Source organism: Artemia franciscana, chromosome 7 (genome assembly GCF_032884065.1).
Source record: "Artemia franciscana chromosome 7, ASM3288406v1, whole genome shotgun sequence".
Lineage (NCBI taxonomy): Eukaryota > Metazoa > Arthropoda > Branchiopoda > Anostraca > Artemiidae > Artemia > Artemia franciscana.
This window is the reverse complement of record NC_088869.1, coordinates 3,489,342-3,561,430: the sequence shown is the minus strand read 5'-3', so window position 1 is coordinate 3,561,430 and position 72,089 is coordinate 3,489,342. Positions and strand designations below refer to the sequence as shown.

At 36.0% G+C, this 72,089-nt stretch overlaps 1 protein-coding gene across 1 annotated transcript; it reads right to left on the bottom strand.

Moving 5' to 3' along the window:
- Positions 1–11,616: 11,616 nt before the first annotated feature.
- On the bottom strand, positions 11,617–48,484 carry LOC136028749 (symplekin-like). The gene is made up of 4 exons (XM_065706635.1): positions 48,387–48,484; positions 23,299–23,495; positions 20,170–20,403; positions 11,617–11,950 (listed from the first exon to the last, which is right to left on the bottom strand). The coding sequence occupies exons 1-4, from the start codon at positions 48,429–48,431 to the stop codon at positions 11,632–11,634; spliced, it is 795 nt and encodes a 264-aa protein (XP_065562707.1). The 5' UTR covers positions 48,432–48,484; the 3' UTR covers positions 11,617–11,631.
- Positions 48,485–72,089: the final 23,605 nt, after the last annotated feature.

Below are 72,089 nucleotides of genomic sequence, written 5' to 3'. Positions count from 1 at the left end.
TTTCATATTTATAATATATATCTATATATATAAAAATAAGTTGTCTGTGTGTGGATCTGTGGATGGATCAGGTGACGTCACCTGAAAAAACTGGATCAGGTGACGTCAAAACTGAAAAAACTAAAAAAAGGCAAAAACTACAAAAAAAACTAAAAACTAATAAAAAAAATAAAAAAGCTAAAAAACTAAAAAACTAAAAAAGGCAAAAACTACAAAAAAAACTAAAAACTAATAAAAAAGCTAAAAAACTAAAAAAACTAAAAAAAGGCAAAAACTACAAAAAAAACTAAAAACTAATAAAAAAAATAAAAAAGCTAAAAAACTAAAAAAACTAAAAAAAGGTAAAAAACTAAAAAAACTAAAAACTAAAAAAAACTAAAAAAAAGGAAAAAACTGAAAAATAAGCTAAAATAAAGGTAAAAACCAATAAAAAACTAAAAAAAAAAATGAAAAAACTAAAAAAAGGCAAAAACTACAAAAAAAACTAAAAACTAATAAAAAAAGTAAAAAAGCTAAAAAACTAAAAAAAATAAAAAAAGTTAAAAAACTAAAAAAAATAAAAAATAAAAAAAAACTAAAAAAAAGGAAAAAACTGAAAAATAAGCTAAAATAAAGGTAAAAACCAATAAAAACTAAAAAGAAAAAAAGGAAAAAACTAAAAAAAATTTTCATCTAAAAAACTAAAAAAAAACTAAAAAAGGTAAAAACTAAAAGAACTAAAAAAGAAAAAAATAAATGACGACACTCAAAGAGAAAGCGACCAGGACAAAAGGAATGTTCGATTAGCAATCAACAAAGCACCGGGACACAGGGAGTATAAATGACGACCAGGACATAAGTAAAAAAAAAAACTAACAAAACTAAAAAGAAGGTAAAAACTACAAAAAAACTAAAAGAAAAAAAAAACTAAAAACTAATAAAAAACTAAAAAATCTAAAAATCTAAATAAACTAAAAAAGAAAAAAAAAGGAAAAAAATAAAGGAGAAAAACAAAACTAAAAAACGAATGTATATACAGACCGGGATACCGGGATGCAAATGACGACCGGGACACAGGGAATATAAATGACGACCGGGACACAGGGACATAACTACAACGGGGACACCGGGGGAAACAGGGGGATATAAATGACGACCGGGACAAAAAAACTAAAAAGAAAAAAAACTAAAAACTAATAAAAAAACTAAAAAATCTAAAAATCTAAATAAACTAAAAAAGAAAAAAAAAGGAAAAAAATAAAGGAGAAAAACAAAACTAAAAAACGAATGTATATACAGACCGGGACACCGGGATACAAATGACGACCGGGACACAGGGAATATAAATGACGACCGGGACACAGGGACACAACTACAACGGGGACACCGGGGGAAACAGGGGGATATAAATGACGACCGGGACACCGGGACAGGGAATGGTCGATTAGCAATCACCATCAACAAAGCTCAAGGGCAATCATTAGAATCATGAGGTATAGATCTGAATACAGATTGTTTTCCCATGGACTATTATATGTTGCATGTTCAAGAGTCGGTAAACCTGACAATCTATTTATATGCAAAGACCATGGGACAGCAAAGAATGTTGTATATTCGCAAGTTTTACGTAGTTAAAACCATATATATATATATATATATATATATATATATATATATATATATATATATATATATATATATATATATATATATATATATATATATATATATATATATATATATATATATATATATATATATATATATATATATATATATATATATATATATATATATATATATATATCTATATTCACAGGTCATAGGACATAGGGACAAAACTACAATGGCGCGTAACTATTATGGCGCGTAACGACTTACGCGCGCGGGGGGGCTTGGGGGGGGCCCCCCCGCGGGCCCCCCCAATCGTTAAGCAGTAAATGCATGATATATATATATATATATATATATATATATATATATATATATATATATATATATATATATATATATATATATATATATATATATATATATATATATATATATATATATATCATGCATTTACTGCTTAACGATTTTGTCACCGTGGATTCAATTTACGGGTAAACTAGTTTTAACAAAATTGACACCAACACAGGTATATAGCCATATCAAACAGTTCGTGGTAACGAACTGTAGTAAGGAGCGACCCGGCTCAATAGTAACCAAAACTCTAAAAAATGGAATTTTGATACCAATAGCTATATCAAAAGAATCGCATTTTAATGCTGGTTTTAAATATATAAGTTTCATCAAGTTTAGTCTTACCCATCAAAAGTTACGAGCCTGAGAAAATTTGCGTTATTTTAGAAAATAGGGGGAAACACCCCCTAAAAGTCATAGAATCTTAACGAAAATCACACCATCAGATTCAGCGTATCAGAGAACCCTATTGTAGAAGTTTCGAGCTCCTATCTACAAAAATGTGGAATTTTGCATTTTTTGCCAGAAGGCAGATCACGGATGCGTGTTTATTTGTTTTTTTGTTTTTTTTTTTGTTTTTTTTCCCAGGGGTGATCGTATCGACCCAGTTGTCCTAGAATGTTGCAAGAGGGCTCATTCTAACAGAAATGAAAAGTTCTAGTGCTCTTTTTAAGTGACCAAAAAAATTGGAGGGCACCTAGGCCCCCTCCCACGCTAATTATTTTCCCAAAGTCAACGGATCAAAATTCTGAGATAGCCATTTTATTCAGCGTAGTCGAAAAACCTTATAACTATGTCTTTGGGCACGACTTACTCCCCCACAGTCCCCGTGGGATGGGCAACAAGTTACAAACTTTGACCTGTGCTTACATATAGTAATGGTTATTGGGAAGTATACAGGCGTTTTCAGGAGGATTTTTTTGGTTTGGGGGAGGGGTTGAGAAGAGGGGGATATGCTGGGGGAACTTTCCATCGAGAATTTGTCATGGGAAAAGAAAACTTCCATGAAGGGAGAGCAGGATTTACTAGCATTATTTAAAAAAAAAAAAAAAAAATGTGAAAAAGCTTTTTCAGCTGGAAGTAAGGAACAGCAATAAAACTTAAAACAAACAGAAATTATTACCCATATAAGGGGCTCACCTCCTTATGATACCTAGCTCTTTACGCTAAAGTATTTTTAGTAATTTCAACTATTTATTCTACGGCTTTTGTGATTCAGGGGTCATTCTTAATGAATTGGGATAAAATTTAAGCTTTAGTGTAAAGAGCGAGGTACTGACGATGGGGCGAATCCCCTCATATCAAACAGTTCGTGGTAACGAACTGTAGTAAGGAGCGATCCGGCTCAATAGTAACCAAAACTCTAAAAAATTGAATTTTGATATCAATAGCTACATCAAAAGAATCGCATTTTAATGCTGATTTTAAATATATAAGTTTCATCAAGTTTAGTCTTACCCATCAAAAGTTACGAGCCTGAGAAAATTTGCCTTATTTAAGAAAATAGGGGGAAACACACCCTGAAAGTCATAGAATCCTAACGAAAATCACACCATCAGATTCAGCGTATCAGAGAACCATACTGTAGAAGTTTCAAGCTCCTATCTACAAAAATGTGGAATTTTGCATTTTTTGCCAGAAGACAAATCACGGGTGCGTGTTTATTTGTTTTTTTTTTGTTTTTTTTTCCCAGGGGTCATCGTATCGACCAAGTGGTCCTAGAATGTCGCAAGAGGGCTCATTCTAACGGAAATGAAAAGTTCTAGTGCCCTTTTTAAGTGACCAAAAAAATTGGAGGGCATCTAGGCCCCCTCCCACGCTCATTTTTTTCCCAAAGTCAACAGATCAAAATTTTGAGATAGCCATTTTGTTCAGCATAGTCGAAAATCATAATAACTATGTATTTGGGGGTGACTTACTCCCCCACAGTTCCTGGGGGAGGGGCTGCAAGTTACAAACTTCAACCAGTTTTTACATATAATAATGGTTATTGGGAAGTGTACAGACGTTTTCAGGGGGATTTTTTTGGTTTTAGGGGTAGGGTTGAGGGAGGGGGCTATGTGGGAGGATCTTTCCTTGGAGAAATATGCCATGGGGGAAAAAATTCAATGAAAAGGGCGCAGGACGAATCTGGTCACGTTAGAAAAAACGTCAAATTCAGAGCTTAATATACAATGCTGGGTGTTCGGAGCCTCTCTATTATGGAGTATAATTTGAAAATAACACAACTATACGAGCGATAAAACATATATACCACAACCATAACTCAACTAACGAAAGAACTGCTAAGAGATAACACAACTATAAAGCGAAAACAGGTGAAAACTAACGGGAAAATAAACGAACTAAGAGGTGGAAGGGGCCCAGAGAAAAAATATAATCATTTTTCAATTTTGAGCCTAACTTCCGCAAAGGAGTAATAATGTCAGAAGCCCCGAAATACCGAATTATTTTCTTTTCAAACAGTTCGTGGTAAAGAACTGTAGTAAGGGGCGACCCGGCTCAATAGTAAACGGAACTCTAAAAAACGGAATTTTGATGCTAAAAGATACATCAGAAGAATCGAATTTTCACGCTGATTCTAAATATATAAGTTCCAATTAATTTAGTCTTTGTCATCAAAAGTTACGAGCCTGAGAAAATTTGCCCTATTTTGGAAAAAAGGGGGAAACATCCCCTAAAAGTCATAGAATCTTAACGAAAATCACACTATCGCATTCGGCATATCAGAGAACTCTATAGCAAAAATTTCAAGCTCCTATCTAAAAAATGTGGAATTTCATATTTTTTGCCAGAAGACAAATCACGGGTGCGTGTTTATTTGTTTGTTTGTTGTTGTTTTTTTCTTTTCCCCAGGGGTCATCGTATCAACCAGGTGGTCTTAGAGTGTCGCAAGAGGGCTCATTCTTACGGAAATGAAAAGTTCTAGTGCCCTTTTCAGTGATAAAAAAATTGGAGGGCAAATAGGCCCCCTCCCACGCTAATTTTTTCCGAAAGTCAACAGATTAAAATTTTAAGATAGCCATTTTGTTCCGCATAGTCGAAAACCATAATAACTATGTCTTTGGGAATGACTTACTCCCCCACAATTCCTGGGGGAGGGGCTGCAAGTTACAAACTTTGACCAGTGTTTACATATAGTAATGGTTATTGGGAAGTGTACAGACGTTTTAGCCAAAAAAAATTAATATACTAATTTCATTTCAATAATTTATGTGCGGAGAGCCAAAATCAAACATGCATTAATTCAAAAACGTTCAGAAATTAAATAAAAAAAACTAGTTTTTTTAACTGAAAGTAAGGAGCGACATTAAAACTTAAAACGAACAGAAATTACTCCGTATATGAAATGGGTTGTCCCCTCCGCAGTCCCTCGCTCTTTACGCTAAAGTTTGACTCTTTGCCACAATTCTACTTTTTAAAACAATTAAAAACTTTAGCGTAAAGAGCGAGGGACTGCGGAGGGGACAACCCATTTCATATACGGAGTAATTTCTGTTCGTTTTAAGTTTTAATGTCGCTCCTTACTTTCAGTTAAAAAAACGAGTTTTTTTTTATTTAATCTAAAATAAGAGAAACAGGCATCACATTTGAGAGTCCGTACAGGGCTTAAAATTGAATTTACGACGAAAACGAATGTCATATTTGGATTTAGGATGAAATTCTGACTCTAGAGATAAATTTACTGTACAGAAATGACTATTAGTGAGTCAGAATAATTAGTAAGTGAAAGCAGAAAAGAGAAAAGAAATTACAATGAGTAGAAAAAAGTTTCGATGGTGCTTGTTCGATGTTGTTCGAAACGAAAACAAAAGTTCGATGTTGTTCGAAACGAAAAAAAAAGTTCGATGTTATGATGGTGGATCAGTGAACTGCTTCCGGCATATCTCTCTGTCCTTCCCCGTGTTCAAAGAATCAACCACTCCATATCATCTTGTATCTATTCTTACTCAGTCTTATCTACAATTTTTTTAATGAGTTCCTTTAAAGAAACATTTTAAAAAATTTTATTTCCGAATCCAAGATCCTAGATAAATATTATCATCCGTTCATCAGGATTTCCAATTTAATGTAGCCCCTTAGTTCCCCTTTCACCTGGGATCTTATGAGGATGTTTGCTGAGCCAAATATTAACTTTCAATAAAGAAAGAATGGATATAATAGCCAGATTCAGATTAATTAAAAAAGATCAAAGTCTCTGTTGTAAGCCAGAAATATTAAAAATTCCAATATAATACAAAGGAATTCTATTTAGTCCATAAATTGCCCTGGAAACAATTCTTTTCCATGGAAAATTGTTTATAAATCTCCAGGTAATAAAATACAATTCATAGGTTCCGCATATAGCGATTTTCGTTAAGGCAGGATAAATCATGTTGCTATTTTTACTTTCTATTTAGGTAGAAAATTAGAAGTAGACATCCCTATTGCAAAACATATATTGCTTCGGAAAATACTTATCTGGGAAGATATTTTCCACAGAGATTTAAAGTGAACAAAATAAGAACAAAAATATAAAATTTATGTCAAAAATAAGACATATTTTATATATCAGGATGGATATAAGATACATTTTGCACGGAGAGGGTTAAAACATCAAAAACGTGTTCTTAGGATTAATTTTGAGGGAGTTCTAAAGATCAGTCCGAAGAAAAAATTCCCTTTCACATAATTTCCTCTGCGTGGCACTATAAATATAGGGATAAACTCCAAATAAAGAATTTGGGAGGGGGGTATGTCACTCTTAAATTCTTAAGAAATTGCCAGAAAAAAAACAACTACTGATAAAAAAGTGATGATTGCAGTCTATGCTGAACTACCCCCCCCCCCCTTTTCTTCTAGTTTTTTTTTTGAAATTGTGTCCCTGATACAGTTATAAATTAATGACCTTAAGAATTTTTTCTCCTATTAGTTCAAAGTAAATATACAAGATTTAAATCCTTAATTTTGAGAAGATTAAATTTTATTCACTGCCAGCACCCGTATGGCTTTAGTAACGGGTATTCATATTGTGGCATTTATAGGAGTGGTCAAGGCAAAAACAGCTCTAGTTTTGTATGAGATAATATATGACTATTTCAAGTTGGGTGCTGATATTTACTATATAAAGTACAACATAATTACTAGTCTACAAAGACAAAAATCCAGCAGAGGACGTTAGGGATTAAAAAAAATGCCAAGCTTTAAATAAAACGTAGCTTCTTTCGTACACAAAGATAGAAACTATCTGTCGAAAATCAAAATAAATTAAGTGCAAATGTTTTGAGTAATTTCAGATTGAAGTTACTAATAACAAGGACGACGTCCCTACCCCACACAGTAGGACTAATACCAATACGCGTGGAGTCTAAGCCTAAAGAGAGAGATAATTTTTTTTAAGTTATGCCACTTATACTTGGTACATAAGAACTGTTTAGGAGAAGAGATATCTAAAACAAATCTGGACAGAATTAAGCTAAAACAGAGATTTTGGGTACATTTTTTTTCAATTTTTTTTGTGGTTCTTCATATTGCTAAAAAGGTGGCATCCCTATCCCCCAGGGTAGAAAATACTGAGCCCCCCCTCCCGGAATGTCTATCTGAGTCGCAAAAACGTAACAAAATGCGTATAAACATATTTTTGGCTCGCGGTAGGATTTTATATATTTGATTCTCTAATCCTTATTAGCGTATTTCCAAAGAATTATGGCGTTAATTCAGATCCCCCTTCCTGTTAATGTACCAAAGAACCATCCATTTTATAGGATTTTTTCTTCTCGGATCCTTTGTGAATCTTACTATTGCTTCTCTTCTAACTACAGATTTGATTTACGATTCGATGTGACAATTCCTGTCACTTTTCTTCTAACCGCAGATTTTGCTGTCCATTATTCTCAGTTGAGATTCGTAATAATACTTGTTGTCGCATGTCTTCTAGCCGCAGATCTCGTTTGCGCTTCATCTGTGTGCATCATTACGTTACAAATTGTTCCATGCCTTTTGCTTTAGCTGTTTGGATTCATTCAAAATAGTTGTCAAGAAAAAATTATTTAATTAAGTCGTCGACATGGTTTACGAAAAATTTTATGGTTATTCTGGTTAATTTGATCATTAATATAAAACATTAAATATCTAACTTGACGCACTTCGTCTACAACCGTAATAATACTTGTTCTCCACCTTTTCCATATATTTATTTATTAAGAACAGGCCAGATCAGGTTTTGGAATATCCCCAAATTCTTCAAATTTGTCCAATAGAAAATTTGGTTCTACGAAATCGGCTGAAAAATTAACGATTTCCATTTTGTGCTAACGTTTGTGTATTTACAAACGATGATTTTTGGAGAGATTTCCTAGAACCCAATTTTCTTTAGAGGAAATTCGGGGATTTTTCCTTACCATGCGTTACCACGAACAGTGACCACGACGCGACGAGTTTCATAAGCTTTATTTTCACCGTTCACCATTAATACTTTACTTCCACCATTCTGTAATAAAAAAAAAAATAAAAAATTATACACCATTTGGTCCACTCTCTGCGATATAGTAGATGATATTCTTCAAAATAGATGGACCTTTTTCAATCAACTAAACATATTCTGTAAAAATCTCAATAAGACAACTAATAATTATTAATAGAAATAAATAAAATATTCTGATGTCGCGTCTTAACAAAAAAATTGGACTACCGTAATACAATCGACCATTGTCTTTACAAAAACTCTTACTCGTATATTTATCGCATTACTTCCTTGGATATATTTAGACTAATTATTTTGGTCCAACAAGAAGTAGCCGCCTATAATCTCGATATATTAGCTCTGTTAGAAGTGATATGGACCGACTTCGGCAAAGAAACACTCGATAACGGCCAAACAATAATCTACAGTGGACCCGGAACGAAACGAGAAGCAGGAGTAGCAATTTTAATGTCTCGAAAGGCAGAGAAATCCCTCATCAGCTGGACTCCTGTCAATGAAAGAGTAATGTTAGCGAGGTTCCAGGGACACCACATTAAAGTGACTATAGAAGCCTATTATGCACCGACGAATGATGCTGAATAGGTGGTTGAAGAGCGTTTCTATGACAATCTTATCTCAGTCTCCGAGGATATACGCGTCATGACATGGTTATATTCGCCGGAGACTTCAACGCCAAAGTAGGCAACGATAGATCCCACTTCCCAGAAGTACTTGGCACACATGGTCTTGGCGACCGAAATGGAAACGGAGCCCTACTTATAGACTTCGCTTCCACAAATTATCTCCTGATGGTGGAACACAGTTTCATCACAAGAATATCCACAAGTACACATGAACCTCCCCTGACAGCAAAACAAGAAATCAGATTGACCACTTTCTTATAAACAAGAAAAGGCGGTCAAGTCTCCAAGGCGTAAGGAAATTCAGAGGAGCTGACGCTGCCTAGGATCGCAGTCTCTGTATCGCTAAGATTGAGGTCAAACCGAAGACCCTGATGGAGAAGACAGACCACTTGATGCCTCTATATGACTCTGATAAACTTGCTGAGCCAGAAGTCAGGAGGAAATTCTTTTTGAGTCTCCAAAATACGTCTCAGAATCTTAGCCATCTTGGTGAAGGAGAGGGAGACATTATATGGGACATCATATGGAGTAGCATAAGCAACACTTTCAACGATGTTGCAAAGGAAGTAATTGGACATAAAAAAAACGCAAAGGCAGTGGATCTCTGATAAAACTTGGAACTTGATACACGAAAGAAAAAATCTGAAACAGCATTCAGTTTCAGCAGGGTCCAGATCGATGCAGTAATGAAGCTGCAGGCGTATAGGGATAAGGACAAGCTCGTAAAAAAAAATGCGAGATATGACAAAAGGACTTTCCCAGAGAGCAGGGAAGCGGGAGCAGAGACGGCAACAAAAAAAAGGAGATTCCAAGACGGTTTACAGGATCACTAACAAGACGATCGGCAAGCGGCGAAAAACTGATGGTTCTGTTAAGGACAAAAATGGAAGAATAGTAACAGAAGAGACAGAGATAGAGGAACTCTGGGCCAACCATTTCGAAAGTGTCCTAAACCGTCCAGAACCGATCAATTCCCCCAATGTACCGGAGACTCATTGCCTTATTCTTGAAATCAACACCGATCCTCCTACAGAAACAGAGATACCTTCTGCGTCAAAGAAGCTAAAGAACAGAAGAACTCCAGGAAACGATAGAATTTCCGCTGAAATGCTAAAAATGCCTGTTAGATCCTGCGTCAAAACCTGGATTCTACTATGCACCGCATCCAGCCAATGATCGACAAGCATTTAAAGGACGAACAACACGGTTTCCAACCAAACCGCTCCTGTGCACATTCCATGCTTGCATTAAGAATGATGTTAGAGGAGACAAACGAGTGGAGACAGAAGCTGTACCTAATTTTCATAGACTTCGAGAAAACATTCGATTCTATCCATTGAGACACACTCAGGAAAATCCTTAAGTACTACGGTGTCCCAGACAAACTCATAAGGCTAATTATGTCTCTGTACGAGAGCACGGACTGTTGCGTAAAGATGAATGGAGGCCAATCAAGATACTTCAGGATCATCTCCGGACAAAAGCAAGGATGTGTCATGTCCCCTTTCCTCTTTATACTTGTGAGGACTACATCCTCCGCGGGTACACAAATGACAAAATCCTTATCAGAAACGAAAAGAGAATTACAGATCTTAGCAGACGGCAGCAGACGAGCAGTCTGCTGCCTTCGATGGACTTAGCAGGACTTAGGCGGCGAAGGACGATTGACTTAGCAGACGACATCAGTCCCCTCAAATCAGACAAGCAGAAACTCCAACAGTTCTTGGATGTTGTGAGACAAAATGCCCTACGGTTCGGCCTCAAGATAAATACATCAAAAACTAAAAGTATGGTTGTCACAGGATCCCCCTCAACACAAAGTGGGCAATGAGGATATAGAACAGGTTGTTCAGTTTAAATATCTGGAAAGCACAGTAGAGAACACAGGGGTAATAGACAAAGAGATCAATACAAGTATCGGGCAGGCTAGTGGCTCGTTTACCAGACTTAAACAGATTTGGCACTCACAGAAGTTCTCAAACCGGCTAAAACTTCGAGCTTTCAACAGTAATGTCCTCCCAGTTACGTTGTATAGAAGAGAATGGTGAAAGTTATATCAGCAGCAAGAGAAGAGACTCTAAGCCTTTGAGAATAATTGTCTTCGAAGAATACTCAACACAAACTGGATACAACACGTCTTGAACCAGACGACACGCCAAATTCCTGGGTAACCCCTAGTCTCTGATATGATCAGGACCCGAAGATGGAAATACTTAGTACATATTGTACGAATGAAAGACGACCAAACACCGAAGTCCATCCTCCAGAGGCAATCAACGGGAACGCGGCGAAGGGAAAAACCTTAAAACACACTAAGGCGAACATGCCAGGGGGACCTTCTCAACGCGAATACGTCCGTACAACCTCAATGGGAAGACGTTATGGCAGCAGCCTGTTCGAGGGACGACTGGTGTCTCTTCGTCGATGCCCTGGGTGCCTCTGGAGGCACATGAGGATCTAAGGTCTAAGGTAAGGTAATTTTCTTGTTTTGTTTTTCCAGGTATAAGTCAGAGTAAAAATATACAAAAATCTAAAAATTACAACTTTGAATTAGTTAATTTTTATAACCATTATTTGTTTTTTTTTATTGCAATAATTTTATCAGTCTAACTTACCATGAAGCATTTCCATCGCACTTATAACTTGTCCCATAAACATCGGCCTTGCACGAGCAATAAGTGACAGTGTGCCCATACACGCCAACAGATTCGCTGAACTAATATGCATTGAGCCATGGAACTTAATAAGGTCAGCCATCAGCTTATTAGCCTCATCTTCAAGCTTTCGAGGCTTTAAAATCTTCAATGTTGGGGGTATGGCATCTAAACTGAATTCTGATTCCTTTGAAGCAGACTCTTCGTCACGATAAGTTTGGCAGATGATCACCATCTCGTAAAACTTATTTGTCAACGTTCTTACACTATAAAGAAATAAAATGAAACATTTAAAGGGTTCTTAAGAAATGACAACAAACATTTGTATGAATATTACGAATTCTAAAAGTAAATTTACTTTTCAATTGGAACTAAGTATTGTTTTTAGAGAAAGAGAATGAGCGATCAAGCAAACGACGGCTTTGGCGTTATATTGTATGTTAATTAAGAAATACAGTATAGAAATGTAATGAAGAAATGAGAAAAAAAACAGTTTACCTTTCCGAGGTATGCAACAATTATTTCTGAAAGTTGACATGCTAAGATAAACCAGAAAGAAACAATCTAGATAGGTCACAACTTTCGAGAAATTGCCCCCCCCCCACTCAAAGTACCCTTAATATGCATTAATTAAAGCCAATACGAAGTGAAACTAAGAGACCAAAAGACATGAAAAACTGTTAAAATAAAGTTTGACAGTTGGACTGGGGTGACTGATATCAATCACGTCATTACTATTCATAGGCTTCCTACCTGAGTTGATTTTGCATTGTAATATGCGATTCTCTCATTAATTAGTCGCCTTGAGGTTATTTTAAACTTGAAAACTTACCGAAAAGAACTTCTTCGAAGAAACTAGTGCCTGTTTAACGATTAATAAGTCAATCTTTTGTTATAATGATTTTTGCACATTAGGTAATCTATTCCATAAATATATATGGCAACTCTTTATTTTTATACAGGTCATTCTACGGACGTGGAAATATTTATTTTGTGTTTGGTTCTATTTTTGTCTTTTGCGAAAACCAATGGCATTTGTAATAAGTAACCCTGAATTAGAACAGGATCTTCCAGCCTTTGCACTTGCATAGGATGTCAATTGGAGGGGAAAAATAGAAGGACTTCTAGAGTTTGAAAAAAACGTTCTCTTTGTATCTTAGTTTTAAAATAACTAAATCTAGGTAAATTACACAGAAAAGTTTTTCTAATGTGAATCATGGTAATAGGTTACACATTCCCGTGGAGGGGGGATTACACATGATTTCTTTTTTACGTCTAAGATTCACTTCACTGAACTAAGCTCGGTTCCCTGGTACTTAGTTTAAAGGCGCTCATCAGAAGTTATTAGCACAGGTAACTTACTCAAAAGAGGCTTTTTCCCAAAAGAATGGAAAAACCGCTCAAAAGTCATCTCATCTGGATGAGAATGGCCATAAAAGTTTGAATGGACACCATTTTTATACAATTCTGAACAAGGCTAGCTTTGCCTCTCACTCAGACTATCTGTCTTGGTTTTTCTCCAATTAGCCACGGCTTGATAACAACTTGATTTTAATTCTGTATCGTCACTTGATAAGAGCTCCGTATTGGACTTTAAACCCCTAACTATAAACATTCGTATTTTTCATGTCGTGTCTGCAATTGGTGATTTTTGTTTTTGTTTTCTTTTTTTTTCACCAGGTATTGCAGTATTAACCCATCAGTCGTAGTAGTTTGGTAAAGTATTCATTCGAAGGGGAACGACGAGTTCTGATTCCCTTTATGAGGGCTTAAAAGGATCAAATATCCCCTACCCCCCTTCCTTGCTATACTGCACCAGTGGGGCCCGTCACAACCAAACTCAGCATCGTTTCAAAATTTCACGGTGGCCATTCAGAAAAGTTAAAAAAAAAAAAAAATTGCTCCGGAAGTAGTAAAGCCCATTCAGCTCTTGGTGCAAAGCAACAAAGAATGGCTTATTTCGTGTAGACGTATTCACAAATATATCTTCGAAGAAAGGTAATTTTGTCACACACTGTTTAAAAATCTTACGGATATTTTGGCCAAGAGGATTTTTGTTTTTTTTTATAACACATTTCAGGGAAACGACCATAGCTTATACAAATGGCTAAATTCAATCGAAAAAATTTATCAATGGATTGCACTAGAAAGGTGTGCATGTTATAACCTTACTGGAATTCGGCTCGCATAAATTTTTCATTTGAATCAATTTCAGGATCCAAAGAACTTTTACCTTTTAACCAAAATGAAGAAATTATTCGGATGCCAATTCTAGGCCCACGGGCAAATTAACAGACTTTATGAGAAAGATGAATACCACAAACAGTCTCTGGGGCATTGCTGACGAACAGTTCCTGGGGCATTCGTTTTGACAACTGGCTTGTGCATAGTGTGTTTTGGTTTAGTTCAACACTATCAGTTAGTTCTATCACTACTAATACTACTACTACTAGTACTTCTACTAAAGCTAAGGTTATTATGGTAAAAATTTCATGGAACGTTGAGACGATGTTTAACTAAACCAAAACACACTATGCACATGCTAGTTGTCAAAATGAATGCCCGAGGAACTGAATGCCCCAGGAACTGTTTATGGTATCAAGTCTGAATTTTTAGCGTGTGTTGAGGGGGATGTTGAAAGTTCTGTAGATAGGATCTTAAAACATCTGCAAGAGGGTTCTCTAATATACTGAGTTTAACGATTTAATTTTCATCAAGATAACGTACTCTCTTGTTGTTTTTTTTTCTCCTTTTACAAACGTCGAAAATTTTTTCGGAGGCTCGTAGCTTCTAAGGGGGAACTTTCTACTTTTTGAACTTTCAACTTTTTAAGGCAAATTAACAGACTTTATGAGAAAGATGAGAACTTTAAAAAATTTAAATTAAGCATTAAGAGCAGTCATTGTCCAACATGATTGAAAGACTCCTCTCCTGCTCCCCGCATCGTTCTAAAATCACAATGATGAGGACTGATCGGATCGAACCGATAACTGTATAAAACCGGATGAGGGACCTTTCAAACGGACATTGCGAGATCTAGCGTCCCATTTGAGAGCTGGGAGTGATTAGAGGGTAAAATGGACCCATCCTTGAGTTTTTTGGCCATGGGTTCTATCATAGCAAAACATGAAATGAGGTTGGAGGTGAAGACAGTTACTCCCATGAGAGCAATTGAAATATATAAAAACAATTGCTCTGGGTGTAAACATCCATAAATACCTTAATAACTTAAAAACAAAGTAATACATGATTATAACATTAAAAGTAAATATAAGTAAACAAACATAAAAACAAGCTTTTTTGAATGAAAATAAAGAGCGACACAAAAATTCAAAAATTATATACAAATTATCCTGTATTTGAGGGTGCCAGTTCGTCCCCAACAACCTCAATTCCTTGCGCAAAAGCTCAACTTTTTTTCATCGACGCTTCAACAAGAAATGCTCTATCGCAAGAAGAGCGTGTCAAAAATTTGCTTTCCTTCTTTTTTTTTACAATGTCCTCAAGATTAGAGGGACGTGTATTCATATTTGCTTTAAGCAATCAAATTCATAGTTTAAAAGGTTTAAAAGACAATTGGCAAGTAAAACACTTGCAATCACCGAATAATAGTATTTTTTTATGCTCTGAAATGCCCTCTCTTAAGCACCAAATAAACTTTTGAGCAAAGAACTTAGGTGGACCTTAGATGAAAAGTGCCTTTCATAAATAGAAATATTTCTGTTCAGTTTGAGTTTTAACGCCACTCTCTACTTTCATTCGAAAAACTTGTCTTTCTTATTCAATACATGCAAAACTGATCACCAAATAACAGTAATTTCAAACAGTTCGTGGTAACGAAATGTAGTAAGGAGCGACCCGGATCAATAGTAACCGAAACTCTAAAAAATGGAATTTCGACACCAATAGTTACATCAAAAGAATTGCATTTCAATGTTGATTTTAAAATTTATAAGTTTCATCAAGTTTAGTTTTACTAATCAATAGTTACGAGCCTGAGAAAATTTGACTTATTTTAAAAAATAAGGGGAAACACCCCTTAAAAGTGATAGAATCTTAATGAAAATCACATCATCAGATTCAGCGTATCAGAGAACCCTACGATAGAAGTTTCAAGCTCCTATCTACAAAAATGTGGTATTTTGCATTTTTTGCGACAAGACAGATCACGGATACGTGTTTATTTGTTTGTTTTTTTTCTCAGGGGTTATCGTATCGACCCAATGGTCCTAGAATGTCACGAGAGGGCTCATTCCGAAAAAAATTAAAAGTTCTAGTGCCTTTTTTAAGTGACCAAAAATTGGAGGGCACCTAGGCCCCCTCCCAAACTCATTTTTTCCCAAAGTTACCAGATCAAAATTCTGAGATATCCATTTTATTCAAAGTTCACCTTTCACCTAAGGTCCACCTAAGCATTTTGCATAAAAGTTTATTTTGTGCTTAAGAGAAGGCATTTCAGATTATAAAAAATACTGCTATTCGGTGATCAGCTTTGCATGTATTGAATATGAAAGACAAGTTATCAAAAGAAAGTAGAGAGCGGCGTTAAAAATCACTATTTATGAAAGAGTCCACCTTTTACCTCAGGTCCACCTAGGCTGTTTGCACAAAAGTTTATTTTGTGCTTAACAGAAGGCATTTCAGAGTATAAAAAATACTGTTATTCGGTGATCAGTTTTTCGTGTCAAACAGTTCGTGGTAACGAACTGTAGTAAGGAGCGATCCGGCTCAATAGTAAACGACACTTTAAAAAATGGGATTTTGATACTAATAGATACATAAAAAAAATCGAATTTTTACGCTGATTTTAAACATATAAGTTTCACCAAATTTAGTCTGTCATCAAAAGTTCCGTGCCTGAGAAAATTTGCCTTATTTTGGAAAATAGTGGGAAACACCCCCTAAAAGTCATAGAATCTTAACGAAAATCACATCATCGCATTCAGCGTATCAGAGAACCCTACTGTAGAATTTTCAAGCTCCTATCTTTTTTCCCAGGGCTGATCGTATCGATCCAGTGGTCCTAGAATGTTGCGAGAGGGCTCAGTCTAACGGAAATTAAAAGTTCTAGTTCCCTTTTTAAGTGACCAACTAAATTATTTTCCCAAAAGTCACCGGATCAAAATTCTGAGATAGCCATTTTGTTCAGCATAGTCGAAAAACCTAATAACTATGTCTTTGGAGATGACTTACTCCCTCACAGTCCTCGGAGGAGGGGCTACTAGTTACAAACTTTGACCAGTATTTACATATAATAATGGTTATTGGGAAGTATAAAGACGTTTTCAGGTTTTTTTTTGGTTGGGAGGAGGTGTTTAGAGGAGGAGGTTATGTAGGAGGAACTTTCCATGGAGGAATTCGTCATGGGGAAGAGAATTTCCATGAAGAGGGCGCAGGATTTTCTAGCATTTAAAAAAAGGAAAAATAAATATGAAAAAGTTTTTTCAACTGAAAGTAAGGAGCAGCATTAAAACTTAAAACGAACAGAAATTATCAGGCATATGAGGGGTTCACCTACTACAAATACCTCGCTCTTTACGCTAAAGTATTTTTAGTAATTTCAACTATTTATTCTACGGCCTTCGTGATTCAGGGGCCATTCTTAAGGAATTGGGACACAATTTAAGCTTTACTGTAAAGAGCGAGGTATTGACGAGGGGGCGAACCCCCTCATATACGTAGTAAAAACATACGAATATAGAAGTTCGTTAAGCAAGTTAATTAGTAAGTTACGTATATTTTTACTAATAAAAACATTTGTAAAAAATTAAAAGTTCTAGGTGCCTTTTTAAGTAACCAAAAAATTGTAGGGTAACTAAGCCCCCTCCCCCTCTCCTTTTTTATCAAATCATTCAATCAAATTTATGAGAAAGCCATTTAGCCAAAAAAAAACAACAAATTAATATGCAAATTTCACTTTAATTATTCATATACGGAAAGCCGAAATCAAAACATGCATTAATTCAAAAACGTTCAGAAATATAAAAAAACAAGTTTTTGTTTTAACTGAAAGTAAGGAGCGACATTAAAACTTGAAACGAACAGAAATTCCTCCGTATATGAAAGGGGCTGTTCCCTCCTCAACGCCCCGCTCTTTACACTGAAGTTTGACTCCTTCTCTCAACTCTGCTTTTTAAAACAGTAAAAACAGCCCCTTTCATATACGGAGCAATTTATACTCTGAAATGCCTTCTCTTAAGCACAAAATAAACTTTTGTGCAAAGAGCCTAGGTGGACCTGAGGTAAAAGGTCGACTCTTTCATAAATTAAATAAAAAAAACAAGTTTTTTGAAATGAAAGTAAGGAGCGACATTAAAACTTAAAACGAACAGAAATTACTCCGTATATGAAAGGGGCTTTTCCTCCTCGACACCCCGCTCCTTACGCTAAAGTTTTTTATTGTTTTAAAAAGTAGAGTTGCGAGAAAGAATCAGACTTTAGCACAAGGAGCGGGGTGTCGAGGAGGAAAAGCCCCTTTCATATACGGAGTAATTTCTATTCGTTTTAAGTTTTAATGTCGCTCCTTACTTTCATTTCAAAAAAATTGTATTTTTTATTTAATTTCTGAAAGTTTTGAATTAATGCATGTCTGATTTTGGCTCTCCGTACATAAATTATTAAAATGAAATTTGCATATTAATTCTTTTTTTTGGCTAGACGATTTTGAGAAATAAGGGGTGGGGAAGGAGGCCTAGTTGCCCTCCAATTTTTCGGTTACTTAAAAAGGCAACTAGATCTTTTAATTTATAACGAACGTTTTTATTAGTAAAAAAAAAAACGTAACTTAAGAATTAACTTACGTAACAAACTTTTATATTCTTATATTTTTGATTATATATATGAGAGGGTTGGTCCCCTCGTTAATACCTTGCTCTTCACACTAAACGCCTCAACGCCTTCCGTTCTTCCTCAACGCCTCCCTCTGTACGCTAAAGTTTGACTCTTTCTCTTAGCTACACTTTTTAAAAAAGGAAAAAACTTTATGCGTAAAGAGCGGGGCGTTGAGGAAGAAAAGCCCCTTTCATATACGGAGTAATTTCTGTTCGTTTTAAGTTTTAATGTCGCTCCTTACTTTCATTTAAAAAAACTAGTTTTTTTTATTTAATTTCTGGACGTTTTTTAATTCATGCATGTTTTGATCTCGGCTCTCCACACATAAATAATTAAAATGAAATTTGCATATTAATTTTCTTTTAGGCTAAATGGCTTTCTCATAGTTTTAATCGGAAGATTTTGAGAAAAAAGGAGAGAGAGAGGAAGCCTAGCTGCCCTCTAATTTTTTGATTACTTAAAAAGGCAACTAGAACTTTTAATTGTTTTACGAACATTTTCATTAGTAAAAAATATTCGTAATTTACGAATTAATTTACGCAACGAACTTCTATGTTCGTATATTTTTATTGCGTATATGAGGGAGTTCACCCCTCGTCGATACCTCTCTTTTTACACTAAAGCTTATATTCTGTCCCAATTCCTTAAGAAGGACCCTTGAATCACATAGGCCGTAGAATAAATAGCTGAAATTACTAAAAATACTTTCTGTCCTCCTATATATGGGTCATTTTGATCGAGCAGAGGAAAGGCAATGGGATACCACGAAATCAAATGGGAAGGAAAAACACTCATGGACTTAGATTATGCTGGCGATTTAAGCATCCAAGATGAAAGTGTGAGTAAAATGAATAAACTTTTAGAGGTTTTGCGAGTTCAGGGTGCTTGAGTAGCTTTGAAAATTAATGTTAAGACAACTACGACTAAGTCGCTACGGCTAGGAATAAGTGAAGATGAAAAGGTGACACTGGGTAAAGAAAAGATTGAGCAGGTGGACAGCTTCACTTACCATAGTAGTGTTAGTAGTAAAGACGATGGGAGCAGTGAAGATACTAAAAGTAGAATAGCCGAGGCTCTTGGTGCTTTTTCACAGTTCAAATATGCCCCTGAAGCATGGGCGCTCCGAAAAGCAGATGAATATTTGTTAAATGTCTTCAAGAGAAATTGCCTATGAATTGTTCTAGGTGCCCGACTGACTGACCGTATTTCAAATAGTAAGCTGCACGAAAAGTGTAGTTCAATCCCGATCTAGGGCTATAGCGAGAGAAAGCTTGAGATGGCTAGAGCCCGTTCTGCAGATGAATGAAGACAGATTGCCAAAGATTGTCCTTTCGGCCATCCGACTAGGGCTAAATGAAAAGAAGGTCGTCCGCGGTTGGGGTGGGAGGATGTCATAAAGAAAGATTCAAAGAAAATGGGAACTTCCAGGGAGGATGTAAAGAGGGAGACTTTGAATAGATTGAGATGGAGGAGGAGCGTGGGTAGCTGTGTTGGCATTACGCGGCTTGGTGCTCCGGTAAGATGTTAACAGTAGCAGTAGTAGTAGATTGGCTAGGTTTTACAACTTACTTACCGGTTATATCAACATAGGATCCTATCTTATTTTGGCCAGTAGTATTGAACAACTAAATAAAAATAAGAAAAAAGATAGTACCCATCATTATCATGATCAAGCCATTTGATGACTTCTCCTTTCATTCTGACAAGCCAATCCCAAGCTGAACTCATTTCTTTAGTAATACTTTTCGCCCTGGATAACCATCGGAGTACAACAGGATATAAATGTGTTAATGCTTGAATAACCCTCTTCTGTACAGCAACAGCTTCATCTCTTAGCAAAAAACTTATGTTGACAGCCACTTTTGGGAAAACATCAGGTTCTGATTTACTAAAATTAACGAAATCAAAATATCAGCTTGAAAAAAAAAAAAAAAAAAACAGAAAAAAAAAAACATACGCAGCTTCCTAGTTGAAAATGTCTAATGAAAGCTAAGTAGAACAAATCCTCCTACTGAGACAATATCGTGAGACACAGAACTGAGGGGATTCCTCGTCCAAGACTGATCTTTAAAATCTCCTGGAAAATTAAATAAATAAATAAACAATGGTATAGCAATACACGTTTTGTATTTTGACCCCCCCCCCCTCTTTCCTCCTAGGAAAAGAGCTTTTAACAAAATAGATTAATCGAGTGCTACTTTTCTGAACAAATCAGGCACTGATTTACTAAAAGTAACGAAAACAGAATATAAGTTTTGGAACTTACAGTTTATCAGAAAAAAACTAACAGTGTATCTCAATTGAAAAAGCCTGACAAAATACAGTAGAAAAAATGTTTTATTTAGATAGTATAGTGAGGGGTAGGTGTGAGGAGGGGGATCTCCACCTAAGATCTGTCTAAAGGATTCTTCTGGAAAATTAAAATAAACAATAGCATAAATTACATCTTGCAGTGTTTTGAAAAAGAGTTCTTACCAAAATACGTATTTTGAATGCTACTTCTAGAAATATATCAGGCCTTGACCAACTAAAATTTAAAAAAACAAAATATCAGTTTCTGAAATTAAAAAGAAGTACGCATCGCCTTAACTGAAAACACCTATGAAAATACAATAAGAGTAAGATGCGGAGTTTTGTAGAGATGCCATAGTTAGGGTTACGGGTGTAAGGGGTTGAAGGTTTCACATCTAAGATTAATCCCTGAAAAACAAAAACATTGTAGCGTAACAATAGACTATTTTTGCCTTGACCCCCTACTGCTTCCGACAAATAGGGTTAAGAACAAAAACTTATACCAACTACCACTTTTGAATATGCTTAATGCTCTGAATCAGTTACTGAAATTTTATTATATAAAGTTCGAGAAGCACTTCACATGACTGAATATGCTCCTTCAAAGCTAGGGCGTTTTACTTGGACAAATATGTAGCCGGGTCAAAAAACCGAAAAAAGATGGAATCACTAACGCGATTTTAGTTTAAGAGAACTACTGTCATCTCCAGCTCTTGGAAGGTTAGAGTGTTCCTATCCATGAATTTTCAGCTTCTCCAGAAAAAATTGCCTGTAGTTTTGGCCGAAAAAAACTTATGCGCGATGACATCGTAAGAAACGATCGTATAAATAACGCTTTGCTTTCTTATATAAAAGAGTTCTGATTTTCTTGCTTACTTCCTCTAGCATTATTGGACTAAAACACAGCAGGCATAAAACCGAAAGCTTTTGAAAAAAACAGAGTTTCAGAAATCTGAAATTCAGTTTTGTTCCCCAAAAATTTAAAAGAGATATATAATTTTTGGCATGATTAAGAAACCAATAATATTGAATTCTATAAATGTTGATTCTACTTCGTTTCCAAGAAGTATTTATGCGAATCTAGACAAAATATAGCTAATTCAGAAAATATAATTTCAAAATAGAACAAGAGCCAAGAGCTCATATGGTACTTGTAACGAGGTTGGAAGAGCCAACATTTCGCAATGTTATCGCGGTGATGTTTTTTTAGGAGGCTACCATGATAAGCACCACTGAAGCTGAATAGCTTTTCCTATAATTTTTGATCGCTTTAAAACCATCGCTTTATTTAGCTCCTCCAACGCTTGCTGGCCCATACTATAGCAAATTCCAGATTTTATCATCATAAAACGTGATCCAATCTGATGTTTTGGGTAGAAGTGTTAGTCAAGGCCAGACATTTTAAAAAAAGTTTCGAAATTAAACTAAACATTAATACTAAAAATGGCAGAGCAAGAAAAAAAACTTATAATTTTCTTTGTCAGGGAATTGAACCTACGACCTATGGAATAGGGTACCAGCACCATATCCACTGCGCTATGCAGGCTTTCAAGGAGACATTTTTAAAAAACTTTTTCTAATTTTTCTGAATTAACCGCCCCCCCCCCTAGATGGTCGAATCAGGGAAGTGATTATTTCTAATTTAATCTGGTCCGGTCCCTGATATGCATGCCAACTCTCATCATCCTAGCTTATCTGGAAGTGCCCAAACTAGCAAAACCAGGACCGACAGACCGGCCGACAAAAATTATGATCGCTATATGGCACTTGGCTGACGGGCAAGTGCCATAAAAAGCATGAAGAAGTCACTGAACGAATTTTCTTTTACGAAAGCTATTGTAAGCTCTGGTTTTAGACAATTAATACCTGTCAGCAAGGGCATATACAGGATTTTTTCTCGAAGAGGGGGATGGTTACAATAAAAAACTTTATAAGACACATTAAAAAAATTTTACATGCATTTTCGCTAAGTTTTTACGAGTTGGACAGATATTCCGGTGGAGGCAGGGTGGTCAAACCCCGTAAGCCCTTCAACCCTGGATACGGTGCCTGTTAGTCACTGTAATTTATGTCAATTTTATATTAAAATGGTTCCTTGTTTTTTGTTTATTTTTCATTAGCACAGCAGCTTAAAAATAGTTGATTCAAATTAAATTCAAAATAAATATATATTTGTATATTACTTTGGTTATTCATTCATTTTCCAACATATAATTTACATTAATATGAGAAAATTGATTCTAAAAGTTTCTAAAATGATTTTGTTCTTTATTTTTAGCTGTTTTTCGCTGTTTTTTTTTTTTTTTTAGCTGTAGGAAATGCATATCCGCATAAAAGACACGCTCATATTGTGACCCAGATGGCAAAGAAACACTTACCTGAACATAAATTACTTAAATACTTTAGGTTACAAAAATTAAAAAAAAAACTTGTAAATATGAAAATCAGAACTGGACCTAATCGATTTTGAATTTGCACTATAACTACTTACCAAGCCTCTTCCAAGAATCCTACAATTACTCTTCTGATTTCTTGATTCCTATCATTTTGAAAAGCGAGTACTTCATCTAAAAAACTATCTAACAGCTCTGGCCCATGATGAAGAATCAAATCTTGGACTCTTGTTAAACATGTTAGCTTTTCATCAGTGGTTTTGGCAAGAACAGCTTGATTTAGAAATTCAACAATCTGAAATACAGTAATGTTAAGTAAAGTAAAGTTAAGTAAAGTTAAAGTAAAAAGTAAAGTTAAGTAAAGTAAAAATTCAGTAAACTGACATAAAGAAATGCAATAAGTGTCCAATTTAAACTACTTTGGATTGAATAATACTAGCAAAGAATATCAAAATTGAAGTCAAGTAGGGGAGTCGTATGGGAGAGGGGAACTAATAGAGTTTTTATCTCTCTCGAATGTTTCAAAGCCGAAGAAAATTACTGAAAAAGCACACAGAAATCAGGCTTCTTACTTCAAAAAACTCATTGCACAGTTTGGGGAAAAAACATCACAATCTTGATAAGAGTTACAGCATTGCATTTCGAAATTTGCAAGAACTTTGCAACAGAGGGCAGAATTTTTAAGCTCCCCTTGATAAAAGTTAAACCATTACATTTCAAAATATTAAAGGGCCCTATACCAGAGGGCCAAAGTTTTAAGCTCCTTTATGCAAAAACAAAAATTCTACATTTTTCTTGAGAAGGTTGATCATAGATGCGTGTTTATCTGCTGTTTTTTTTTTGCTTTTTCTCACCAGAAGTGATTGTAGAATATTGGAAGGGGGGCCATTCAGCCGAAATTTTGAGGTTTTTGGGCCCCATTTAGTAAAAAAAAAAAGATTATGCCACAACAAAGTGCCGATTTCTAGCCTCCCCGTTTCAGATTCTGTCCTACCATGTAGTGGCATGTTTGTCTTGAAACTCACAAGATTCCCATGCAAAATAAATTATTACAATTTAGAATGCACATGCAGTATTACCAAGGGTAATATAGCATTGACCAAATTTTCCAGCTTTTTCTGAGTGGTCCTTTATAAAAATTAAAGGTACTTGTGTATTATTTCAGAACACAGTCAATAAGTGAAGTAAGGTTAGGTTAGATATCTTCTATCACTATGCGTTCCTTCTCGTAATGTTCCTTCTCGTAAGAGTATAAAGTCATGTTGTGTCCATTGACGCACTGTTTTGTTGTGGGCAAGAACCCCTTATCCTGGAAAAATATAACTGCCTCTTTTTCAGTCTTTGGCAAATCCCAAATCTTCATTTCAAAATCTATATTCAGACGCTATCTTCTATCACTATGCGTAGCAAACTAAATTGAGTTTTGTATTTGTGGCTATGAAACCGGTTTTTCTCATAAAATGTTCCAGCATCGTAGTTTGTTTCACGAAAGAACCTAACTTCACTTATTGAGTGTGTTCTGAATAATACACAAGTACCAAATTAATTTAGAAAACTTTTCCCACAAAACAAGTTATTCAAAGAAAATAAAGAACTTTATTAAGCCAAAAATGAGCAGAAATAAAGTCAAATAATCTTCCAAGCGTAAAACTACCACAAATCCCTATCAATAAGTAAATGAAACTCAAAACGAACAGGAATTACAATAAATAGCCGAGTCAACTCGGCTATTTAGCATGCAATAGAAGTTTCGAAACAAAATAAAAGACAGCCTTTTATCAATTATAAAAAATATTTAAATCCTGGAACATCTTTTGTTCTGGACAGGAACCAAAGCATGGCTTTCACAATCATTTGAAATATTCCAAGTTCAGTAGCTCCCTTGATATGGGCTGACTTATATTCAAAGTCAGGTTATTTCTTATGGTCTAGTCTGATTTTAGCAATGTATTGGTTGAATGAGAATATTCCAAGTCACGTTGCTCCTATGGCCTGTGCTGATTAAAAATGCTTCAAGAAAAGTAATTTTTTTTAGTATGGGCTAACTGAAAATATTCAAAGTCTGGTAACTCATTTGGATCTAGGCTGTAAGTTTTTTGGCCTTTAAGTTTTTAAAACCATATGAAAATACAATTAATATTTGTAATATTTATTTGTATGTATGTTAATATAATAATTATATTAACTATAATTATTAATTATGTAATATTTAATTAATGTATGTAATATAATATTTGTTCTTACATTTCTCTTTTTGCCATATTCCTGACTGCAATCAAGTTTTGTAAACAAGCCCTTGAATGACCGATAGAACTTTTTTAAGACACACTTTTTTAGTCATTGTCAAGACTGGAAAGCCCAGGAAGGGTGTGTACATTCCCAGATTAAAAATCTGTGTAGAGTATTGTTGTAGATTAAACAATTTGCATCATGCATACCTTTTCTACTGGAAGCTATATGTAAGAAATGGCCAATTCGCATAATTCTGTGTATGGTATCTGTGTAGGGTATTGCTGTAGATTAAACAAGTTGCATCATGCATACCTTTTCTACTGGAAGCTATATGTAAAAAATGGCCAATTCGCATAATTCTGTGTAGGGTAGTCTGTGTATGGTATTGTTGTAGATTAAACAAGTTGCATCATGCATGCCTTTTCTACTGGAAGCTATATGTAAGAAATGGCCAATTCGCATAATTCCGTGTAGGGTAATCTGTGTAGGGTATTGTTGTAGATTAAACAATTTGCATCATGCATACCTTTTCTACTGGAAGCTATATGTAAGAAATGGCCAATTCGCATAATTCTGTGTAGGGTATCTGTGTAGGATATTGCTGTAGATTAAACAAGTTGCATAATTCTGTGTAGGGTAATCTGTGTATGGTATCTGTGTAGGGTATTGTTGTAGGTTAAACAAGTTGCATCATGCATACCTTTTCTACTGGAAGCTATATGTAAGAAATGGCCAATTCGCATAATTCTGTGTAGGATATTGCTGTAGATTAAACAAGTTGCATAATTATGTGTAGGGTAATCTGTGTAGGGTATTGTTGTAGATTAAACAAGTTGCATCATGCATACCTTTTCTACTGGAAGCTATATGTAAGAAATGGCCAATTCGCATAATTCTGTGTAGGGTAATCTGTGTATGGTATCTGTGTAGGGTATTGTTGTAGATTAAACAAGTTGCATCATGCATACCTTTTCTACTGGAAGCTATATGTAAGAAATGGCCAATTCGCATAATTCTGTGTAGGGTAATCTGTGTAGGATATTGCTGTAGATTAAACAAGTTGCATCATGCATACCTTTTCTACTGGAAGCTATATGTAAGAAATGGCCAATTCGCATAATTCTGTGTAGGGTAATCTGTGTATGGTATCTGTGTAGGGTATTGTTGTAGATTAAACAAGTTGCATCATGCATACCTTTTCTACTGGAAGCTATATGTAAGAAATGTCCAATTTGCATAATTCTGTGTAGGGTATTGTTGTAGATTAAACAAGTTGCATCATGCATACCTTTTCTACTGGAAGCTATATGTGGCCAATTCGCATAATTCTGTGTAGGGTATTGTTGTAGATTAATCAATTTGCATCATGCATACCTTTTCTACTGGAAGCTATATGTAAGAAATGGCCAATTCGCATAATTCTGTGTAGGGTAATCTGTGTATGGTATCTGTGTAGGGCAGGGTTTCTTAAACTTTTGTAATTCCCGACCCCATTTATGATTGCGAGTTTCTTAACGAACCCAACAAATATAAAAGAAAAATAAATTAATATTTTTTGGTGATATATTTATTAGGTAACAATATACATATGCATATGAAAATATATCAAACAGTTCGTGGTAACGAACTGTAGTAAGGAGCGACCCGGCTCAATAGTAACCAAAACTCTAAAAAATTGAATTTTGATCTCAATAGCTACATCAAAAGAATCGCATTTTACTGCTGATTTCAAATATATAAGTTTCATCAAGTTTAGTTCTACCCATAAAAAGTTACGAGCCTGAGAAAGTTTGCCTTATTTAGGAAAATAGGGGGAAACACCCCCTAACAGTCGTAGGATCTTAACGAAAATAACACCATCAGATTCAGCGTATCAGAGAACCCTACTGTAGAAGTTTCAAGCTCCTATCTACAAAAATGTGGAATTTTGTATTTTTTGCCAGAAGACAAATCACGGGTGCGTGTTTATTTGTTTTTTTTTTTTGTTTTTTTGTTTGTTTTTTTTTTGTTTTTTTTCCCAGGGGTCATCGTATCGACCAAGTGGTCCTAGAATGTCGCAAGAGGGCTCATTCTAACGGAAATCAAAAGTTCTAGTGTCCTTTTTAAGTGACCAAAAAAATTGGAGGGCATCTAGGCCCCCTCTCACGCTCATTTTTTTCTCAAAGTCAACGGATCAAAATTTTGAGATAGCCATTTTGTTCAGCATAGTCCAAAACCATAATAACTATGTCTTTGGGGATGTCTTACTCCCCCACAATTCCCTGGGGGAGGGGCTGCAAGTTACAAACTTTGACCAGTGTTTAAATATAGTAATGGTTATTGGGAAGTGTACAGACATTTTCAGGGGGATTTTATTTTGTTTGGGGGTGGGGCTGAGGAGAGGGGGCTATGTTGGAGGATCTTTCCTTGGAGAAATCTGTCATGGGGGATGAAAAATTCAATGAAAAGGGCGCAGGATTCTCTAGCATTACTATAAGAAAACAATGAAAAATAAACATGAAAACTTTTTTTCAAATGAAAGGAAGAAGTAGTATTGAAAATTAAAACGAACAGAGATTATTACGCATATGAGGGGTTCTAAAAATACTTTCGCATAAAGAGCGAGGTATTTAGGAGGAGATAAATACCTTGCTCTTTATGCTAAAGTATTTTTAGTAATTTCAACTATTTGTTCTACGGCCTTTCTGATTCAGGGGTCATTCTTAAAGAATTGGGAGAAAAGTTAAGATTTAGTGTAAAGAGCGAGGTATTAACGAGGGTACAAACCCCCTCGTATACATAATAAAAATATAAGGTTATGAAAGTTTGTTACGTAAGTTAATTCTTAAGTTACGTATATTTTTTACTAATAAAAACGTCCGTTAAAAATTCTAGTAGCCTTTTTAAGTAACCGAAAAATTGGAGGGCAACTAGGCCTCCTTCTCCACCCCTTATTTCTCAAAATCGTCTGATCAAAACTAAGAGAAAGCCATTTAGCCAAAAAAGAATTAATATACAAATTTCATTTTAATAGTTTATGTGCAGAGAGCAAAAACCAAACATGCATTAATTCAAAACGTTCAGAAATTAAATAAAAAAAACTGATTTTTTTAGCTGAAAGTAAGGAGCGACATTAAAACTTAAAACGAACAGAAATTACTCCGTATATGAAATGGGTTGTCCCCTCTCCAATCCCTCGCTCTTTACGCTAAAGTTTGACTCTTTGCCACAATTCTACTTTTTAAAACAATTAAAAGGTTTAGCGTAAAGAGCGAGGGATTGCAGAGGGGACAACCCATTTCATATACAGAGTAATTTCTGTTCGTTTTAAGTTTTAATGTCGCTCCTTACTTTCAGCTAAAAAAATCAGTTTTTTTATTTAATAAATTTAGAATTCGTTTTGAAACATATAAAAATCTAAAATTGAAATTTGCACAAAATGTTATATAAATATTTTTATTATAGTTTCAAAAACAAAAGTCGATTCTGACCGTCTTAATTCTCTTGAATATATCCAAGTAGTTGCGTGGTAAATATTAAATTAAAGTTCAAGTTAAAAGTTTAATGAGATAGATGTGACTGTTTTTTATTTCATAATAAATAAAATCTTGGTGTAATGTTTGAAACTGCTGGACGTAAGACCTCTTCAACATTTTATATCGCTGAACGATATTGGGATTTAATGTGTGTTAAAGGTGAGAAAGTAACTTCACATAAATATGTGGTGTTGAATGGCAGAAGTACATTTAACGCCATATCGGCGATTGTGGAAAATTCAGTTCTAGTTCTGGTCCAGAATTCAGTCAAGGGCTTTTTTTTTTTGAATTGTAGTTTTAAGTTTGAGTCACACGAAAGCTCAGCAATTCCTCTTGAGCTTTAAGTGGCAGATGATCAATCCCACTTAAAACAATCCAAAACGGCTTTTGAATCCAAACTATTTTTTGTAAATCAATATTTAATATAAAATATATCCGGAACTGTATTTCTAGTGCTTTTAAGTGATCTACAGTTGTTTTTGCAATAAAAGTTTCACGATGAATTTTCTCAATTACAAAATTGTCAACACTGGAAAACATTTTTAACGAATTTTTTTCGACCCTACTTTTCCAAATGCTGATCTTTTTAATAAAACTTTAAATTTTATCGTTTGAAGTAAATATATCGTAATTTTTTCCTTGAAGAGACAAGTTAAGATCGTTTAACTTCGCAAAAATATCTGACAAATAATACAGCTTGGATAGCCACAAGTCATTTTGAAAAAAACAGCAAATTCACATTTTCGTTCAGTTAAAAAAAATTTCGATCTCGTTCTTTAATAACAATAATCTTTTTAAACTTTGACCTCTTGACAACCATCTTACTTCTGCATGTAATAACAAAGTTGTAGTTGGAATACGTATCCTTACAGAGATTTGAAAATAAGCGACTGTTAAGGGCATGGCTCTTAATAAAATTTATGACCTTAACAACATCCTGAAGCACATCGTTCAATTCTGGTGCTATCAATCAATTAAGAAGCGCCCAAAGGATTTTTACATGCCGGGACTGTAAGGTCCCGTCGGTCACGAAAGGGTTAAACTGACTAATTCAGAATAACATGCACTTCGTTCACAATCATACAATGGCTAAATGAAAATAACACGAAATGTTTATATAGTTTCTTCAAAATAACAATTAGAAATTTTGTTGATAATATTTATCAGGATTATTTCAGTTTTAAGAGATTGCCAAAAAAATTTACATTTTTTATAAATTTCTATAACATCTTCTGATTCATAGTAAATTTATATAAGATACTATAATGATCGGAATACAAAGGCTGGTATAAACAGTCTTTCTGAACCAGAAGATCTTATGATATATTTATCTACGATGATTGTTATTTTTCTGTATAACAATAATTTTACAAGTTAAAAAACATTTTTTGTTAAATTGTATTTTTATCACTCGCGACCCCATAATTTGCTACGCGACCCCAAATGGGGTCGCGACCCATAGTTTAAGAAGCCGTGGTGTAGGGTATTGTTGTAGATTAAACAAGTTGCATCATGCATACCTTTTCTACTGGAAGCTATATGTAACTTTAAAATGTACTTTATGTGCTTTAAAAAAGCTTTTTATTCTAATTAAACGGCCCTTGTGTTCCAGGAGTCGCTTTTAAAGAATTGGGAGAGAAAAAGTAAAACTTTAGCATAAACAGTGAAGTATTCAGGAGGAAGCACCCCCTCCCCTTTCACATACGGAAAGTTCCTGTTCGTTTTGGGTTTTTAATGCTGCTCCTTACATTCAGTTGAAAACTTTCTTTTTAATTTAGCTTCTTGTTGTTTTTCAAATAATGCAGGGAAATCTATCATGGGGATTTCCGAAAAATCTATCCCTTAATGGAAGATTCCCCCCCCAAAAAAAAATAACTTTCATAGAAAGTTCCTCCCACGTAAAATCCCATCCTCGTTGAAGATTCCTTCCGGAAAATTTCCTGCGGACAATTCCACCTGGAAAATTCTTCTTCGTCCACTTTCATTTGAAAGAAGACTTGTTTTCAATTTAATTTCTGATAGTGTTTCAAATCATGCCGGAAATCCCTCCTTCTTGGCAAGTTCCCCCATGCATAATTTCTCCTGCAGAAAATCCCTACATGGAGAATTTCTCCGGAGGATCACCCTTCCAACAGAAAATCCCCAGGCTATTCTAACCCCGCTGAAAATCTGCCCAGGAATATCTCCATGTGATAGACGAAGGTGCCAAGAAGAAAGTAAGACAAAACAACGGATTTCCCATAGGGATTCTGACAAATTCTCCCCAGAAATTGCACTCTCGAAAACTTCCTTCTCCATGGAAAACTTTCACGTGGATAATCATCCCAAAGAAACCCTGCCCTTCGCCCCAGAAAAATATCTGTATTTTTAAACAAAAAACAAATTAACACACATCTGTGATCTTCCTTCAGGCAAAAAAACAATTCCATGATTTTAAAGTAGGGAGCTTGAGACCTCTACTTCAGGATTCCCTGATATGCTTAATTTGATTGTGCGATTTTCACTGAGATTTCTTGACTTTTAGGGGGTCTCCCCCGCTTTTTTCATTGAAAAAAAGGTAAATTTCTTCAGGCTCATAGCTTTTGATGGGTAAAATCAAATTTAATGTATGTTATATATTTAGAATCCTCATAAAAAGACAATTTTTTTGATGTATCTATTGCTATCAACATTCCTTTTTTAGAGTTTTGGTTACTATTGGGCCAAGTTGTTCCTTACTTACAGTTTGTTACTACCAGTGCTGTCACTTACTTGAAGTACTTTTACTTGAAGTACTACTTAAGCATAAAAACTCTAGGGTGTACTTATTACTTAAAACTTAAGTAATATTACAAAATACTTATTATTTAAGATACTGATAATGTACTTGTTTTCCTAATACTTTACCTTTGACACGAAACTTTTTTGTGCGTGTGCCTTGGCAATGTACAAGAAAACATCGCCTTTTGGATTTAGAGTCAACTCAGATATAGCTCCATGCCTTATTTTTGGATGTGAAATAAGGTTTTTGTTTATTACGAAAAAAATATGGTATGGTTATCACTTGGTTTAATTTGTTTAAAAGTCATATAATAAAAAATTGAAATTATTCCACAGTTCACTGGTCGACAGTGAGCTAACATCCCTTGTTTTGTGCTACATATTGTGCTAAATTGTTTAGCACATTGTACATTTGTACATAGCACAAGCTATTGTGCTTGTTTTGTGCTAAATGTTGCATACTGTAGTCCATTTGGGCTTGTGTTTCTGACATTAGTGTTCAAGTTTTGTGTTCTTGTCAACTTAACCAGATTTCTACCATTTCATCATCTTCAGGACCATATTATTGGTAGAACTACTGAAGCTATGAATCTTAACCCATCTAAATGTTGTTTGCAATAAACAAGTCTGGGGCATCCTAGCTGGATCCAATGCAGTGGTATTTTGTCAAATTAATTCCGGCAATTTCAAGTATTCAAAAGAATCTGACTTCAGATTTATCACTCCATTCATAAGTTATAGACCCTGCTATTTTAAAGGAAACTTAATTTTCTTAAAGTTTGAAATCCCCTCCCCCTCGCCCTATTTGAGATAGGGTTTGTGGTACCAAAACTTGATATGAGCCCTGATCTTAGGCATCTTTTTTCTAACTTTCATTCGAATCCATTCCTCCATTCGCAAGCAATACTAAATTAAGCAGAAAACTTAAATTTTATCAGCAATTAAAACCCACTTCCCATTGTTATATTTGAGCTAGGGTCTTCATCTCAAAGCTTTATATGTGTCGTGATGTTAGGTCTTTGGTTCAATTTTCATTTAGTCCATTCGCAAGTAACTCCAAATTAAACGAAACACTTTTTTTTAGCAGGCAAAGCCCCCTTGTCTTTGTTCTGCTTAAGCTAGGGTCTTCATCTTTCAACTTGATGTGTCTCATGATCTTTGGTACTTATGGTTCAATTTTCATCCAAATCCGGCCGGCGATTCTCCCGTTATACTCGATTGCACAGACGAACGGACAGACAGACAGACGGACGGACAGATTTTGCGACGTTTTAGGTAGCCATGTTGGCCCATTGGATCCCAAAAAAAAGAAAGAATAGTATATAATCAATCAGGAATTGTCACCTATTTGGATGGTGAAAAAAATCCATCAAGATAGGTTTTTGAGATGCGTCTGTCCGTCCGCCCGTCTGTGCAATCGAGTATAGCGGAGAAACGCCGGTAGGATTTGGATTAAAATTGAACTATTTGGATTGAAATTGATCTTTATTAGAGCGAGGGGGAGGGGTCTTTAAGTGTTAAAAAAATCTGAGTTTTTCATTTAATTCAGTGTAACTTGCAAATGGAGAGATGAATTTCGATAAAAATTGAATCAAGATGCCTAAGAGAATGATACGCATTGAGTTCTGGGATGGAGACCCTAGCTTAATTAGGGTGAGGGGAGGGGGCTTTAAATGCTAAAAAAGCTGGATTTTCCGTTTAACTTAGTTTAACTTGCGAATGAAAGCCAAAAACAAAAAAAAAGCCAAAAAACCGTTTGGCCAAAGATGCCAAAAACCATAACACATGATGTTTGGAGATGAATACCTTGGCTCAATTAGGGCGACGGAGAGGTGGCTTTAAGTGCTAAAAAAGTTGAGTTTTTCATTTAATTCGGTACAAATTGCGATTGGAGTGATGGATCTCAATAAAAACTAGACCTACGTTGCCTGAGCAACGTGAAGTGTTGCGGCAACCTTTGTCTGGCTTCACCGAATAAAGTGTTGCGAGAACAACACTTTGGTTTTGTTTCTTTGCTATCAGTTAAACGCTGAAGTTGTAAGCCTATCGAAGCTCTTAAAACGTTATGTTTAAAGAAGAACACGATCAGTAATCACATGATCAAAGGCAGTTACCCAAAATGGTGATCAAAGGTCAGCCTTGAAAAAACAACAATAACAAAAGAATATCGAAAGAAGGGACTAAATTGACTTTGCAGCCAGTTGAACTTAATCCTTTTCAATCATAGACATCGTGATGGATCAAGACTTGGAACAATATCTTATATAATCTAGTTGGTATTATAAAGCTATCCGTAACTTTTCAGGATCAAAATACCATAGATGACACTCTATTAATTATTACGAAACTGCCTCGTTGTTTTCGTTATCGTTTGTACCCGTTGCGTAAACACTTAATTCTGGGTTACAGTGAGTATGGGTAGGCTACACCAACTAGCAAAAGTTACACCCCTCTTCACTAAAGATGATTGTAGCCTAACAGACGATTATTACTTACAAGTCCCCAACATGTCTTACCAGTGGAACCAACTCGGTCTTATCATCAAATACACTGGAAACAAATAATAGGTACGCCAAATAGCAAAATTTGCAACCCATCACTGCCGAAAATGATTATGAGCTAATAACTGACCTTTCCTTACAAGTCCCCTACATGTCTCACATTTGGTATCGGCTTATTTTTGGTTTCAGTGTATACCCTACTACTGAAGTTGTCAACCCCTTAAAACTTTCCAACTAGTATATCTCATGAAGGAATTTTTGTATCAAAAACATATACTTTGATCAGCTCATCAAGGGCTACCGATTGCCGTCGAAAAAAAAATTCTATCTGTCTGAGTTCAAAAGTTGATTTTTTTGCCGTAGGCCAACTTTCTAACGTCACCACTTAGAAAGGAGCAAAGGATAAGCTCCAATTTTTTTTTAGCAAGGACAGAACTTTTAGAGTTTAAGAGGTACATCTGATAACATTTCTCTACCTTAATCCCAAGTCCAAAAAACAAATGATAAACCCAGCGAAAATCATGGCAGCACTTTCGGACCCGTGGGAAAATGCCGCTTTTTTGATTCTGTAAATTTTTCTATTTATCACTCAAAGAAGATATATTGGCTGTGGGTTGGGTAACTGCCGCTTATATTTAACACTTATTGATTTTAGTCCATCTTCAATTTGAAAGTGGTGCCTGCCTGCTTGCCAGCTAGAACGGAGCTTTCCACTCCAAAGCAGAAACATGGTTTGACGAAACAAAAGCTTGGCTGCACAACTTCAGATACTCCTCTCTGACATAGGCTACATAACTCCACTTCACTTCGCACACCATAGGCTCTGGCTCGTGGACAAGCAAAAACCATCCTTTTTGGTCCCAGGCAGGAGTTCTGCGGAACTTTCCAAAATGTAATGCCATATTCATCAATCGGCCTAAGGTCCACACTTTCCGTAAAAAACGCACAGGTCAGACCCTTACCAGTATCCAGGAATAAGCCGACATCAGCGGCATAGAAAAAAAAAGGGACAAAACCAAAGTGTTGCTCTCGCAACACAATTGAACCAAAGATGCCTAAGACCATGACAGGCATCAAATTTGAGGTGAAAACCCTGGCTCAAATAGAACGAGGGGGAGTGGGTTTTAAGTGCTGAAAAAGGTCGAAAGCGCTGAAAAGCTTTTAGTTTAATTTGGTATAACTTTCGAATGGAGTGATGGATCCGAATGAAAGCTAGACCAAAGATGCCTAGGATCAGTGCTCAAATTGAAATCTGATATCACAACCCTATCTCAAATAGGACGAGGGGGAGGGGGTCTCAAGTTTTAAGAAAGTTGAGTTTTCCTTCAATTAGTAGGGCCTATAAGTAATTCCACCCATGGCTTGCCCAAAGCCTGAAAACAACCCTTTTCCAGAATGAGCCATACTGAAGCCAACCTTCAACCAAATATTCAATCCCCAGCGAAAAATCTCCTTTTTTTATTCCGTTTTTTTCCGGGAGATTTCCGACTTAGTGTCATAGTTACTGCGATTACTGCGACCTTTGAAGGAGTATTTTGCCTCATAAACTTACCTTTATACAAACCTTTATTAAAGTTTAAACAGTATGGCCTTTATTTTAATGTTTTAGTATAAGATGAAAATAGGCAGTAAAGTGGCCACCATTGGCTCATCAACTCTATAATTTTAATTAATAATTTTTGCACTTCTCATGCACCTACTTTCTATTATAAAAATCTCCTAAAAAACAACAATATTGTAAAAACCACACTGCTTCGCAAAAAAGGCAAAACCAAAACAGACAGCCAAAACAAGTAATGATATCAATTTCTTTACCTCAGTGCTATAGCAAGACTCGAAAACAAGTTTTTGACAGTAAAAAGAATTAAATATTTTACTTTTCAGCCCCGTTGTGACAGCACAATCCTGAAATATCATTTCGACAGCCTTAAGAAGTTAGGATTTTAAATTTCCCCTCCATGTTATTACAAAATGGAGATTTATGCCTCCCAGTTGGCTTTTGTGGTAAGGCGGACACATTCCTTTGATAAACCTAAATTTAAATTAAATACTTTTTGGCAGAAAATAATTGTGTGCAGACTGCAAAAATAACTAAAACTTGGTTTCAAGCTTTTCTGCAAAAGGAACAGTCTTAATAATTAAAAACTTATTACAATCTAAACTATTAAAAACCAATTACAAAAAAAATAACTTTCATCCCAACCCAGACCAGAGCAAGTGGACCCAACCACAAATCCACCACTACGTTGGAGGGGGGCACCCTCCGCATCCCCCCCCCTGGATCCGTCACTGGCGAGAGATGTCATCGTGTGGTCCGCCACTGGCAAGTATGAATCAAGACTTGATCCGCCACTGGCAAGTATTAATCAAGACTTCATTTTCATACTGTTCTTTTCTCTCAGCACGCTGAAAGCCAGCGACTTTCAGCGAGCTGCTGAAAGTATAAATTTTTGCCTCTCCTTTTTATTGAGCTTTGATTTTTCTTATTAAAAAAGTCTGCAACTAACTCACTTGACTCCTTACTTTTAAATTTGAGTTTTTTTGTTGCTAAGATTTTTACTTATTGAATCAGAGAATGAACTAGTTGATTACCTTTTATCTGTTTTAAAGCCAATCCAAAGTTGTTTTTCTATTTTACCTATTTTTTCCACTATTCCCACACGTTTCAGAATAACCCTGTATTTTCTCAAACGTGCCAGATTTGACTGAACACTAATCTCGAGAAGTTCAACTCTAAGTGCACTGTGTTAATCCTGTCATGTGATCTGTCCGATCCAATCAAGAGTTTTTTGACTGCACTTAATTGTTTTGATAGTCTTTTGCTTTCAAGCCGTTGCGTTGAAAATCCATTCAGATTATTTTTTGGACTTGGTTGGTTGTGTAACGGCCAAATGAGGGAAACGGTTAAAAACGATAAAATGGAAATTCCAGTTCTTGTTCAAGACTTCCAGGAGAGGAATGACGGGGGACATTTTATAGGCAAGGGAAAGGGCTAAGTAGCCTTCAGAATGGCTTTAACAAATAGGTAGTATGAGCTTGATATCAGAAATATATATACATATATATAAGCTGTGTAAAAATACATAGAATAAGTATTTGAAGTAGTACTTGAAGTAATACTTAAGTAAAATTTTGGCAAGTACTTGATACTTAAGTAAGAATTTGGAAAGTACTTATTACTTGATACTTAAAAAACAATGATTACTTAATACTTAAGTAAAAATTTTGAGTACTTGTTGCAACACTGGTTACTACAAACTATTTGAAAAGTGTATACCAGTGGTGGGCAATATTCAATATCGATATTGATATATTGATATATCGGAAAAAAAACGATATTGAAAACGATATTTTTTTTCTACATATGTATTTTTTTTTTATCTACCCGTGAACATCCAGCAGAAAAGATCCAACATAGAAAAAAGGTTTCAAAAATAATTGAGAAGAAAAACAATGGTGCATTCAATCTATTCACTCATACATGTTTAATAATATTTTTTTTCTTCTAATATTTCAAAAACATTAAAATATTTTTTGTTGTTTACTCCGCATTTATTTTTGTATTATTGTGGGTTTACGTACATAATTGCAGCAAACATACCGGTAGCCATAAGTGTGCATAGCCTGTTCTCAAACTCAAAACAGGTTTAGTCAGGGTGGATTTTCAAATATTACTAAAAACCCTCGAAAGAATTGGCTATATAAAATGCCTTCTAGGCTTACAGGCCATTTTCAGATCACACCAGTCACGGTTGTCACATAACTTGATCCGCGTTAAATGAAAATGTATTAGACGTTAAATGATAAACGTATTAAATGTTAAATGAACAGATGAATGATGCAATTTCGGCAGCCAAGAACACTAGGCTATCTGGATATGCCATCAACTCTGTCATCTGGATATTCCTGTGTTCTGATGCTGCTTCTAACGAAGATCACTCTTTTGCTTTGGCTGATGACAGCGCTTTTAGGACTTTTGGGAAGACATAATGTGATATCAGGTCTAACCTGGTGGCAATATTTGAGAGAGTAATTTCATGGTTTGCTGTGAATTATTTGGCCTTGAATGTTGCCAAGTCACATTTTCTCATTTTATCTCAAATTGGTGTAGCTGTCCCTCAGCTTACATAGCTTCAGGTGTCATAAGGCTCCTTGTATAGACCAGAGAAATAGTTGGTCTGTTTTCTTGATATCTTGCTTGACAAGAAACATTTGTTTAGACATCATATAGCCATGATTAGGGTTAAAGTATCACAGAGTTTTGGTATCATTCAAAACCTCAGACACACCTTTCCTAGATCAATTCTGAAGCTTTCTTTTTTCTCTCTTGTTTAGTCATATGTTTCTTACGCCCCTATTGAATGGATGTCTACTTTCTTCCTACACACTGATCACCTGTCATGCACAACAAAGCATGGTGTCTGGTTATAGACACCAACCATTCCTCACCAAAACTACTCCTAAGCCTACAGTCTACCTATATTTTTTTTTGTCTTTATGTCAACTTCATGGCAATCTTCCAAAATCTCTTCAAAAAACTTCTTGGTTTATTTCTGATTCAGCTCCATAAAACCTTTGTTCTTTGTATAATAAGACTTTTAAAAGGATTCTTAAGGAACATTTAGTTAAGAATGAAACAGAATAGCTTTTTTCTCAATGATATTACATGATATATGGTGGTTGTCTCTGCGCTTTTACTCCCAGGCCTCAGGTATGGTCTCTTTTTAATCTCATATGTTGTTTGGCAATTGATATTTTTTATTATTGCTTCTACTGTATTTTTTTTGTTTTCCCCTTGTATACCTGGATAAGGAGCCTTTCGAGGGGGTATAAGAGTAATGTGATTCCAAATTGTATTTATAACTGAATACAATATTGAACTGAAACAAAAATGTCCTTGTGTCTTATAGCAACCACACTAATATTTGGCCACCATCACTTGGAACATAGCCAAAAATCAAAAACTCATTTAGCTTACAATGTATAGTATTAGGGGAAAGTTTTAGATAGTATAATACTGCAGGCATGGATGTTCAAATGAAGATTAGGGATTTGTCTAGGATTTAAAAAGAGGCAATTAGACTTTTCCATGATAAGGGGGGGGGGGCAAAACATAAGAGTGTTTCAATGGACACAACATGACTTTATACTCCTTCAAGAAGGTTCCCTTTTGGAAGTGTACAACTAAGCCATGTTTGAAAAAAGTTTACTTGCAAACTATGACTATACAGTCATTAAACAATGCAAACTAATTGAGTTTTATGGCTATGTTTCAAGTGATACTGTCCAAATATTGGCGTGGTATCTATAATACACAAGGGTAAAATTCTAGTTTAGCTACTTTTTGCTATCCTTGAAAGCAGTTAGCTTAGGAAAATGAGACTTTCAGGGATGGTCTACAAACTATAGTATGCCCTGGAAGGTATTTTGAAGTACCTACCTCCACTCCTTCTCCCTCGAGAGGGCAGTGACTTTTGATGACCTTTAAAAAATTTGTTATAAATGTGAAACCTTGCAAAATAGATCTTGTGCCTAATTAAAGTGCAAGAAAACTGTTTTCAGCTTAACAACGTTGCTCAATTCCAGTTTATAAGGTTATTTTTGGAGATAGTCTGTACAAAAGAGCATATCAAACAAAGGAGAGCCATATTTGTACCAGCAGGATTTTGATCCTTAAACTGCTGGGGATAGTATTGGCAATTCCTACAGATTATGTCTATTGTTAGATAACAGTGGCACAAAAAAGGGATGCCACCTAAATGAGATAGCCAACCAAAGCTAGTTAGCCCAAAAATGTCCCAAGATTTACATGCTGGCTGTAATTACAGTCTTGAACCAGATTCAGAGGCTGTTTTATGTTGTGGCTGTGAAAAATGGCTATGCATTGAATGCTTAAATATACCCAACACTGAGTGTGAACTTTTCACAAAATGTCTAGCATTGGGGACATGCAGTGGTACTGCTTGATTTGCAAGCAGTCTGTTACTTCAAGAGATTCCCTCCTCCTCATTGGTTAAAATTTCGAATTTGATTGACATCTAAGGTCCCTAGTACTTCAGATATGGGAAAATAGTTAAAGGGGCGGTAGAAGAGCTTAAGCAAGACATTACCATTAGGATAAACAAGGTCAAAGAACATAGCAACAATTTAGAGAAAAATATGGCCAAAAAAATGCGCCATCTCCAAAGTTAAAGAACATGCTGGAGCTGCAATGCTGGAGGAAGCAACTACATTGAAACAAGTCATTAATTCTCACCTCAAAGGCAAAGTCCAAAGACTGTTCTGTCAGAAGAAAGATAGAAAGGCAAGAAACTTAATGTGGTTGCATATGGCATACCTCTGCAACCAGGAGTATTAAATCACAAGACGTTCATGAAAAGACACCTTGCAGAGCAGTATGACATTATGGGTACAAACATAAGGAACATCAGATGCTTATTAGGGCAACAATTGCCAGTTGATATACCTGAAACCAATAGGATCCAACCCACCGCTGACCCCCTCTCATTCTCTGTCCCAAATCTAAACTTAAACAGGCATTCTGCAAAAATCCTACCAGCTGCATCAGGAAATTCAGGGCAGATGCATCCCAGGAATATCATGAGAAAAGGAAAGCTTTATCAGCTGAGCTCAGATGCCAAATTGAGCTAGGAGAGTTGAACCTGGCTATCCACTGTTGAAAAATTATTCCAAAAAATTCGATTTGTCTAGGGCAAAGCTACCCCCCCCCCCAGCCCATGGATAGCTAGATACCCAGATAACAGCCCTGTACATAGTGTAAATAATGATTGAGAAGAGTTTATGTCACCAATTAGTGCCTATGACCTCACTGACTCATCATCCTACCAGTCCCTTGCAAATGAAAGTCTCAATACAGTTGATGGTAGTAGATCCTCAAGCACTTTCCTATTCATTGTAGACATCTGGTTCTCAACATATATCACTACCATAAGGAAGTACTCAACCAAAGAAAGTAGCAAGTAACTCGAGATTTTTCTGCTCTCATAGCAAACATTGATCAACTACCAAACAAAATTAATGACCTGAGCAAAACTAACAAGTAAACAATGCCAAGAATTCAAGAAACGAGCTCCTAGATTTGCATATCAGTTTGCAAAGCTATCATACTGTATCTAACCTGTTGTCCAATTATTGCTGCCATAGAGAACTTGCACTGGTTTAAACCTCTTACACCATCACCCCAATTGGCAACTCCCCTGGAACAGAGGCACCATTTGGGGGGGGGTGGTCAGGGGTGGGCAAATGCCCACCCCAGATTTTCCAGGGGGACCAAGCTTCCACCACAAAGGGCTCTTTGCCGGCCATAATAATCCATTATGTCCAACATAATCCATTCTGTCCAATTGATTTGAAATGACTGCATGCCTATTAACCAAAGAGCATAATTACCTGACGACCCTTGGGGTAATTAAGTTATTTGCTATTAATCATTGTACACTTTGAAAGTAGGTTAGATACATAATAAAATTCTCAATTCTGTCAAATGCCCATTTCCTATATGATTATATTAATATGATAAATTCTGAATATTTGCAGTAATGCCTTTAAGTTGACAGATTAAAATAGGTCAGTTCTTGTCAAATGTTTTGATGTTTATTTCCTTGTTTTAGTAATTATAAGCCATCGTTTTAGATTACTCGAGTCAGTTCTTATTCTGTTTCTGTCCTCATCTTATGTACATTTACTGTATCATATGTGTAAATAAACATTTTTATGCTTGACACATAAACCTTATGAAACTTAGAGATGCTTGACATCCCCTTCCGGTCGAACCCCAGATTGTCGGCCAATGCTACCATAAGACTCTAAAGACAAGAGCACAGAGAGCAGTAGAAGACTTTACATCATTAAGCCTATTAACTTTTTAGTTAGGTAAATATCAAGGTATTAATAGCCATTAGCAATAGAACTCAAAAGATCACCAAGCATCTGAAACAATTTTTGACAACTTTGACGCTAGGAAAGAACTTCATCCAATCTGTAAATTGGACAACTACTTTGGCGGATGAAATGAAGCGAGAGCACTCCAAGACTTTCAACCATCTACAAGCCGAGTTTGACAGAAGGTTCACAGATAACTCGCCAGTGCTGAGCACACTCGAAAGCTTGGATCCAAGCTCAACCAAGTTTATGGACACAGAGTTGCTCAAGCGTGTCTCTGCTCTTTATGGCGAGCTTAATATCGACGACATTCTTCTCGAATCTCAAGCTGGTATTGTCAAGCGTTTCTTACTTGATGAGGAGAAAAAGCCAGAAAACTTCCTAGACATTGTTGACCATCTTCAGGCATTACCAGTGGCTTACTCAGAAGTAATTAAAGTATTTTGTATTGCTGCCACACTTCCTGTGACAACAGCAAGCAATGAGCGTTTGTTTTCTAGCCTAGAAATAGTGAAAAACTACATGCAGTCTACAACAGGAGACAATTGTCTCAGTCACCTCCTTTTGATGTTTGCAGAGAAGGATTTAGTAAAAAATTGGACAATGACCAGCTTGTTGACGATTTTGCAAAGATGAAACCTCAGCGGTTCCCCTTGTTACCTTGAGTGTTGTAATATTTTTTTTCTCTTGTTATGTTTTTCCTTTTTGTAAATATATTTGATGAAGGAAAACCGAGATTTTGGTTACAATCCTCAGCATGTTAATGAAGATTACTTTCACTGACGTATTGTTTACTTAAATAAGAAAGTTTCTCACTGAGGAATGCCAGCCTGTAGTTTGGTTGAATTTTCCACTTTCAGTTTAATCACTTAACCTTGTTGATTGTGATCTTTGATGTTATAATTAATCTTAGAGGTCAGTGTGGCTGAGTTCCACATTTAGTTACAGTACATTTCCAAGCAACACACGGGTGCTGAAAATGCGTTTTTACTTAGAATATTCGATTGATGTGCTGCCAAAACCTGTATTTTTTTTACGCTACATGAAGTGAGTTGAGGGGGGGGCAAGATGGAGTTCATACCCACCCCAAGATTTGGCCCAAATGGCGCCTCTGCCCTGAAAGCCCCTATACTGAAACCATTTTCTTTGATATTTCAGTTACTGAGAATAAAAGCCACTCTCCTGTCAGAATTGGCTGTGCATACTGCATACAAGTCCATCTGCACCATCACCAGATGAAACAGATGGGGACAGTTTCCCTATATCTTATTTGGTTCTATGAGGCCAATCATTGACATTGTTCATAATGTTGTTCTTCACCAAATTGTTGACCAGCCAAAACGTTTTAGGGATGGATAGCAACCAAGCCTTCTCAACTTGGTATTTTTCAGAAGACCAAAAACAGATTAAGATGGAGAAACTACAGACACTAATAAGCTTGCTAACTTAATGAACCAGCAATTTATCTCAGTGTTCACCACTGAACCTGGAGGCCCTTTAACTTCCTCGCCAAACTACAATATAAAAGCCCCAATGGAAAGTACCATGGTATTGTCTACAAATGTCTTTAAACATTTACAAAAGTTAAATGCTAAAGTCACCAGGACCTGATAATATACATACCAGACTACTAAAAGAAATTGGAAAAGTGATAGGAGACTGTCTCACAAGAATCTTTCAGACATTACTTACCTCTAGAGAGCTACCAGCAGACTGAAAAGTACCCAACATTACACAAATATTTAAAAATGGCGACCACACCAAGCCTGAGAACTATCAGCCTAACTTCAGCTATTGTTAAGATGTTTGAAGGCATGTCAATGATTCAATTCTCAAACATTTAACCACCAACAAGATCTTGTCACCGAAGCAGCATTGATTCCAGTCAGGAAAATGGATTGAAATGAATTTATTGGAATCATATGAAAAACTTACAAATCTGATTAATCAAGGACATCCAGTTGACCTACTGCTGCTAGACCTTGCCAAAGGCATTAATTCATTCCTGATAGACTGGCCAATGAATTTCCTCACCAACCACAAGCAGAAAGTCTGTTTATTTGACATGGGTTGCCAGCCAATCTACTCTGATGAGGCCATAGTAAAGAGTGGGGTACCAGAGGGAACTGTAATAGGCCCAACCCTTTTCCTGGTGGACATCAACAATGTTTTCAATTATGTGGATAACAATATGCATTTTTTGCTGATGATGCCAAACTTTTTGGCATTGGAAATCCACAGGAAATCAAACATAACCTAGACAGGCCACAGAATTGGACTCAAGACTGGCTTCTCCAATTCAATACAAACATATGCTGTATTTTGCACCTTGGACCCAAAAACTGTATGGCTATCTACTCAATTTAAATCCCATCACTAAAATAAGAGTCAAAAAATAGAGAAGAAGAAAGAGACCTTGGAGTCATCACTGACAACAGGTTAAGCTTCCACAGCCAAACTCAGCATGTTGTCTCCTGAGCAAATTCCATCCTTGGCCTATGAAAAGGGACCATCAGTAGATGAGAGGCAATAATATTCATTAAACTTTTTAAGACTGTTATTAGACCAATCTTAATTTTGCTATATGCCTGGCTGGTCCCTCTCGCCAGTAAGATGTAAGGCTCATTGAAACTGTTCAGAGGCATGCAACAAAGTGCATGAAAAACCTAAGATCAGCTTCATATGAGGACCACCTCAAGCAAGTCAATCTAACTACCCTTGTCTACAGACACAGGTGAAGCAATTTGATGCTGACTTATAAACTCAAAAAGAAAACTCCACCACCTTCATGGGTAGCCACAGTACCAGCCATCATCTCACAAGAGGACACTCAAAGATGCTATTAAAACTAAGCTCCAGATTGAGAATCATAAATAGAAGTTAAATAGGGACACAATCCTATTAATAGACAGGGATATATTTCACATAAAAAACTAGATATTTAAGTCACATATGCAGTGACCATCATCAGCAGTAATACTTCACAAAAATACTATATATTTCAGTCATATATGTAGTGACCATCATCAGTTGTAATACTATATTACTACTGATGATGGTCACTGCCTATATGGCCATAATATCTGGTATTTTTTGTGAAATCTATCACTGTCTATTTAAGGATTTTATCCCGATTTGAACTTTTATTTATTGTCAGGGAAAGGCAGAGTGGTCTTCCAAATTATTTATATATAAAAATTCAGAATCTGCTGGTATTTCCCAGAGATGGCTACCTGGAGATAAGAAAACTTGTTGAGAAAACAATTCTAACTTCATAATATGCAGAATAATCATAGTTAATATATTTTTCATGTGCCTTGAAATACTTTACCCCCAACCCCTAATGTGCAAATATATAGCCTAAATTACATACTTCAAATCTTAAGAAAAAAAACTCTTACTTCATAATATGCAGAATAATAATAGTTAACACATTTTGCATGAATCCCTAGGATACTATACTTTACCCCAGCCCCCAAGATGTGCAAAAATATAGCCCAAATTATATGTTTCCTAAGCTATCTATTCTCAAAATGTGTCATAGTTTTTTTTAACATGTGTACCTGTAAATTGAATCAACTGTGACAAAACAAAACTGGAAAAACAAGTCACCAGTGACATTGTATTGAAAAATATATGATTTGGGCATTATATTTGCATATTATGAAGTAAGAACTGTTTTCTTAACTTGTTTCTTTATCTATAGGTAGCTATTCAGGCAATTACTAATCTGTCAAATGTAGGCCTACTTTACAAGAAGTCATAAGCCAATGGAATGAATTGGAGGAAACTACTGTCAGCACTCCTTCTATCTAGTCTTTCAAATAGGCTATCAACTTGACAAGGATTGGGAGAAGAGGCAGTGGAGTTTTGACTGAGAGTCACCAACTCAAGAGCACTACAGATCTTGAGAACCTTAAAGCTCTCAAATTGATGAAGGTGATTAAGGTTAGGTGATTGGGTAAAATTCTAGTTGATTGACTTCTTGCTATCTCAGAAAAGGGTTAGGTTAGGAAAATATAACTTTCAGGGATGGATCTACAGGCTAAAGTATGTCCTGGGAAGGTATTTTGAAGTACCTTCCTCCACTTCTTCTCCCTCTAGAGGCCCCTGACCTTCAAAATATGTGTGTTATAAAAGTGAAACCTTGCAAAATAGATCTTCTGCTTGAACAAAGGTTTTAAAGATATGCAAATACATTTCCTAATTTTGAAAAAAAAAACATTGATATGGCTCAGAATTCTGCTCAAATAACAGGAATTGTATTTTGAAATTGCATACAGGAAAAAGCAACAGGTAACTGAAAATTAAGGTAAAATGTTGGGTGAATGTTGGCATTACCAGAACAATTTTTTTAGGTCATGAAACTATTGTTAATAGATGCATTTTGACTTTTTGAACATCTTTTCTCTCTTGCAAAACTACCATAAACTCATCATTATGGAGTTATTCAAACTGAAAGTTGGTCATTTTTCTGACATTTGAGGCCAGCCAAGAGAATACACAAGGACTGCATTATTGTAAGCAAGCTATTTTTATTCAAAGTTAGCCTTTTTTTCTTGTTCAAGCATTATTTGATGATAATATACACAATAGAAAATAGATATTAGATAGAGGTTAGGTTAAGTATGTTCCAAAGGTGAATTATTTTAGGTCAATTCTTTCATAAATAATCTTCTCTCAATCAACAAAAATGGATATGATTACAATTCTATATGTATAAATACAAGAACATTTGGGCCAGAATAACTCCATAGCAGTGAGTTTGCGGTAGTTTTGCAAGAGAGAAAAGATGTTCAAAAAGTCAAAATGCATCTATTAACAATAGTTTCATGACCCAAAAAAATTGTTCCAGTAATACCAACATTGACCAAACATTGTTTTGTCAAAAATTTTATAGGTACAGACCTGTCATTACCTTAATTACCTTAAATTGCAGCTTGGAGCAATATAAGGATTTTTCCTTGTAGAAACTCCAGAGTTGACAATACATGACACATAGTTGAATACATACACTTGACTAGTGGTTTGATGTTGCTGATTCAAGTGCTTCCCAGTTATACTTCCATTCTTTTTTTGACCACTTGTTGTCAAGATGGTTCTTAAAGCTGTCTGTGGTTTGGGCAGCAATGGTATCTGGCTGTAATTTGTTCCAGAGGTTGACAACACAGTTGGTAAGAAAAGAGGCACATTGCCACTTTGAGGAGAAATGCCTGGATAACTGCAAGTTATGTCCCCTTGTACAAGAGTCCTGAGACACCAGAGGAAGAAGATCAGGAACTGCCTTTGAATTAATAAGTTTATGAGCCAGAATGGCATCACCTTGTCTTCTTCTATAAACCAGAGTTGGGAGTTTCAGCTTGCATAGCCTTGTAGGGTAAGGGAGCTCATACAGTTCACTCACCATCTTAGTGGCTCTTCTCTGGACATCTTCAAGAATTTTAACATCTTTTTTGAAAAAGGGGGATGTCATGTTGGCAAATTTCAGGGCTCTCTAGAGGAAGAAGGAGTGGAGGTGGGTATGCTACTTCAAAATACCTTCCTGGGATATACTTAAGCCTGTAGACCAATCCCTGAAAGTTTCATTTTCCTAACCTAAACCCTTTCTGAGATAGCAAGAAGTCACTCAACTAGAATTTTACTGGTCATTGCATGTTTAGAATTAAAACCAGAGAAAAAGAAATTAATAACTGAAAATTAAGGTAAAATAGTTTTGCAACTATTATTAAGGTAATAATAGTTTTGTAACAGATAGTAGTTTCCCAGAGTATGTTTTTGCCTCTGGATTCATTACTGAAAGTTTCATTTTCCTAACATAGCCCCTTTCCAAGATAGTGAAAAGTAGCTAAACTAGAATCTTAGGTAAATTTTAGTTAATTGACTTCTTGCTATCTTGGAAAGGGCTTAGGTTAGGAAAATGAAACTTTCAGGGATGAGTCTACAGGCTAAATTATGTCCCAGAAAGGTATTTTAAAGTACCCACCTCCACTCCTTCTCCCTCTAGAGTGCCCTGAAATTTGCCTACATGACAGGTCTAAACCCTTTCTGAGGTAGCAAGAAGTCAATTAACTAGAATTTTACCGAATTGTATATACAAAAGTACCAAATAAACTTTGATTACTAGCCTATGGGCTTTTTTGCGCCCTCTAGGCTAAAGGTTATTTCCCCCAAACAATTAGGCTACTGATATATGAAAGAGCATCGAATGATATATTCACTTTCATCCTAGATAAATAAAGTTAGTAAATTGACCAAATACGGGTCCATATCTGTTACCTGTTCATTTGGATCTTTAATATTTTGTTTGATATCCATTTCCATAGACTGAGAATCCTAAATGTTTTCTATCGGGATAAGTCCTTGTTAATATTTTTGCTCTGTTTTGCAATTTTGGGTATAAGTTTCGGTAGTTGAAGATGACGGCATAGGTTCCGATTTACCTGATCTGGCCTGGGTCTGATCCTATCGTTTTATGATTATCTACCTTAGTTCTGCCCTAGGAATGACGTATAGACGGATGATAGATAGATTTATCTATCAACAAATGAAATAAGAGCATTTTCACACAATCCTAACAAGAGCTTATGTCAGATTTGCCTCTCACTCACTTAAACTATCTATCTTGGCTTTTTCTACAATTAGCCATGGCTTGATGCCTGCAACTACTCGTCAGCGGCAATTGCAATGGATTGCAAGCAATTGCAGTAACTCATTGAATAAGTGTAATTACTGTGATCTATTGAAAGTGATTTTTGACATCGAGATGAATTTGCTAGAAACTGAATTTAAAAAGTCTTGCAAATCCATATAATCATTGAAACTAACCAAAAATATTACTCCTGGCTAATTGGTCGGCGTGCTGGTGGGGAAATTCTGTGTCCAGGGGGCACGGGTTCAATCCCAGTTGTGACCAGTTATTTAGTTTGGGACGGGGGTCAGTGGTTTGACTCTGTAAGCTCAGGCAGAGTCGACCCAGCTCTAAATGGGTATCTGGAGAAATCTGGGGAAGGTAAGCGGGAAGGGTGTGTGAAAGCATAGGATGGTTGGCCCCCAGTCCCCCATCGCACTTCCTAGATGAGGGGCTATGAAACGGAGCATCAGCACCGCCGGTTTGGACCTTGAGGGTCTAGTGCCGTCTTACTTACTTACTTATACAAATATTATAGATAAATTCTTCAAGAATTTCCAGTCCGTAAAAGGATGAATTGCAGTTTGTTTAGCTCTAAAGCACAAAAGACAAATAATAATTGAAATAGATTTCAATTAGAGCTTTTGAACATAATTTAATAATTGGAATGGGCTATTGAGTGCTAAAAATTGCCAAAGTGAATTGTAATAAGCTTGTTGAACGTAAGATTATTCATATAATCCTGCTTGGCAAATATTAGATAGGTATCTGAGCTTTGCTATTGTTTTCAATAACAAGCTCACAACATATAAGAGCAGCGAAAGCTTTCTGAAATACTTGGTATATCTCAGGTTAAAAGTAGCAAAATTTTTGAAACCAGTAAATATGGGTTGATAAGTTTGTTAACCAAGTTTTGATTAACTAGAACTAAGTTGTATGTTCTATTATTTGCTTATAAATCTTTTCCGAAAAGAGCCAAGCAGAATATTGAAACCGAAAAAAAGGGCACAGAATAAGTCACTCTTAAAACGAGCAGAAATTACCACGAACATATGGGGCTACTGCCCCTTCAAACCCTTGAAAGGCAAGAGTGTCATTTTAGTTTCACTGAAAGGCATTCATATTTCAAATGTCTTGTTTCTTATAATTCATGCCACCAATAGCAATACATCAACAAAGGAAATCAAAACCTATCAAAGTTTTACAAATAATTTTGACGACAAATACGAGTGGGGCTATTTATCCCTTAAACCTACTAATTGATCTTTGCTTTGTTGAAAATGATATGTATTTCAAACGCTTTATTTGTCTTTTTGACAAAAAGTCGTAAATAGATATATGGGTTAAATATTGAGGCGTAGTACGAAAAATATAGGTTGTCCTGTTTGCCTGCGAGTCCAGGGGACTTGTCAGTCATGTGCTAATGCTAAGACTAGATCACCTATCTGAGACTCTTGGCAGGTGGGTCTATTAGGCATAGGTTGCTTGTTTGCTGGTGAATTCAGGCAACTTCAGTCTCCCGTTTTGCATACAAGTCCAGTGGGCATTGTCCGTCATGAGTCAACCCAAAAATCTCCGTCATCTTTATTGCAATCCTAGTAGGCTTTCTCAGTAAGGCGAAGCTCATTCGAATTATCCTTACTCAATGCCTATTGCCCTTATTTCTGCCTTAGAATGGATGATAGACTATCTGTCAACAACTGAAATGACATCATTTTTATACAATTCTGAAATATGGTTGTCAGCTTTGCCTATATTCTTTGCGTAAAATTTCAAAATTTTAAAACTAAACTCGACAGTATATCGAATTTTAAGTTACCATTGTCAGCACAACGATTATCCAAAGAGTTTGATCCACCCTCTCCTAGTGCTTTCATTAGATTCCAAAGTTTTTTTCTCGTTGTCGCAATTAGTTAAAACATTGAATATTCACTGGTGATATTATCAAGAAATCATGAAGTATTAGATTTTTAGAAAATTAATATTTAAGGGAATAAAAATGGTTGTTCTTAATTCCAACTTGGTACAATCCATGATATCAGTAACAAAAGTCAGCAGGAGAAACGGAGTAAATGAATGGAACAAGAAGGGAGGACGATTAATGGGAGATACTTTGGTTTTAGCTGTTTAACTGAGCTCCTGACTCTGTTATAGCTTCTAAAAGTGATCTTTAACCTATGTAATATCTATTAATGTTTTAAAGCGTTAAACCAGTTTTATGTCTTTGATGTCCCAAGGGCTGTTTTTGGGATTAGTACTGCCAAAAACAGATTTAGTCTCACCCCTCTTCACCTCAAAATCTGTGTATGAACTAGTAAACGACAAACACTGTCACCTTTGTCGTGCCCTTAGCCATGGCACCTGGAGCATATTAGTAAATATAAAAGCCTTATAGTTTGAGCTGTTTAAATGGAAACTTACGCAGCTGTATATAGAGGACTTTACTGTAAAAATTTAGATTTTTTTTTCAAATTTGTTCAAACTATGACCCATTTAAAAATTGGAAAAATCAGAAATTTAATTTTTGATGAAAAACACCTCTATTTGCAGTTGTGGAGTTCTCGGTAGTAGCGAGCATCAAAAAAAGGGAAAAAAACAGCGTAAGGAGTTGCAATGTTCATTCAAAGGTGTAGTTGTCTTTGGGAATTAACAGAGCCTATCAATGATAATTGATATTCATGACGACAACCATTGTCAAATTTTGCTGTTGGTTTTAATTAATTAATTTTCAGCTTCAACGTGGCATTACTAACCAAACTGAAAAAGCTTGAAATTCCGAAATAACCAAAAGAAAATCTAAGAAATTTCGGTTGTTAAGGTGGAATATACCTAAGTTAGGTCCTGGGTGAAAAAGTGTTTTTATTTTAGCGTCCTTGGTGCTTTATTGAGTTAAAATTAAACATGTATTGGATATTTTCAATTTTGATGGTAATGCCACACTACAAGCGTTCGCACTCGATTTTTATGGATGGCTTTCCTAATTCTTAAAAGCCTTTATAATTTTGGTAATAGATGTAATATAGAAATAGAAATTTGTTTTCCGTTGAAAAACAAAAACAAAACATATGAATTTCTGTCGATGCTTTTTGACTTTGACTTCGTGCGTGTATTTGGCTCACAATTAAAAAACTTACCAATCTTTGTGGATATATTCAGGAAGTTACTTTCAATCCTTATTTGTGTTGATACAAACATGAATATTTCTTAAACTGAAACTTTGTGTGCCCTACTAAGATAGATACTCAAACATCTTTCTTAGTAGGTATGTTGAGTCGATTTGAAGTTTTGCTTAGGCAAACATGAATGTCTCCTAAACCTAAATTTTGGGCGTCACACCAAGCAAGACATCAGAAATCTTTTGAAGTAGAAAAATGTCTGTTTCTATTGAACTCATGTTCAAACCCTTTTTCAGTTTTTGTACCCTGAGCCAGTTTCGCTCTAAACCAGCATGCCCCTCAATACAGGATCATATTTTAGTTTTAATGTTTTACAGCCTTAGCTTTTACAGCTATTAGTATTAAATATGAATCGCTAAAATAAGACATATAGAGATTTACTTTCCTGTCCTAAAAGATTCACCAAAAACTAAAAAGAACAAATAAAAAATTGTAAAATAAGAAAACAAGTTACTTTTTAAATGCGTTGGAAAATAAAAGAACACTTGTTATCTTACTTCCAAGAGGAATTGAAAATTTTACAACAAAATGAAATAATGGAGCAGTGATGGGTTGTTTTCTGACAATTCAAAGAACTTCTTCTATGTCATGACTGTCCTACAATCTCGCTTCAATATTTAGAAACTTTTCTTTTTCCTCGTGGCATGGTATTTCTTTTCTGCTTTTTAATATTGTTAAAGATAAAAAAAAATAGAGAAAACTATGCGTTTTTTTCAGTGCAAGTATTAAATGCAAAATCAAACAGATTCCTTTGCGAGCCCTCCGTGCATGCTACTATAGTATATACTACTGAAGTTAGTATATACTAGATATGGTTTTGTTTTTATTTTATACCAAACACTATATTGGTCACATGCACGCAAGTAAAAAATTTTATAAGAAAGGCCAAGGACATGTTAGATAAGGAATTGTGACGGATTTGAAGTTTTAGGCGTTTCAACAGTAGTCCAGCAACTATATATATATTTTTTTATTTTTACCCTTATTTACGCCCAGTCCAGGAGTTTCAGGGTCTGGATTTAGAAAGGCTTCCACACTAACCTTCAATCCCCTGGATTTTCGGCCATTTTCTCTCTTCTGTCATTGAACCCAGCTCAGTATTGGGAATTTAATGATTTCCCTTATTTTGAAGGATTTTTCCTTAAGAAAAGATAGAGAATATTACTCAGAAAGAGTTTATTTTTTTTTACTTGACAGTCCTAGCAATGGATTATTTAGGGCATTGGATGACTGAACTACAAGGATAAGATTCTTCAGGTTCTAAATTTTTCTAGACACTGATAGTAAGACATCCTGCGATTTTTGGCGTCTCGTGGATACCATAAAAACATTAAATGGTATGCCAAACTTCCTCAAGATCATTGTGAATATATTCTTACTTTGAAATTCTTCTTACCTTGCCATTTTTGATTGCTGTTGAAGAGCGGAACTTTTTGACCTTGATAGACATTAAAACTGTTCATATGAATTCAGTCAAAAGTATCTATCATGTCTATTAAACTCCATCATATATGCCAAGTCTGGCATAAAAAAAAGACAGTTGTGTTCTATGACTTATAAATCGCTGTTCTTCTCCTAGAAAGACTGAAATTTGTTTAAGCTAGCAAGACTGCAGATGAGTGTGATCAATCTAGTATATTTGTAGTTTTAATTTAAGCTAAGCACAAATGAACAATTTAAGTGGGCATGGAGTATGAAAAAACGGAAATCATATTAATCTCTAAAAAGAAGAAGTCGAAAGCCTTGTTTTGTATTACTTTTCCACTGTATGGTAAATATGAAAGATAAATAGCGTAAGTTGTGATCTGAATATTAATAAGCTTTTCTTATGCTTCTGGCATCGGCCTTACGTTGATCGTTTGAGCATGGTCCTATGGTCTCTTACTACTTACAAGTCTAACCTACAATGCTTCTTCTAATTCTTCTGAGCATGTGTCACAACTATCAAATGTCATTGCCTCCGCTGTTAGTCTAGTTTGATTCCAATATATGTATACTCGTTACATAGAATTGGCTTTAGATATTTCATTGCGTAAATGATTATGTATTGAAGTTTTATCCTGGAACAAGTAATCTAAAGAATTAAAGCTTTTGTATATATAACTTTTATCAATAAAAATAAATTCACAAGCATTATTATAACACAGAAAAAGCAATTAAAACCCAACAAACGAAAAAACAAAACATGAAAAAAAGCTTATAAAGGATAAAATATAATCAAAAGGAACCATGAATTCAAGAAAGATGGAAACCCTAGCAACCCTTTCCAGGGAGTGAGTTGACATTAGAAATAAACTTAAGCCATATTAACAGGTATTTCTGAGAGGTATTTATGAAAATGCCACGTTTCTATTGCTCAATTAGACGCACCTGCAAGAAAAGAGAGACATATTTTTTTTGCATTTGGCTATTCCTGAGAGCTTTTAATGAAAATGCCACTTTTCTTTGAGCCAAGATTATGCATATTCACGCTACCATGACAACATGTGGCTAGCCCACCCTAGAAAACAATTCCAGAGGGGGAGGGTTGTTATTAGAGTTAAAGTTTTATTTATAGTTTAGTTCACATTTTACCAAGCTTCTATAAGCAAAAATAAAGAATTTTGTTGTTTTTTTTTTGCCAGAAGAAAGATCTTGGATGCGTGTGTGCTGTGGGACAATATTTTCATCTAAGATATTTTCATCTAAGGTATTAAAATAAAATCATTCATGTAAATATTTTATTCAATGACCCAATCCATGTATACTATTGACTTTAAAAACTCAAGATCATCCGCCTTTCCTTCATCCTCAATGGTAATTGCCTCAATCACTTTCTTAGGCAAGGTGAGTACACAAACACTATCATCATCTTCGACATCATCAATTCCCTCAATCATTCTTGGGGGTGGGTCGACTAGACGCTCATCGTCTTCTATACATGGCCTACCCCCCAGGACGTCGCCAAACTAGGTCCTCCGATGAATAGGATAAAATGTCAATATCGATATAATAAATTCGTTGCATCTCACTCTCCATTGGAAGATAGATATATAGATAGATAATTTTTATTTGCAACAATTAAATAAATAAATATGACAAACCAGTGCACATGCCTGGTGGCATACTTTAGCACTGACAATGTTACAATGTTACATACACTACGAAAATGAAAACTAGCACTGACAATGTTACATACATTAGCGCTGAAAAAAATAAAAAAAAATAAATCAAGTCAAAGTAAATACAAGCCTACAGCATCAGCATAAATATACAAAAAAAAACACATAATTCCCCGCAACATATTAAACACAAATCAACTAATCATTTGTTATTCAATTAAATATTGGTCCTGGAGAGGGGTTGAAAAGAGTCCAAAGGGTCCAAAAGAGTGGTCCTGGCTGATTGGTTGGCGCGCTGGCGTGGGAATTCTGTGTCCAAGGGGCATGGGTTCAATCCCAGTTGTGACCAGTTATTTAGTTTGGGACGGGGGTCAGTGGCGTGACATTGTAAGCTCAGCCAGAGTCAACCCAGTTCTAAATGGGTACATGGAGAAATCTGGGTAAGGTAAGCAGAAAGGGTATGTGAAAGCACAGGATGGTTGGCCCCCAACTCCCCATTGCACTTCCTGGCTGAAGGGCCATGAAACGGAGATCAGCACCGCCAGTTTGGACCTTAAGGGTCTAGTGCCGTCTAACTACTTACTACTACTTACTTACTTACAACTAAATATTTGAAAACCCGTCATAACTTACATATAAATCCGTCATACCTTTAATCCTCGCACCCAATAATTTTAACAAATTTCAACTTTGCGATTATATTTTGCAACTTTTTAATAGATAGTAAGTTCATTATTTCTGAAAAAATTATTTTCATCACTGCGTCGTTAAGTTTTTTTTTATAATAATTTTAAAAACTCTCGCTTATTGCTACATTCTCGTACTGATACTGGAATTGAGTTCCAAAATGTTGACCCAGTATGACGCATGCTGAAACCCACTCTTTACGTAGGATGAAATTCACATGAAAAATCTGAACAATGAGGGGTTGGATAGTTGTGAAATTGGAAATTAGTTGAAAAAATACCAGAGAAATTTGAAGGTAAACTATTGTATAAATAATCATGACAAATATTAGAAATAGAAATTCTATGAAGTTGATCAAAAGAATATATTCCTGAATTCCCATATAGGCTAAGTGACTAACTGATGATCCATGCTGAACATTAAAAAGAATTCTCATTGCTTTATTTTGGAGTATTTGGAGAGATTTAAATACAAGCTCGATAAGGAAAAGTTCCTCCTCCTTGGTTAAACCCCAATAACTCCACAAATCATGTCCATCCTGAAAATACTCAGTCTGCACATATAAGAGAAACAAAACTTTCTGCGAGCATAGTATAAAAATTCGTCATTCAATCTAATAATAAAGAAAAATGTGCTGTAAATTGATAACTTTGAAAGTTTGGAATCTTGCTATTCTATAGGTAAAATCATGTTCTAACTATATCCCCTCCTCCCTTTAATTAGGTCCCCTGTCACTAAAATGTGTTTTTTTAAGATATATCTTTTTTTTGCTGGTTATTTTTGCAGGGGTATTTTTATCCAAGGTATTGAAATAAAATCGTTCATGTAAATATTTTATTCAATGACCGAATCAATGTATACTATTGACTTTAAAAATTCAAATTCATCAACTCCCCCCTCTTCCTCAATGGTAGTTACCTCAATCATCCTCTGGGGCAAGGTGAGTACACAAACACTATCATCATCTTCAACATATTCAATTTCTTCAGTCATTCTCGGGGGTGGCTCGAGTAGACACTCATCGTCATCTGCACGTCACCGCACTAGGTCGTTACACCTCACTCTCCATTGGAAGCTCGCTAAAGAAGAGTTATATATGTATAACTCGCTTCATATATGTATATATATATATATATATATATATATATACTAGCTGTTGGGGTGGCGCTTCGTGCCACCCCAACACCTAGTTGGTGGGGGCACTTCGCGCCCCCCAGGTCCCCCGCGCTCGTAAGTCGTTACGCGCCATATTAGTTACGCGCCATTGTAGTTGTGTCCCTGTGTCCCACCTGTGATTATAGATAGATGTTTATATGTTTTTAATTACGTAAAACTTGCGAATATACAACATTCTTCGCTGTCCCATTGTCTGTGCATATAAATAGATTGTCAGGTTTACCGACTCTTGAACATGCAACATATAATTGTCCATGGGAAAAACAATCTGTATTCAGATCTATACCTCATTATTCTAATGATTGCCCTTGAGCTTTGTTGATGGTGATTGCTAATCGAAAATTCCCTGTGTCCCCGTCGTCAGTTATATATCCCCTCTGTGCCCCCGGTGTCCCCGTTGAAGTTGTGTCCCTGTGTCCCAGTCGTCATTTATATTTCCCGTGTCCCGGTCGTCATTTGTGTCCCAGTGTCCCAGTCTGTAATTTCTCTTTGAGTGTCCCGGTCGTCATTTATATATACAAAGCCTTATATACTTATATCTTGCGAATATACAACATTCTTCACTGTCCCATTGTCTGTGCATATAAATAGATTGTCAGGTTTACCCACCCTTGAACATGCAACATATAATTGTCCATGGGAAAAAAAAAATCCGTATTCAGATCTATACCTCATTATTCTAATGATTGCCCTTGAACATTCCCTGTGTCCCGGTCGTCATTTATATATCCCCCTTGTGCCCCCCCCCGGCGTCCCCTTTTTAGTTGTGTCCCTGTGTCCCGGTCGTCATTTATATTCCCTGTGTCCCGGTCGTTATTTGTGTCCCGGTGTCCCAGTCTGTAAATTCTCTTTGAGTGTCCCGGTCGTCATTTATATCCCCTGTGTCCCGGTGTCCCGGTCGTCATTTGTGTCCCGTTGTCCCGATCTGTAATTTCGTCAGTCGACAAACATGACGTCAGTCGACAAACCACTTCATGACAGAACAATGCTCAATCCTCATAATGACGTCTGTCGACAAACATGACGTCATTCGACATACAAACATGACGTCAGTCGACAGACACACAAACAAACAGCTTATTTATATATATATATGTATATATTTATATATCTTCTATCTATCTATATATATATATAAATAAGTTGTTTGTGTGTGTGTGTGTCTGTCGAGTGACGTCATGTCATCATGTCGTCTTGTCGTCATGAAGTTAGTTGTCGTCATGTTTGTTATGACGATGACGTCATTAAAGGTATTTAAGAAATTCGTTCAAAGACAAATTTTTAATTCTAAGAAGATCGTGGTCGGAAAAATGTTTAATTGTAAAATGACTGAAGAACCTGCAATGGCAACAGTCGAGGAAGCTGCTCAATGAGTCTATGCCAAAAAACTTCCTGCTGGTAGAGAAAGTAAGAAAAGAAAGCGTGCCGAAGAATCACAAGAGCAACCTAAAAATTATCGCCTGACATTCAGGTACAGCCCAGTCGATGATTATGGCTTGAGTAGATGTGTTCAAATCAGGACTATGTCTAAAATTTGTCCCTATTGCAAGGCCTTGAAATTCAATGGTGAAACAATGGGAATGTGTTGCGCCTCAGAAAAAGTTAAACTTCCTCTATTGGCTGCACCACCAGAGCCTTTGAAGACTTTGCTTACTGGAACTACGTCAGAATCTAAGCGTTTTTTTTATCACAGATCAGAAAATATAACTCATGTTTCCAAATAATGTCGTTTGGTGCCCAAATCGAAAATCCAGATCAATATATGCCTACTTTCAAAGTAAAAGGGCAAATTTATCATAGAGCAGGGTCCCTTCTACCATTCTCAGGCGAGAGTCATAAATTTTTACAATTGTACTTCATCAGTGATAGAAATTCTGATTTGAATGCACGTTGCGAAATTTCTTCCGACGTTGAAAGGACAACCGTTTCCAAATTGCAACATTTTTTCCACGAAAATAATAATTTAGTGCGTCTGTTCAAAACAGCCATCGATTTGATGCCTACTGATACGCATAAAATTGTTATTTCCGCTGACAAAATGCCTCCTGGCTAACATGTGCGTAGATACAATGCTCCAACTATCGACGAAGTGGCAATCGTTATGGTCGGTGATCAGTTTTTACCTCGAGATATTATTCTTCATAAGCGAAACACTCAGTTGGTAAGAATTGCTGAAACTCATCGATGCTACGATGCTTTACAATACCCTTTCATTTTTTGGGATGGAGCCGACGGCTATCACTTTAATATTAAATTAATAAATCCAGCCACTAACAAAGAAATGAATAAGAAATGCAGTGCAATGCATTATTATTCCCATAGACTAATGATTCGGCAGGATGAAGACAATTATATTTTAAAATGCCGTCAATTGTTTCACCAATACGTCGTTGAAATTGAATCAGAACGTTTGCTATTTATCCGTCTGAATCAGACCAAGCTCCGCTCTGAACAATACATTCATTCGCGAGATGCAGTTGTAAATGACGGTAATACCACATACGTTGGAAGATTGACGATTTTACCTTCATCATATGCTGGCAGTCCCCGTCATATACATGAATATGCTCAAGATGCTATTGCGTATGTTCGTCTCTATGGTCGTCCAGATTTATTCATTACATTTACATGTAATCAATCTTGGGACGAGATACAGCAGCTTTTACTTCAAGGACAATCAGTGGCTCATAGACATGACATTACGGCCCGTGTCTTCCGGCAAAAGTTGAAATCACTGATAAATTATATAGTAAAACTTGACGTGTTCGGGTCAGTGCGATGCTGGATGTACTCAGTGGAATGGCAAAAATGAGGATTGCCACACGTACACATACTAATCTGGCTACATTATAAAATTATTTCTAACGAAATTGATGATGTAATTTCCGCTGAAATACCTGATGAAAATGTCGATAAGGGGTTATATGATATTGTTGTAAAAAATATGATACATGGACCTTGCGGTGCACTGAACGAAAATTCACCATGCATGGCCAAAGGAAGGTGCACAAAGCAATATCCTTGACTTTTTGTACCCAACACAATTACTGGCAATGATAGTTACCCACAATATAGAAGAAGATCTACTGAAGATGGCGGTAAAACAGCAATAATAAAGAAGGTAACGGTACCACCATCGAAGTAGATAACCAGTGGGTTGCTCCACATTCCCTATTATTATCCAAAACATATAATGCACACATAAACGTTGAATACTATAAATCCATAAAGGCAATCAAATACATATGTAAATACGTCAACAAAGGCAGTGACATGGCAGTTTTTGGCTTGCAGTCGGAAATCAAAGATATCAACGAAATCGTACAATATCAGGCTGGAAGATACATAAGCAGTAATGAAGCTGTTTGTGGAATTCTTTCATTTCCGATACATGAACGTAGTCCAGCTGTTGTTCACTTAGCGGTACATTTACAGAATAGTCAACGTGTTTATTTTTCGGAAACCAACGTGCAACAAAGAGCCCAGAATCCACCGGATACAAAGTTAACTGCTTTCTTTTCGCTATGCAAAAATGATTCTTTTGCAAAAAAACTGCTGTATACTGAAGTGCCTTCGTATTACTCGTGGAATACTAAAAATAAAGTATTTGAACGTCGTAAACAGGGTAAGTCAGTCGACGGCCAACCTACCATCTTCAAAGATACCACGATAGGAAGACTCTACACCGTTCACCCAAATCAACATGAATGCTTCTTTCTACGCCTGCTTCTGGTGAATTTACCCGGTCCGACGTCCTTTGAGTATTTGAGAACTGTAAACGGTACTATACATGACACTTACCGTAGTGCATGCCAAGCTCTGAATTTATTGGAGAATGACCAAAACTGGGATAACTGCATCAATGACGCGTGCGAAACGTCAACTCCAAGTCAAATTCGTGCATTGTTTGGAATCATACTAACAACTTGCTCTCCTTCAGCTCCTACAGAGTTATGGGAAAAATATAAATCGAAAATGTCCGAAGATATACTCCATCGAAAACGGTTAGAGATGTCAGATATGACTTTTGATTTTACATCAGAAATTTATAATTACACTTTAGTTATTATAGAAGATTTGTGCGTATGTATGGCAAACAAACCTCTTCAGGATTTGGGAATGCCTTCACCTAATCGTACCGCTGCTGTTTCGACATGTGTAGAATTGGATCGTGAACAAAGTTACAGTACGAGTGATCTATTGTAGTATGTACAAAATAACATTTCTAAGTTAACGTCGGAACAAAAAGAGATTTATGATACGATAATGCATTGTATCGATAACGACGTTGGAGATATTTTCTTTTTGGATGCGCCAGGAGGTACTGGTAAAACTTTTGTGATAAAACTGATTCTGGCATCAATTCGATAAAAAAATGATATAGCGTTGGCAATTGCGTCGTCCGAAATAGCCGCAACGTTGCTGCCTGGTGGAAGAACTGCTCATTCCGCTTTGAAATTGCCTCTGAATTTGTATTCTACAGAAACTCCCACGTGCAATATTTCCAAATCATCTGGGATGGGTAAAGTATTGCAGCAATGCAAACTTATTATTTGGGACGAGTGCACAATGGCACACAAAAAATCGCTTGAGGCTCTGGATCAATGTTTGAAAGATTTGCGAGGGAATTCGAAACCCTTTGGCACCACATTAATATTGGTTGCGGGAGATTTCAGGCAAACATTACTTATAATACCTAGATCAACCCCTGCAGACGAAATGATGGCTTACCTGAAAAATTCTAATTTATGGGCACACGTAAAAACATTAAAATTAACTACAAATATGCGTGTCCGATTGCAAAACGATGACTCTGGTCAAACATTTTCAGACCAATTGCTGGCAATTGGAAACGGAAAGCTCCCAGTAGACTCAATTTCAGGCAGTATACAACTACCTGCTGAATTCTGTAATTTAGTGACGTCCAAAAATGAATTGATTGAAAAAGTATTTCCGAATATTCTAAACAATTATAAAAATAATAAATGGCTAAGTGAAAGAGCGATTCTTGCACCCAAAAATATAGACGTCCACAAAATCAACAATATTGTTTTGACCAAGATTCGAGACCAGGCAGTCCTTTACAAGTCAGTCGACACAGTCTTGGAACCAAATGAGGCGGTTATTTATCCATCTGAATTTCTAAATTCCGTGGATCTTTCAGGGTTTCCACCACACGTGCTACAACTAAAAATAGGCGTACCAATAATATTGTTACTTAACATAAACCCACCAAAGCTTTGCAATGGCACGCGACTTACCGTAAAAAAAACAATGGAAAACGTAATAGAGGCCACAATCTTGACAGGGCCTTTTGAGGGTGATGCTGTTCTTATTCCTCGCATTCCCATGATTCCAACGGATCTGGCTTTTCAATTTAAAAGATTGCAATTCCCAATTCGATTAGCATTTGCAATCACCATCAACAAAGCTCAAGGTCAATCATTAGAAAAATTGGTATAGATCTTAATACTGATTGTTTTTCCCATGGACAATTGTACGTTGCATGTTCGAGGGTGGGTAAACCTGACAATCTATTTATATGCAGCGACAATTGGACAGCGAAGAATGTTGTATATTCTCAAGTTTTACGCAGTTAATTTGTATTGTATCTATCTATCTATCTATCTAAGTAAAAACGAGTTGTGTGTATGCATGTTTGTCTGTTTGTAAAAAGAGCTTTTGCATATGACGTCATTATAAGTACATAAGGCTTTGTATATGCACAGACAATGGTAAAGCCAAGAATGTTGTATATTCGCAAGTTTTACATAGTTCAAAACACATATATAAATCTATCTATATTCATAGGTGTTACACAGGGACACAACTACAATGGCGTGTAACTAATATGGCACGTGACGACTGACGCGCGCGGGGGGGCTTGGGGGGGGGTGCGAAGTGCCACCCCAACAGCTAGTATATATATATATATATATATGTATATATATATATATATATATATATATATATATATATATATATATATATATATATATATATATATATATATATATATATATATATATATCATGAAAAGAGAAATCACCAACGCAACAGCACAAACACATAAAAATAAAAAAGACAGAAGGAGAAAAGGAAGACTGTTTTCCTAAATTAGTGATTAATATAGACCAGCACTTGAATGAGGCCTTAACCCTACTCATCCATACAATCACATAGGTCAAACAGCATAGCCAAACACAATCAACCATAAAGAATAATCCATGGACAGGCAGTCATGTCGTCAATAAGTATAAGTCGTCATTTACCAAACAATAGAAAAAATAATAAAGACAAATAATTCAGAGGCAACAACCCAACACAAGGGCTCATCAGGAGAATACACTGGCCTATAGGGTTTCGCCACTGTAAATTCTCTACTCAGCCAAGTGTTGTGGCTACCACAGAATATCCATGGCATCCCCGTGTCAGGTATCTTACTTTACTTAGACTTAGGTCCTCCCACGCCTGAGGGCGCATAAGGCAGCAACAGTGGTTCGCCACGACGACCTGTCCTTAGCCTTCGACCAAAGCTCCTCCATCGAAGACCTCGCCAGCTTCGCCTCCTTCTCTAACATCCTGCCAACTGTCATTTTGGGTCTCCCTGACTTGCGGAGGCTGGGGGGTATCCAACACCATATGTCATGAGGTAGCCTTCCATCACCCATTCGCACCATGTGCCCCCAATACATCCATCGTCGCTTTCTAATGGTATCAAGGATGGGGGTATGATTTGTTATGGTATAAATCTCATCATTTCTTATTCTCTCAGTCCAATGTATATTCAAAATATATCTTAAGCAGTTATTATCGAATGCCCATAGTCGTTTTCCTAGTTGCGCAGTGATACTCCAAGTTTCACAACCATATGTAAGGACGGAGAGGACATTGCTATTATAAATTCTGAGTTTTAGCTTCTGGGAATATTTACTATTTCTCCAAACATTTCTGAGACAATTGAAGGCAGAGCCAGCCAATGCTATTCGGCAAAAAATTTTTCTTTCAGGATTGGCATCTTGCGTAAGAATGCTGCCTAGATATTTACTGCCTAGATGTCAGGTATCACCCCCAAAATACATGCCTATGAAAAAAAAACAGCAAATGTAAAACAACCAAGTAACACCAAAACAAGCTTATCCTGTGAATATATCCCTCTTTTTAGCAACAATAGGTAAATAGTTAGGTTAGTTGGCATATGCAATTTGAGATAAACATACATATGAATGAATGAATTAACTTTATTACCCTTAAAAATGTAAGAAAAACAACACAAAGTACGGAGTATTATAAATAAATAAAAAACAAAAACGATAAAAAGTGAAAAATTTTCAAACTAACAAAGACAACATTAACTAATTAACCAGTATCAACATAGAAAAAAGGCTGCAGAGGGTGATAAACATGAATAAAGTCGATATTTTTTTTTTTTACATAAATCATCAATCTAAGACCGAATCCTAGAAGGCACGTCTATTAAACCAAATTGAGCAATGACTTTTCTGTTTCGGTGCCATCTTGGAAGCCGGAGGAGGAATTTGCAATATCTGAAATAAGCCGTATGTAGAGTCTGGAAATGTTTCTTACGAAACATATGAGCCATGCCTGATAAAAATAAAAGCACAGGGGCGCAATAAGCGTTTCAAATAATGCACAAACGGTTGCGGTTGTAACGGCTTTAATTTGGGGATATTTTCCCGTAAGCGAAGCGTATGTTTTTCACGGCTTGATTCACTAGGGATGGGCAGGCAGTGGAAAGTGTTGGGCCAAAACATAGACCAGGCCAACTAACTAAAGAAGAGCATGGTAGAACTGCAGTCCCAGCAGCGAGTGGAGTGACCGCATAAGGGCTATTAAAACAAATAAACTTGCATTTAGACGTATTAACTGACAGTCCAATCTTAAATGGTTCATTGGTTAATATAGTAAAATTAGAAAGCAATCCACGGAGAGTCCGGGATCCAAATAGAACGTCGTCTGCATATACAACATAAGACACACCAATATTACCGTAAAAAAGAGAAATTTTATGGGGACACAGGCACGATGCAAGCACACATTTAAATATACTAGGAGACAACACGTCACCTTGCCAAACTCCCTTATTAATTTGTACCGGGTCAGATATTTGGCCATTCCAGGTACCTTGAATTTGAGAGTTTCAATATCAAGAAGACAATAAACATAGTACATAAGGATTAAAGCCTGAAGACACAAGGGAAAATAGAGCCTAATAGTGCACAATATTGTCGAAAGCCCTAGAAATGTCAACAGTAAGACAGTATAAAGACATTTTTGTTTTTACGGCATCTGACATAATAGTGAGATGATTGCGTGGTAGGATGTAAGTCGGTATATTTTATCTATTTTTTTTTCTAAAGATAGTAATTGATCAGCAATATTTGAGAAGCAAGATTAATACTAGGATCCACTAAAATGATTTTGCTCTAAAATCAATTACGAGAATTAGATTTTATTCATTCCAAAGTGACGAGATATTTTAAACCCACCTGGCGAGTGCCCGGGAGGTTAACAGGGTTGCCTTGTTGGCTTTCTCTGGCCACAACTGACGGTCCCAAGTCCGTAAAGTGGTGAGAGATGGTCGACAGGCTAATAACCTGTCACCATAAAAAACTAATTATTACTGAATTAACGACAAATGACCTCGGAATTTGGACTGTTCTTGAGATACCGTTTCTTGAACACCCCCGGACACTATTTTTGATTACGAAAGATATTTTTCAAATCGGATTTTGGAATGTTAGAACTAACAACCCAGATATTCAGCCGGGTTGGTCGACAGGCTAATAACCTGTCACCATAAAAAACCAATTATTACTGAATCAACGACAAATGGCCTTGGAATTTTAACTGATCTTCAGATGCCAAATCCTGAACACCCCCGGGCACGATTTTATACTACAAAAAATACTATTTGAATTGGACTTTGGAATGTTCTGAACCAGCCAATACCGTATGAGCCACTGTTGGTCCCTGACATGCCCCAATTTAACTTGGATATCTATTCGGGCCCCATCTTCTTTCAGGAGGTTTTGATAGCCCTGAAGTCACAAAAGAAATGGGAAAGCCGCCCTATGTAATGGAGTCCCTCCGGAGCTGTTGAAATATAGAAAAAAAGCTCTCGCTGGTCCACTATTTAGGCTGCTTGGTAAGGTGTGGGACGACGAGGTTGTCCCTCCTGACTGGAATAAAGGCATTATCATAAAACTCTTCAAGAAAGGTCGAAAAACATCATGCGATAACTGGAGAAGTACCACACTCCAGTCAGCCGGAAGTAAAGTTCTATCTCAGACTAATTTTTTAAGGGATTAGCAACAGGGTTTCCACACAAATCATTCTTGCTGCGACCTGATATTTCAGCTTACGTGTTCTACTTAAAGAATCAAACGACTGGCAAGCGCAGATTATTTTAGCGTTTATAGACTTTTTGAAAGCATTTGACTCTGTGCACAAAGAGGCAATGTGGAAAATTCTCCTAGCATATGGAATGCCTTCGAACATTGTGAACATGATTAAATCCCTGTATGCTGCACAGTTTTGTGCAGTCCAGATGAGAAATAGGCTGTCAGAGTGGCTCCCTCTCGATTCCACTGTACGTTACGAATGTTTAATATCTCCAATATTATTCGCAATACTTATTGATTTTGTTCTTCGAGCTTGCCATCTTAGAGGAGCCATACAACTAAGCCCCAAGCGTCAAATACATGACTGCCATTTTGCTGACAATATTGTTCTCATGGCTCACTGCCAAGAAGACATTCAACATAATTTGAATGAATTAGCGGCTAAAGCTGACCTTATGGGCCTGAAAATTAATATTAATAAAACAAAATTTATGTCAAACACAGTCGTGACGACCATTGCAGCTGGGATTGGATACGAAGTCACAGATATAGAAGAGGTCAGAGAATTTAAACACCTCGGTAGTACAATTAACCAATATGGGAATTGTGACAGAGAAGTCTAGCTACGCATAGCGTATGCAGGTGGAGCATTTTCTCAGCTGAAGAATATTTGGAGATGCTGATACTACTCTCAGAAGTTGAAATTGCGATTGCTTAGGAGTAATGTACTCTCTGTACTTTTATATAGCTGTGAGTCCTGGAGTCTTCCAAAGAATGCTGAGAAAAGAGACTACTTTGCTTTGAGAATAATTGCCTGCATATAATCCTGGCGGTACATTGGACCGATAGAGTAACGGATGCCCAGATTAGAGCTGATACCGAAAAACCATTTGTGACCGACCAGATCAGAATGAGAAGACGGAATATATTGGGGACATACGACCAGCATGAGTGAAAGACACCTCCCACACGATTTATGGTGTTGGACCCCATCCGGCATTCGAAGGAGTGGAAGACAACGCAGCACACTTGGTAGATCCCTGGAGAAAGAGGCAACAAGTCTCCAAACCAGTTTGAATGAACTTTGGTCTTTGGCACAAGATCGGTCAAGCTGGAGGTCAACCGTCGCTGCCCTATGTGCCCCCAGACGTAAGAGGATCTAAGTCTAACTAAAGTAAGAGATAAATCAACATTGCTTTATTGTACCGAATTTTCACAATAGTAGATCTGTATACCTAGGATATAGCCTGGGATGACAAGTAAAAATTTTCAATGAGTCTTAGGTGGGTCATTTGAGCCTCAAATTATGACTTGGGGGGTAGGGAGCTTGGTAAATCAAATGAAGATATACATCTAAATCATCAAAGTGAAGTATCTATAAAATCTCAAGAACAACTTGCAGAAGAGATGCTTGCAGTTTTGACGGGTAGTAATCTCATCGGCGAGGTAAAAGTTGTATATATTATGTCCTACATCGAAGGTAAAACTTCGTTCGGTTGTATTTCTCAATATAGGGTCAATTACTATGATGAACAGCAGCGGTGATAGCATTGGTAGCCTTGCTTAGCTCCTGAGAGGATATTTAAGTGTCATGATAGGTGTTTAGATCTATGAACACAAGCCTCCGTATTCAGATATATAGCGGAAATTATTTTGATTGTTTTTGATGGGATGCCCCAAAAGTGAACCAAAAAACTTTTCATTAGAATATAAGATCTTGAGAATATAAAATCGAATTTGCAAGTTTGCAAGAAGTTTTTAGTTTTTAGTGAGTTTTTATGTTATATTTGTAATGAGTTTGTTTTTTATAACAGTTTTGTCCTAATCTTTCGATAAAGCTATGTCAAAGGTTAAAAGAATAATAAAAAAAACATATTTCTTAAGAAACGACACTTTATTGACAGGACAGTATAAGTTAAGGGAGGAGGGGGTATAGCTAGCGTATGGTTTTACCCATGAAATATCAAGATAAAAAACTTTCAAAGTTATCTATTTACAGCAAATTTCATTATTATTAGATTGTAGGACATATTTTTATGTTATTCTTGCAGTAAATTTTGTTGCAGTAAGCTTGCAGTAAGTAAGTCCAACAAAACAAACGGTTAACATAGATATTTACATTAGCCAAAAAGACTGTACTACAGCAAAGTGGCGTTTTCAGCCATTTTATTGTGAAAAACAACAATTCTAGGCAAAAAAAGGTAAAGAAAAGCTACTGCATGAAAATTCTGAGATAGTTAATTGATTTAGAATTACCGAATGACTATACGAATACTGAGCCTCGAGTTTCAGAGACAGTAATGCCATAAAGTGGCGGTTTTGTTTCTAAAGATGCAGGTAGTCCTACAAAATAAACGGTTAACATTGACATTTATTTTAGCCAAAAAGACTGTCTCACAGCAAAGCTGTGTGCTTAGTCATTTTGTGGTTCAAAACAACAATTCTAGCCAAAAGAGGTCAAAAAAGCTATTGCGTAAAAGTTCTGATATAGTTCATTTATTGACAATTATTAAAATCTATACGCATCTTTGTTTTGCTTATTTTGATTTTTGCTGATGAGATCTTTGTAAAACTTGAACTAAAGCGTAAACAAAACTTTACCTCTAATAACAGCCCCCCCACTGAAATTGTTTGCCAGGATGGGCTAGCTATATGTTGTCATGGTGGCGTGAATATGCATAGTATTGGCTCAAAGAAACATGGCATTTTCATTAAAAGTTCTCTTTTAAAAGTCCCCTTTTTGTTTCTTTTTCTGAGTTTTAATAAAGCTTGTAAATTTATTTTTATTAATATATTTGTATGTACAAAAACCTTAATTCCTTAGATTACTTATTCCAGAATAGAACTTCAATACGTAATCATTGACGCAATGAAATATCCTATGGCCAATGCTATGAAACATTTTATTGATTGAATAGCTAACTTAACATGTTTAGATCACGTTAGAAAGTTAATAACGCTGTAATAGGCAGGTGTATCTAATAGACCGAAAATCAATAGCATAAAGATGCTTGTGTGCTCATGTGGAATGGGTTGGAAACATGCGAATCATTTAATCGTTTTAGTATGTGGAAACAGGGCATTCTCTATGCATGCAATAGGTTATAATATGGAATGCTTTTCCCGAATGTTAATATGATGAATAGTTTTCTTGTCCAGATGGTTAAGGCTCTGGTCTTGTCATAGGGGAAATCTCCGGTCCTATATTCGAATCCTGATTTGAACAAAAATCTTTAGATTAGATTATAAATTCCCTGATAAAAAACGCCTTCAAAGAAAAAATTTTCTTAAATTATTATGTAATATCCCACGTGTGTGTCCTCCTCAGTTACAAGCGAGAATTCCCCACGTACCCTGAAGGAACAAGTCACGTATGAATGCATTATCCTTATCACTGGTAAACATTCCCTATTATGCAAGAACAAAAGGAATTATGAAGAAAAACGTCTTGAAGAAAAATATCCTAGTAAAATTCCCCTGCTTGACTAGTGGACTCTATCACGTCCTATTACGTAACAACAAAACTATAATGAAACCATCAAACCTTATTACATAACAAACAAAGTAGTCCTTCCCCCTATTACGTAATATGTACCAACATCTCTTAGAAAACATTCCCTATTATGTAACATGCAGCTGCGATTTGAAGAAAACATTCCCTATGACGCAACATACACCTGCGTCTTTTAGAAAACATCCTCTATTACGTAAGAGACACTTGCGCCTCGAAAAAATTTCTACAAAATGTCGGGAGTGGGATTCGAAGGGATAGGGATGTCTCTAAATGAATAGAGGAAATATTACTTTGATTTCCCATTTTTGAATCATTTTTCCAAGCACATAGCACCAACAGCCCGGTGTGTGTTTTTGCCTACTTTTGAATTGGGCATTAGGAGGAATCAACCGTTAGGAAAACCCATCCAAAAAGTTTTTGGGTGACCCAATAGTTTGCAGTTTCTGTTCACCCGTTAGAAAAATACAAACCATGTAATGGATCAGTTTTCCCTACTCCCTGAAAACTTACCACATAAGTGGATGCTGCACATCCTTTTTTGTCCAGTTTTTCTCCACTGTTGAGCAAAAAACTGACCGTGCACCCTTGTGCACCGAACACACCTATTATTATATTCAAAAGTGTCGTAATTAAACATTGTTTTTCAAATTTTTCAAACATTTTTCCGTAATTAAACATTCATATTCCAGGTAAATTTACTAAAAAGTTTACTAAATTTGACTTCAATTTACTATATTTACCAACTCGGGTCTGTTTTTACTAAATTTAGTAAAATTTTACAAAGGGTGGCAACATTGCCGACAAATGAGCCCCACATCCTACAGAAAACAAACCGTAAAAACTTGTGTTGCCGGACAAAAATTTCTTGTGTGCATGCGCGCAAAGAAGTAAGGGTCGAAAGAGTCACAAGGGAATAAACTCAAGCCCTCTTCCAAAGAAAAGATCGAGGAAATGGGTCAATAAATTTATAGAAAAACAAGAAGCATTCCCAGTCCGACAATTTGAGATTCTTGTAGTCGAAATTTTTGCTCCAGTACGGTGTTGAAAAAAAAAAAAATCTGGATTTTGAGTGGTCAGATATTGGGATTTTCAAGACTTTTAAACATATCTATTGGAAATCAAATATTAACCACATAGAAGTACTGCTCTAATAGAGCGGCAGAACCTCCTGCTCCATCCGATTCCTACCTTTCATGGCAATCTGGAACTGCCTTTTGACGTTCTAGTAATGGGACAATATTATCCTTGGAAATCTGCAGCTCCCTCCAGTTAAGCATTAATACACTACAACTATCAGCAGGGATTAAGTTTTTCCCATGTCATTGAGACTAAATTCTTTGTTTTCCTTTGAAGTACCAACAATATTAGAATGAAATCTTTTCTGAAACATGGACCTATCTTGGGTTTATTCATGCCTGAATGCCACAGTTTCTTAAGATTTTTCCTTTTGTTGCTCGGAATTATGACATTTATAGGGTAGTATTACATTTTTGTCAGTATTGTAGTATTTTGTGTGAAACGTGAGAATAAATAAGCAAAACTAATTAGTGAAGTTTAACAACGTTTTTGTGCATACAAGTTTGAACATTAATCATATTTTGATCCATAATACATCTAACCTTCAAATAAAAGCTACACATTCTGAAGCTGTTTTGTACTGCATGTTTTTAGCTTTTTCTGCTGACTTTTTTACCCTAGTTTCCTTTTTTTATTTGGTACCCTGTACTACCGCATATTAAGGTTTTTTTATGACATTAAATTCTAGAGTTTACGTAATTTCAATGACATATATGGTTGAGTAAGTTTTCCTCAAAGTTTCCAGTTAACCAATTAAAACAACCAGGCCTGCTTTTGCACTGCCTTTGGTACTTGGTGGTGAGCAGTAGCTTTGTTTGAGAAGAGAGCTGGATAAGAAAAAAAAATTAAATTATTGGAAAACTATTATTTAAATATATTAAAATATATTTTAATATATATTATGCGAATATATAACATAATATATTAATATACATTAATATATTATGCGAAAGCACAGGATGGCTGGCCCCCAACCCCCCATTGCACTTCCTGGCTGAAGGGCCAAGAAACGGAGATCAGCACCGCCGGTACGGACTGTAAAGTCTAATGCCGTATCCTTTACCTTTACATTTTTTTTATTAAAATAATTTATGCATAAAACTATGTAAAACCACAATAGGAAAACGACTTTTCTTACCTACGGTAAGCATCTTGGAAGAATTCTGAATCCTGAAAGACGCTGGGGTGCTGCTTCACCCATAATTACCACCCAGTAGTAAGGGAGAATTCCCAGACTAGAGGTCAGAATTGGATT

What these genes read in the sequence shown, in the direction of transcription:
- LOC136028749 (XM_065706635.1), bottom strand. Translation starts at nt 48,431, where the DNA reads ATGGAAATGGATATCAAACAAAATATTAAAGATCCAAATGAACAG. An exon ending in GGATTCTTGGAAGAGGCTTG is followed by an intron (nt 20,404 to 23,298) that starts GTAAGTAGTTAT and finishes CGTTAATTTTAG; the next exon opens with TAAATCAGAACCTGATGTTT. An exon ending in CTTGATCATGATAATGATGG is followed by an intron (nt 11,951 to 20,169) that starts GTACTATCTTTT and finishes ATTTCTTTATAG; the next exon opens with TGTAAGAACGTTGACAAATA.